Source organism: Lygodium microphyllum, chromosome 19 (assembly GCF_053477565.2).
Source record: "Lygodium microphyllum isolate KBCC chromosome 19, Lygodium_microphyllum_v1.1.10, whole genome shotgun sequence".
Lineage (NCBI taxonomy): Eukaryota > Viridiplantae > Streptophyta > Polypodiopsida > Schizaeales > Lygodiaceae > Lygodium > Lygodium microphyllum.
The window spans coordinates 73802278-73874366 of record NC_141153.1 but is presented as its reverse complement, the minus strand read 5'-3'; the positions used below and the strand labels follow the sequence as shown (position 1 = coordinate 73874366).

At 42.7% G+C, this 72089-nt stretch overlaps 1 protein-coding gene across 6 annotated transcripts; it reads right to left on the bottom strand.

Moving 5' to 3' along the window:
* Positions 1–25510: 25510 nt before the first annotated feature.
* On the bottom strand, positions 25511–53636 carry SPO11-2 (sporulation 11-2). Of its 6 annotated transcripts, none has more exons than XM_087700876.1 (11): positions 53525–53631; positions 53322–53424; positions 52996–53079; positions 52773–52902; positions 52325–52462; positions 52135–52229; positions 26999–27127; positions 26744–26838; positions 26585–26647; positions 26376–26452; positions 25513–26303 (listed from the first exon to the last, which is right to left on the bottom strand). In XM_087700876.1, the coding sequence occupies exons 2-11, from the start codon at positions 53397–53399 to the stop codon at positions 25912–25914; spliced, it is 1281 nt and encodes a 426-aa protein (XP_087557002.1). In that variant the 5' UTR covers positions 53400–53424; positions 53525–53631; the 3' UTR covers positions 25513–25911. The 6 variants fall into 6 exon arrangements, with proteins under 6 accessions (XP_087557006.1, XP_087557002.1, XP_087557000.1 ...); XM_087700878.1 differs by having other exon boundaries at positions 25517–26052; positions 26176–26303; positions 52141–52229; positions 53322–53636; XM_087700879.1 differs by having other exon boundaries at positions 25917–26087; positions 26176–26303; positions 53322–53636.
* Positions 53637–72089: the final 18453 nt, after the last annotated feature.

The following is a 72089-nucleotide window of genomic DNA, read 5'->3' as shown; positions in this document are numbered from 1 at the left end:
AACACCCCACAAGCACCTGAGGGCACTTAAAATTGAGAATTGTCTGAAATAACAAGAAACTCACATGAAAGATAAGCAAAATTGAACGAACCCACTAATAGGAGAAGATCCTTAGATCTTGAACACGGGACCGAGGATACTAAGCCTCAGAGCAAGCCTCTTGGAGAGCAAAAGGAGCTAACATGATTAGGGACTCAATCTTACTCAAGTTGATAAACTTGATCGACACTCTAGTAGCCCAAGAGACTGACAAAATGTCAGGATCCAACACCGATGCCGAAAATGGTGAATTCGACTTGGGAGACTTTCCGATCGTCAACATCTAGCAAATGATAAATCAGTACAATTTGCAAACCAAAAGGGAGCATCATGGTAGACAAACCAAGGACACCATAGTGAACCTCAAGGAGAAGAGCAGAGACTAGCAAAGAAAGTGCTGCAAGGCATAGCCGCCTATAATTAAGAGCAGCAAGATCTGAGGCTGAGGTAGGGGATAGAAATGTAAGAGGTCCAACGAGTTTTAGCGCTTGTCGATAGAAAAAGGACAGGACCCAACGCTGAGAGGGAAAGAGCACTTGAAGTTGACCTTATATTGAGCAGGCTTCTCATGAAGCAACTCATAGATAACACAGTTGTGGAGCATCCCTAGCAACTTTGTTGCTAACAAGGTTAGATATTACTCTGAATTCAAAAAGCCAAATGAAGATGCTCGTAGTTGCCAAGAAACTCGATAAGTATCAACCCAATAACAACCCATATAGTTTCGTAGAGCAGTTTGAGCAAGCATGCGAGGCAAATGGCCTAACGACGGGACCTTGTTCAACATGCACAAGCTTTTGGTCTCTACCTTGGGGATAAAGGACAGACATGGTACACTAGTCTAGACAATGTCGAATGGAATAATTTCAACAATCTCAAGAGTCTCTTCATCAAGAGATTCTCTGAGGCAGGAAACTCGGATAACCTTATCGTTTGACTAGTCAAAAGGACAAAGAGCATATTTGAGGCTACGTCACCCACGTGTAGAGTCTCTTCAAGAGAATCTCAACTGCAAAGTGACCTAGCGAGCGAGTGGTTTTTACCATATTCATAAGTGGAATCAGGAGTGAAGAGCTTTACAAGGCCTTGGTTGGCAATTTAAACTTGCAAAGGGATGTGCTAGCTAGGGTCTTTAAAGAAGCCATACGAGTGAACGACCTGCCTAAAGAGAGAAGCTCAATGACCACAAGCTGAGATAGCGCAACCTCTAGGATCTCATAGAGGGCCATGATCGCTAGCAAGAGATCAAGCCACCAAAGTGCCTAAGAGAAAGGAAAGAGTGTTAATCCAAGCGAGGAGGCGGATGTAAAGCTAGAGCTAGCCAAGCTCCAAGAGATGATAAGGAGACCTAACCAACCTCACATGCAATGCATGCATGCATTGAGGAGGGAACCACCTCACAACCAAATGCATGGATCCTAGATCTAGACCTTGTGCCAACTGCAATAGGTTTGGCCATGATGCCATGTGTTTCCATTCACCGAGGAGATTACCGTACCCACAACCTTACAACCAGTCATACTACTTGGAAAATAGTCTGCCACAATTCAGAAGGGGAGCTCCATTAGCTCTTCCAACGTGTCTAATGATGCCAAGCCAGCTGTCCCCAGAATGGACATTGACCCTATGGGCATACCTAGAACACCTAGACCCTTCATGACCCATCCACCGAGTGACGCTCCAGTGCATTATGTCAAGGCGTCAAATGAGGAAGAGGCATATGTAAACCCTTACATCTCCTACAACAAAGACGGTAATCCCATTCTAATGGATTTTAGACCAGTACCAATGATGGCATTAGGTCGGAGAAGAGATAGATGCCTAGGAGGTCAAAACCAAGAGCCGACTTGTGGCCACCCCTCCCCAAGACACATCTCATCTCGTTGCCCTGAACAAGAGCAAGCTAATCAAGAAAAGGCCAACTTGAGATGCCCCAAGTGTGGAATCACTCATTTGTATACCGAGTGTCCTAGGTGAAAACTCTCCACTAGTTCAGCTATCATGCCATCTATACCTTTGGGGCTATTTGGAGTCAAGACACGTGATGGCGAGGTCACTTCCATCTCATTGAATGTCATGACCAGGGCACAGATGAGGCAAGCCGATATCTCATTACCTTGACCTAGCAACCTTGACATAGCCTCCATAGAGAAGAGGAGTCATAGGAGGAGAAGGAAGAGGGCTGTGAGACAAAAGTCGCACTCAAAATTGATAGTGCCACTACACTACCGAAGGGTAAGCAAGTCACGGATGCAAAAGAGGAAACATCTGCTCTCCTAAGACAGCGGAGAAGGGGAGTGCCATGGTTCGGGAATATCCCGATCCGAGGCACCAATTGGAAGTGGTTGACAAGCTTATGGAGTGGGTGAGAGAGGTCCAAGAGCACCTAAAGAATGCCGAGCCCATCCTAGAAGACCAGATTGATGAGTTCTCTAGTGTGAGCATGCATGTTTTGCCTACTCGCATAGAATCTAGAGAAACATCCACACCCCGTGTAGCACCACAAAGATGAAACCTAGGCGTCACAAGTGGGGAGACTGCCCAAGAGCAGTGGCAAAAGAGTGTAGAGTATAATGAAAAGTAGCATGCTTACAAGATTGATATCGGCCCCTGTGACTCTGCCAATGGGGGATCTGCTTAGGCAAAGTTCCTCATTATGGCGAGAGTTAAAGCAGTGGATAGAGGAATCTAACGAGCCAGGAGCAGCTAATTTGCATGACCATGATGCAGCCACACAGATACCGAACCTAACACTAAATTCAGTGCCTAAGTCCTTGCATGTAAATGCTTTATGGGAGGGCATAGAGATGCATGCAGTCCTACCAGTGGTAGCATTAGGAGATGTCACAAGAAAGGGGATTATAAACACAGGAGCGTGAGTCAATGTGCTTAGCCATGCAATCCTACAGGCATGGGGTAACCCGTCGGTGGAGACTGCAAGGTTAAACATCACACTAGCTAATGGCATGAAAGTTAGGCCATTAGGAGTGCTAAAGGACTAGCCCTTGAAAATAGCAGGTGTGCAATTCTCAGTGAGCTTCATAGTTATGAAGGGAGTAGACTAACATTTTGTTAGGTTGATCTTGGATGCGGAATGCACGAGTAATTGAAGACTAGGGTAACAGTCTTATATTCCTAAGTAACAGGTCAAAGGCAATAAGAGTCAAGATGGACACCTGAAAGACCACATTGGTCAACTTGCATACCATCTCCTCTATCTTAAAGGGAGACTCACAGTCCAGGAATTTGTATGGGCCATTAACGAAGTATATTCCCTGTCCTGAAGAAGATGAGCAGGATTGGATGCATGTGCTAGCCACCATCAACCTGTCGTTTTTGGATGAAGAAGAGGATTATAAGCAGGCTGTTGCAAGGAGAGAACATGTGAGTCTCGCAAAGCCACCACATCCCATCTACCAAAGGGCAAGACCGCACCTTCAATGCAACTTTGCATGGTGGTCAGAAGCCCTAGCGCAGACGACAAACTCCTACCCCTTTCCATATTCCTCTAACAGACTTGAGCTCCAAGGGATTCTTGAGTACTTGATGAGGGAGCTAGCCGGTAACCCAGCCGCCAATCTCGAGCCACTCCAAGACCTCATGGATGAGCTGAAATAGCAATGGACCAAGGTGCACGACCTAAACCTTATGTACAATTGGGCACCGATCACGGATGAAAAGAGGGTTGAGAATAGAGACCTAGACAATGATGAGTAGTTAGAATGTAGCGATTCGGATTATGAGTACAAGGACTGCTACTCCTCGAATGAGGGAAGTGAAGAAGCGACTGAGACGATAAAGTACGACACAGACGGCCGACTGATCGAACAAATAAGAGTAGACTCCAAGCCACAAAGATCCAACGCTTTTAGAATTGAAAGAGGAGTCCTCAGAATTGAATGTGATCACACTTGGTTGGGATTACTTAGGCATGATAGATTATGAGTAAGCAGGGCTAGTCCAGCCAAATGCCGCACCTCTCTTTAGAACAGAATCAGCCTCAAAGCTACGACCGCCAGGGAAGACTCCCTCCTCTAGCAAGGGTTGTGAGTTTAACTCGAAATCGGAAGTAAGCTCTGAGAGTGATCCAGAGATACCATGACCACCTAAAACCAGACGCACCAAGGGGGACTTGCCAGTCCATCTAAGGCACAAATGGTTGAAGGAGGAAAAGAGAGAATAAGCAAAGGGGTTGAAGGCCGAACAACCAAGGAAGTCCCAATACCTACCAACGTGCTTCACTAAATTCAAGAAGGTAGATAGGGTAGTGATCTTGTTGGGAGCAAAGAGGCAGGGACAAGCAAGCGAATCAATAAGAGGGCATGCCAAATTCAAGGGAGTCAACTTGGTAGGGGAAGGGGAGAAGCATCAACCCATGTTTATAGCCAACAACATGACCAAGAAAAAGGAGGCTAATGTTGTTGCTCTCATACGAGAGTACATAGACATGTTTGCCTGGTCCTTAGATGAACTCCAAGGATTTGATCCGAGAGTCGTAACACATAACATTCCAATGACTCCTGATGCAACACCAGGAAAGCAGTGATCTTATCTGATAAATCCGAAACATGCTCACGCCTTCAAGGAAAAGATCCATAAACTATTAAAGGCCGAATTCATCTATGAGATTGAGCACACGGATTGGGTATCACCCATCGTGATTGTCTTGAAAAAAAATGAAAAAATCTGAATGTGCGTAAACTACAAAAAAGTCAATGCCGCAACTAAGGGGGACAATTATCCATTGCCCTACACAGAGCACATGCTCGAGAGAGTAGCAAGAAAAGAAGCATATAATTTTCTGGACTACTTCTTGGGCTATAACCAAGTTCAGGTGTACCCTGAAGATAGATACAAGACGGCATTTGCCCATGAAATGGGGCGTATTTACTTACATAGTCATGCCATTTGGGCTAACTAATGCACCTGCCACCTTTCAGCATCTAATGTGTGCCATCTTCAAGGACATGCTTAGGCGAGAACTAGAGGTATTCGTTGACGACCTATGTATACACTCTAGTTGGGCAGAACACCTAGATAAGCTTCATGTAGTCTTTGAATGGTGTAGATTATATAGTCTCTCTTTAAACCCCTTAAAGTTCCAATTCTGGGTAAAACACGGATGTATCCTAGGGCATATGGTGTCCACGAACGGCATTGCCACTGACTTCTCCAAAATCAAGGTTATTGTCAACTTGCCACCACCAATAAACTATAAGGGAGTTTAGTGCTTCATGGGACACATAGGGTACTATTGGCGCTTCGTCTTGAACTATGCATTAATTGCTAGACCACTTTACAAGTTTTTGATTGTATTCAAGTGGACCGAGGATTGCCAACGCGTTTATGAGAAATTGAAAAAGACACTCAATATTGCACCAATTCTACGAGCCCCAGATTGGAGCATAGCATTCCAGGTGCACATTGATGCATCAAAGTTTGTCGTGGGAGCTGTCTTGTGCCAGCCTTTGAACACAATCTTGACTATCCGGTGAGCTTTGCTAGCAGACAACACACGAATACGGAGATGAACTACTCCACGACGGAGAGGGAAGGCCTAGCCATGGTATTTGTTGTAAAGAAGTTTCAGCATTATCTTTTGGCTATGCCTTTCACATTCTTTGTGGACCATCAAGCTTTGCTTTTTCTTATAAATAAACCCTACACTACAGGATGCATAGCTAGATGGTTGATTTTGCTTTTAGAGTTTTACTTCTTTATGGTTGTATGCAAGGGCAAGCAATATTACATGGTCAATCACATGTCTCGCATATCCACAAGAGAAGCTGCTAGGCATGGGATTGTAGATAACCTACTCAATGTACACCTATTTACCATGTCCATCAAAAAATACTTGTTCAAGACAGACTTAATGCCATATAGAACAAATGGCATAGTCCAGATCTTAGAGCATGGATTACCTGAGAGACCTATCAAAAAAGCCAAGCTAATGTGCCTTGTCCTTAAGATACAGCTCTATCAGTTAATTGCTCGCCGGCTCTATAGATTGGTATAGGATGGCTTATTGCTAAGATGCATCTATGAGTACGAAATACATAATGTGCTGACTAAAGAACATGTTGGAATCGCTGGAGATCACTTCAGTGAAGATATCACGGCTTGTAAGGTGCTACAATCTCAAATATGATGGCCCACCCTATTCCACAATGCTACCAAATTTGTAAAGTATTATAACAATTGCCAAAGGACCAAGGTCTCTATTCGTAAAGATAAGATGGAGTTGATCCCGATCATAGCATGACCACCCTTTGAAAAATGGAAAATTGACTTCATTGAGCCAATCAATCCCGTAGCACATTACTCCCAGGCCAAGTACATCATAGTAGCCACTCACTATCTCATGAAATGGGCTGAAGCTTGAGTCACCAGGAAGAATGATGCTAGGACTATGACTAAGTTCCTTTGGGAGCAGGTGATCTCACAATTCGGATGCCCCATCGAGCTAGGTAGTGACTAAGACATGCACTTCATTAATGAAGTGATTGCTCATTTGCTATCCACATTCATGATCATCCATAGGAAATCATCACCTTACTACCCTCAAGCCAATGATCAAGCAGAATCCATGAACAAAATCCTAGTTAATGTCTTGATTAAAGTGGTCTATGCATCGCGCAACGATTGGAATAACAAGCTCATGGCAGTGCTATATGGGCCTATGGGATAGCTTACAAGACGAAAATGGAACAAACACCCTTCAAGCTTACCTAGGGGACCGAAGCAATCCTGTGAGTTTTTCATTCCAAGCTTGAGAGTAGTAGTACAAGAGAGATGGGATGGAAAGGAGGCATGGACGGAATGTCTAGTATAGCTAGAACGTCTTTCTAAGACCCGACTCTTAGCTACCCATATGTTAATCTGTGAAAAATCACGACGCAAGAGTTGGTTTGACAAGCACGTCAAGCAGTGTGACTTTGAGCAAGGCAACCTCGTGTTGCTATACTCTATGCAGGGCCATAAGCAGAAAATGAAGTTTAAAGGATTAGGGCCTTTCAAAGTCTGCAACATTAGTCAAACCAGCAATGTTGCTCTTGAGACCTTAGAGGACGAGGGCATAAGCTTCTTCAATTGTAGTCGCCTCAAAAAGTACTACCCTCCAACCTATTCGCTACATGAGCCACCAATGCTACAATAGCCTATCAATGTGGGAGTAGCCACTATCATAGAGATCGAGGACACAGACGAGGAAGCAGTAGAACTTGCTTACTTGTGAATAATAGTCACTGCTTGAAAAATACACACCTTCGATGCGCTTATCAATGAGGGAGCTGACTTCAACATCCTTACCCATGAGAATTGAACTCTCAGTGGTCAGTCCCAATTGCAACCCACAAATGCTAAGCTCAACCTGTTTAGGGGGCAGTCCTACCCATTGCTGGGAAAGTGCAAAGTAACAGTCTCTATCGAGACTGAAAGCCTCCCTATGATCTTCTATATGTTACCTAACACCAAGGCCACTAGTAGGGAACCGCTAGCTACTAAGTCACATATTCAAGAAGCAAGCCCATTGCAATGTTGACTATGACTTGCAGTGCATTCACCTTGTTGTTGGCAATGTTTGCATAGTGATAAACTTTTAGTAAGGGCAACATTCACCTTGTTGTTGGCAGTGTTCGCATAGGGACGACTTTTAGTAAGGGAAACGTGGCTCCATCTAACCCTATAGAGCCTCCGATTGGGAAACCTTAATGCAAAGTCTAAGAAGGGGGGTCGTGACTCATATCACCCCATCAGGATAAACCGACTGCAACCCAAAGTAGACATGGCCAAAACCACTAAGCCACAACTCAAATGGATACCTAAACAACAATCACGGCCACCTAAAAGCCAACCTGCATGGATTGAACATCACGCCCCTAAGCCTAGGATACAAAGTCGGCGGTATAGAACCAAATGAATGGCCAAGATGCAATGAGTGCCTAAAGCCCTATTGGGTGCTCAAGGCTATTATGAAGATAACAACTAGATTTGGTTGCCTACTAAGATCATGAGTGGCATGCATACCCCTCAGCTGCCAACTCCTAGCCCATCTCCAAAACCTTCTAAGCCACCTAGAACTAAGAAGTTGCCTGAACTAAAAGCCACCAAACCCATAGAGCCTCAATGGGTCTATCGACCAAAACTGCAGCAACCTACTACCCCTAAACCAATGCAACCCGACACTCTTAAGTGTCCCTGATGTTCCACAAGTAGGAAGCAGTGCAACCTCAAAGCCCCAAGACAAGCCCCACACACAAGTCGCTGATGAGCGCTTTATTGGCCAATCTACTAACTAAGCATTGATTGCTGAGTTATCTAGCCCAGTCAAACCCCAATCTCCCGCATGCCTTAGACCCTCTTATGAGTAGCAATCTATTCTCACTTTGGCCAAAACACAGGGGATGACTTGGTTACTTACATTAGACGTTTGGATGCCACTTTCACTATGCTTACTAAAAGCTACAAGCGGTTGCTTAGGTCTCCTGGAAGAGCCTTTAGCAACTGATGTACACACGATGCTGCCATGCACCTGGAAAGAATCTGAATTCATGTTCATTAGAGTTCCCATGGTAGCCAAGGAACTTATCACCAATGAGATTTCTCGAAAGCAAGCTTGTAAACGAAGGCTAATCACCTCCTATAGCAAGAGCAAAGTCTTTGCCACAAGCCAAGAGCTAGAAGAACTTAAAAGTCTATTCAACACTGTCTCTTCCTTTCTACGTAAATGGTATGTTCTTTGTCTCTAATGGGAACAAGAGGGCTACCCAATTCTGACCAATGACGAGCAAAGTCGTGCCATCAAAACCTCTGAGTATGATCCCACTTATGTAGCTCCTACGTCCTTGAGAATATTGGCCATCACTCGCAATCGACCCTTAGCATATCATGTCATGGCCCACCCCTACTTAGATCGAATCCTTACCGAGGAAGAGCTACACATCGCCAGCAGAATCAACTCTGGTGACATCCTAACTTATGTCCTGACCTACATTACACACGTAGACATTCGACCTCACAACATGGACCGACATGCTCATTTGGAGTATAACCCACACTTCTACACTTGGCTCATGCAAAAGTAAAGCATCGCAACATGCACTTAATGCCCTTAACCCTTCATCCTCCAATCCTAGGAAGGATTCACATCATTCCTTGGGAGGGGGGGGGGGGGGGAGGGAAAGGGGGTAAGGTGGAAAAGAAGACATGTCTTAAAATCTCAACTGAATTTTAAAAGCTAAAAAGATGGATGAATGCCAACTTATGATCAAGAAAAAATTCAAGAATTTTTGTTGAAATGTGTGGATTGCTTGAAGCCAAAGTTTTCATTCTAGACTTAAGCATTTCACCTTTCCATAGCTTGCATTCATTATCTACTTATCTTGTCGCAAAGATTTGTCTCAAGAAAACTAATGATGAGCTTCTTGTGCTTGGAATCTTTGTTCTTTCCAAAAGAGATAGTAAGGGTATGCTAAAGCAATTAGTGAGGCAGTGAATTACAATGGTAGCCCCTATCCCAATCCATCATTTTAATTCAATCCTTGCACATGATTAAAGTTGAAAACTTTAATTTGAGCAATGCATATCATCCCTGATTTCTTAGTCTAGAATGATCTTGCTATGTTGAAAATTCTCACTAAGAAAAAACATGAATGCTAAGGGAAATAGTGTGTCAAAAGGGAGGTGACCCTCTCTCACCACATCAAAAAACCCAAAGGGTCCTAACAACTTGACTCGGGGGAAATTTTACACACCTCCCAATGATTCAAAGCCCATGTGGGAGACCTTGCCTACAATGTTATTCATCGCATAGGTATATCAAGAGGATCATTTAAGACACAAGCTAGAATGAAGAATTCATCATATGAGCATCATCTTTCTAAGGAAGTCATATCATTCCATTCGGATACTTTTAGTAAGAAAATATGTAGGATTCTCATTTGTAGAGATCTTGACAAGCTCTATATGTTTATCCTTCAAACACCTCTCTGATAACGTAATAATGTTCTCAATTTGTTTAATGTTCACAAGAAAGACTGGACATATCAACTAGATAGCACTCATAGAGTCCAAATGCAGTATAGAAGTCATAGCCATACCAATGTCTACAATCTGATGGCCTAACCATAGGGTCTCCTTATAAGCCTTGCTAGCTACAATGAACTCACTCTTAGTAGTAGACAAAGCTATGCATTTATTTGGACATCCAAGAAACAATACCTTGAGCAAAGGTAAAAACATAGCCAAAGGTGGACTTCTTACTATTTGTATGTCTTGCAATAAGCATCTATGTAGCCCACAACTCCAATATCCTAGCCACCATAACAAATGCGCATATCTAGAGTGTCATTAAGGTATCTCATGATACCCTTCATGGTATCCCAATGTCACCGGTCAAGTATCACCGTATAATGAGCCACAACTCCCACTACAAATGCTATATAAGGTCTGGTGGCTATCATGGCATATATCAACCTACCCACTGCAGATGCATATGGGATCTTGGCCACAGACCGGACTTCTTGTCATATAACTAGGGACAATCTGTTTGGTTGATCTTCACATGAGAAGGTAACAGGTAGCCAATAGGCTTACCACCTTACATATGGAATCGCTCAAGTACTTTGTTGAATGCCCTCCTTCTAGGACAAGTAGAAAAGTTCCTTAGAGAAATTGCGCATAATGCATATGCCAAGTATATGAGAGGCATGCCCCATGTCCTTCATCTCAAAGATATTCTTGAATTGAGGTTTCAAAGCATTCAACTCAACATGAGCACTTCCACAACAATCAATATATCATCAACATATAGTACCAATATGAAAGGGCTACCCTCATGGGCCTTCTTTATGTAACGACATAAATCCATAGCACTGTGGAAATAATCCTTCGAATGCATAAAGCATCAAACTTGTGGTACCATTTCCTAGGTTCATCTTAAGTCCGTAAAGACTTTTTTCCAACTTACACACTAGGTGTTACTTACTCTTTTCCACAAAGTCCTTAGGCTACTACATATAAATGTCCTCATGTAGGTACCGATGTAAAAAAGTCATTTTCATATCCATCTAATGAGACTCAAAATTTAAATGTATAACCAAGACTAAAACCAAGCACAAGGTAGTCATCTTGACCATACGGGAGAATATCTCATCAAAGTCAACTCCATTTTCCTAATTAAAGACCTTTGCAACCAAATGGGCCTTATATATTGTCATAAGGTGAGTTGGAGTGCTCTTCAATTTATATAGCAACCTGTATGGCAATGCATGTTTACCATCTGACAAGGAAACAAAGTTCCACGTATGATTTTTTCACACTGAATCAAACTCAAACTGCATGGTGCTCTCCCAAGAGAGAATATAATCTCTATGCATAGCCTCCTTATAGGTAAGGGGCTCATTAGAATATATCACCAAGACATAAGGCATAGAGAGCTCAAAGCAATTAGGAGAATGTGCTCTCTAGCAGAGCATCTCAAAACAATAATCACATGAATCAAATCATGAGTACCTCTACAAAGAGTAGAAACATGTATGGGGCCAAGGGGCAGCCTTGTCGAACCGATCTCTCCAACCGAAACTCCTCCCCTCGCCTTCCACCTATAAGAACCCTGCTGGTGGCCGGCGATCTGTGAAGGGCGGAGACTCCGTAAATCCAAACCTGGGGGAATCCCAACCTCACCATGGTGCCTTCTAGGAACTCCCAGTCTACCCAGTAGTATGGCCACTCTCTACCCACTGTGCTAAGCCCACTCTGTCGCCTCAAAGAAGGTAAATACATAGTCAAGGATGCTCCTATCCTGGACAAAGCATGTCTATGTGTCATGGATGATGCCTAGAAGCACGGGGCGTAGTCGCCTACCAATCACATTTGCCAGTGCCTTATAGGCCACTAACAAAAAGGTGATCGGTCTCCACTGGGAAAGCTCCAACTGGTCTCCCCCTTTGGGGAGAAGACTGATAAGGCCTGCCGAGAGACTCCCTGGCATCTGTCCTAAAGTGAAAATCTCTTGGAAAGCCATCAGTAAGGGATCCTTCACCACTTTCCAGTAGATAGTAAAGAATGCCTTAGAGAGGCCATCCTCCCCCGAGCATTTCTGCCCATCCGGTGTATGGAAAGCCTCTAGTTTCGTCTCTGTGAAGGGAGCTACGAGAGAGCGTCCCATTTCCTCTTTGACGAGGGACAGGATGTGATCCCATACCTGTTGTCAACATCTCTGTCCTCTAGCTAAAGTTGTCTCCTGCTGGAAAAGGCACATGTAATAGTCAGCGGCAATCTCCATCACCTCGTCTAGGCTAGACTTAGTACTCCCATACTGATCCCAAAGGCTGTGTATTTGTTCTCCTTCTGCAGTGCGAGGCTGGTGCACCTAGAAGAACTCCATGTATATTGTGTCCCCCTTCTGCCCCAAAAGGCTGCTGAGGTTCGCAAAGAGAACTCCGAGCACCTGTCCTCTAGGTCAACAATGGCTACCCGTGCTTACATCTCCTATGCGTGGAGGGTAGGATTCCCTGGTGCCTCCTGTAATAACCTCTGTGTGGCTGCCAGGTCTTGCCGAAGTGCTCTCTCCTCCTCCCAGAACTGCTACCTAGCCTATATGGCTGCCTCTTGGCAAATTCTGCTTGACTCGGTTAAGACCTTTGCAACCTTCTCTGCTATCCGGTTCCTTCTGTCCCACTATCTGGTCCAAATCTGCTCTTTCTGTCTCGTCACCTCCTCCCTCATGTAGATCGAGTCAAGGATCCGACAGGATCATGTGTCTAGGGCGTATGCTAGGGGGTCAAGTGTCAGGAGAACCTGGCAATGATCGGACGTGGTGCCTGCCAACTACTCAATTTGGCATCCACAAGAGCCTCCCCACTCTCCCACATAAATCCTATCCAATCGCTCCAGCAAGACTCCACCTAGCCGCCTGTATCTCTAAGAGAAGTCCAACGACCTCTCCCTCTTGTGGAAGGCAGGGTCTCTCCAGGCATCACGTGCTCCGACTGCAAGCAAAAAGACCTTCCATGCCTCTTCTCCTCCCCAGCCATACCCTAGTAGTTTCTGCCTCTGCCCTGTTGGTCCTCAAAGCCTCGAGATTGTTGAAATCTCCTCCAATGATCCAAGTGTCCACCTCTGGGAGTTCATATGCGATCTCCACCCAAAACCTGTTGTGTGCCCTAACCTCCATAGGGACATAGACATTGAGAACTCCAATGCAAGAGTCCCCAATATCCAATCTGATCCATAGAACCCTCCCTGCCACTATTGTCCCGTGGTCTCGTACACAGGTGGTGAGACTCGAGCCAATAGAGGTGCATATGCCTCCACTCCTGTCATGGGCACCTATGGCGTGCTCCCAATAAGTGTGCGAGCTGCCCGGAAGTACCTTCTGTTGTGCTGAGAAATGCACTTAGCCACTTAAACAGCCCCAAAACATGCATATTTTAGACTTATTTTACCCAAAACCCTAAAATGAGAAGCGGATCAAGAAAGTTAAGTGGGAGAGGTTCTAGAACCCTAATTTTCTATAAATTGGCAGCCAGCCCTCCACTCTTTTACAATCTCATTTTTGCAGATTTCAGGTGTTACCAACTTGCTGCCCACACCCTAGTCACGGAGGACATCTCAGCCATTTCTGTCCATCATTGTTCCCTACAGTCTGGCGCCTGTTTCCAGCCCTCCACACGATGATTGATGTTTCTGCATGGCGACTAACTGTTGTTCATCTGCACTGCTATCGTACAGCCTGCCACTCCAGCAAGCTGCTGTGTTTGCAAACTCCAGTAACCGCCCTGACAGTTTTCTCTCCTGTCTACAGTCGCTGCAGTCTTTCTCTCCTGCACTCTGTCCTGCCTGTGTTTTCAATCTTTCTCTCTCCTACAGGCTCCATTTTTAGTATTTCTCTCTCCTACAGGCTATCCTGCCTACGTTTTTAGTCTCTCCTGCAAGCTGCATTTTTAGTCTTTCTCTCGTCTACATCAGATCTATCTTCTCACGACTGCATTTGCTGGTGTTCAACATCCGAAGGCTGCCTTGATGCGATTCGGGATCCTACTGGAATATAGATTGATGTCATACTGATGCACTCATAAGAAGTTGCTCAACGCAGTAATCTCCCAAAAACAGTCTGCCCCAAAGGAAAAATTTTTCCCAAAATAAAAATGTCGCCCTTTCGAACCAGTAAAGCGGCTTCCTTTCTGCTTTTTCTGAAAATAGCCGACTAATTTGCTCCTTCCATGGGCCTCCCGTAACGCCAAAAGCACGCTCCTTCAGCTCAGTCACCAAATGTCTTTTCAATTAAGGCAGATGGAATAGTGATATTTCGCAGATATTCGGCCGCCCCTGCATCCTCTTTCAACGAGTTTGCTGCCAAATGTCTAACAGTATCAACAAGAGGAACTACAAGATTCCAAAGGCAATGCTCCAACATTGCAGGGGGTAGCTTATGACCATGACGGCTGATAGACGGAGTACGACACACTCTCCAGCTCATTACCCATGTCATAATCCTAGAGATACAAGAGTTCAAGGTTCAGTATTCATTCACTGCATAGTGTGTTTGTTGCATGATCATCGTATTATCAGTAGTCATATCATTTCATTTATTCACTGTGTTCATTGTCTCTGAGTTAATCTAACCCTAACCCTAACTGTGTTCTTTTTATCAGTCTGTGCTTTATCGTATAGTTTCTGTTTATGTTTCTGTGTTAGGGTATTTTTCTTTACATGGTATCAGAGCCTATTACTCTCTGAGAAACCTAGGCCTTTGATCTGAAAGCTCTTCGCAAGAAGCAAGAACAACAGTAGGTTGAAATGACTTCGAACACATCAACACCGATTCAGTCTCTAGATCAGCCTATGCTGAGAACCGAGCAAGAGTGGACCGATCAACTTGCTCCACAAAGTTCCAACATGGTGGGAGAAACATTTGAGTACATGGAAGAAAAGATAGACAAGCTGATCTCTAAGAAATATAAACTCATCATAGCCTATCGACAAAAGAAGATTGAGAAGCTCGACCGAAGGATTGCCCTTCAAGAAAAGCTTCTAAATGAAGGTATGCATGGATTTCACTCTTCAAATGTTGCGTGTAAGTCTGATGATGTTGCAAGGCTGTCGAGACCTCCATCAGGGATGGGGCCCCCTCTTGGAGAGCAAGATCCGGAGTATATTTCATTTTTTCAGACTCTTCCGTCCTCTCCGGTGCAAGGTACTTTTGATTCGTCTTTTGTGCCTTCTTTTTTTATCTCTTCTATTTTGCAATAGACTGGTAGAGATCATGTAAAAGAAAGAGTCCAGTCTGTTGACTACGAAAAAGGTCATCTAGAGACCAATTCTTGTATGTTAACACACGTCGCAAGGATTATAAGAAAAAGCCAGGTAACTCTTCTTTTGTCCTTCCTTCTTTTCCGTCTACTTCACATAATCAGATTGAATTTGGTATTCCTTTCACTTCATTACATGGTGTATCATCATCTTCATAATTTCATTTTCAGTCTTTAAATGATAAAATGAACAAAAAAAATCTGCACCTCATACACCTCACTTTCAAAACCCACCCATCCCACCACATTCTTCCGCTGCTTCATCACTTCCATTTACACCATTTACATTTCCATATCAGACACCTCACGTCGCACCGCACATCACTCCCGGGGGTTATGGCAACATAGGCACATCCTTTAGGACCTCATCTTTCCCTCAGCGAGTGGTGTTTCACCTACCTCATACACACTTTCGAGATCATTGCAGCCTGGGTATCCCACTCAGTCTCTCCTGAGTGTGGATCAGTTGCCTCCACAGTTTGCCTCCATGGCATTGCCTAGTGGACATTCTGGTCATAATGTTGTGTCCCAGCCTTACTTTATACAAGGCTATTGTGTCCCAGTGCCTCCAGCTACACCAGCACCTTATGGAAACATTCATGTTCTAATGCCTCCGCATCAATCGACACTCGTTGGACACTCACAACCTACTTCTGCCTACCCACCTCTTTCCCCTCCTTACTCTTATCAGACACTCTCACCTCCACCATCTTTCCCACCATCATCTTACTCCACCCACCCAACACCTCATGGTTCTAGCTCATCTTCTGCCAAGAATGCATTTAATGACAAGACTTGTTTTAACGGGTCAAACTACTTGGTGGAATTTGATGAGACATGTCCTTGATTCACAGAACCTACAGGATCTAGTGCAAGGGTTGGAACCCCAACCGGATCCCGCATTTGTTCCATACGAGGTCATCCGCTCATGGAAGGCTAGGAATGCCTCCGCTATTGTCGAGATGATGCAAGGCTTATTGCCAGAGTTTCATTCTCAGTTTTAGCATTTTGACTTAGCGTCAGAGCAATGGGCACACTTGACTGACCGCTATGCGGCTCGAGATAGGACCCGTCGTATTAATCTTGACCATGAGCTTCAGCTTTTTAAAATCACTGACCGTGATGACTTGAAAGTCAAGTTGGCTGAGTATTCGCGTCTCCTCGCTGAATTCTCCACTACGGGGACTCCCAAGTCCTCTGACGATTAGGTCACATTATTCCTAAATAAAATCCCAAAGAAATACTTCAATTTTGTGGAAGGAATTGTTTCAAAGCCTACCATGCCTACATTCTATGAATTTGAGTGTCGGCTATTGCGTTATGCACGGTTGTTCGATCAATTTCATATGAACTCCTCTTCAGACGGGGCTCTTCTTGCTCATTCTCAGAAAGGGCAACAAGGGAAGGGCAAACCAAACCAAACCTCCACTCAAAATCAAAATCAAACTCAAAAGCTAAATCAATCTGGGATTCTCAAGGAAACTCCCAATCACAACTCAAACCTGGGTGCAAAATGTAGCTAAAAAGAATAGGTATTGTCAACATTGTCAAAAGGCTGGCTATTTTGACGACGAGTGTCGATCAAAGGCAGGAGACACAACACCAAAACCTAAGTCTCAAACCCCCGCCCCTCAGTCGGGCAACCCCCAACAAGGAAGGCAGAGTGATAGCAAGGGGCAGTTTAAAGGTCAGACTTGCACTGCCACCGCACAGTCATCTCAGTCGACAACGTTCTCAACTCTAGAGGGCTTGTCTGACTGGTCTGCAAAGGCCCATATCGTCTCCATAGAGACATCAGATGCGAGTCTCGTCCACATATGTGAGTTGCCTCCCGACGAGGTTACTGCAGAGGCCCACTCATCACAACTAAGCACTTCATCTCCAGTTTGGATTGTGGACAATGGAGCTACACATCACATGGCTCCTATAGATGACATTTTCCGTACCCGAGCCCCTGCAGCCGGGCGGATCCGTGTAGGAAACAACTCCTCCGTCAAGATTCAGGCTCAAGGTTGTATCAGTTTTGCCACTGACAAGGATCCGAATCTGGCTTCGTTGGACAATGTATATCATGTCCCTCAGCTTGGGGTGAACTTGTTATCTGTTCAGCAGCTTTGCCGGTTGGGGCGAGCAGTTTTCTTCACAGCAACCACAGTCAAGGTCCTTCACTCTCTGACTGGTTTAGTGATTGCTCGGGGTGAGGCACAGCCTAATGGCCTATACCACATGACACTTTCTGACCGAGCCGATCGCCGAAGGCTCCGTGTTCCATAGCTTCCAGGCCTTAGCCACATCTCGAGAGCCTATGCACAATGAGCATCTTTGGCACTTTTGCTTAGGGCATCTCGGTTATGACTCACTTTATGAGTTGTCACGCCGTGAGCTGGTTGAGGGCCTTCCACGCCTGAAGCTAGCTCGAGATGTCTGTAAAGCCTGTCAGCTTGGGAAGCAGCACCATACCCCGTTTCCTCAGCAGTCTACACATAGAGCTGAGGAGCCTCTTAGATTGATTCACGTTGATCTTTGTGGGCCGACATCCACTGCTGCTTTGAATGGCGCGTTGTACTTCTTTTTTATAGTGGATGATCATTCTCGATACATGTGGGTGTACTTCCTCAAGCATAAGTCAGATGCTTTCACATATTTTTCTGCTTGGATGCTGCTGGCTCATAACCAAACTGATCATCGTGTTGGGTGCATGACAAGTGATAGCGGTGGTGAGTTTATCTTCCACGAGTTTTCCGAGTTTCTATAGAAGCATGGCATTTCTTGCCAGCTCACCTCTACCAACTCCCCCTCTCAGAATGGAGTTGTAGAGTGTAGAAACCGCACAGTCATGGAAATGGCATGCTCTATGTTGTTCGCAGCAGAGCTTCCTTAGCGCCTTTGGGTCGAGGCTGTTAACACTTCAGTGTACATCCTCATCCGGTGCCCGACTGCGGCTCTTCCTCAGAAGACCTCGTATGAGGCATTTTTTGGCTCTCGGTCTCTTATTTTCTATTTCAGAGTCTTTGATTGTCATGCATACACACACGCCTGATGCCAAGATAGGAAAGCTTACTCCCCGAGCTGATCTTCTTATTTTTGTGGGATATTCCTTTGAAGCGAAAGCCTATCGTTTGTTCGATCCTTGGACAAACAAGGTGATCATTAGGTGGGATGTCGCCTTTGGCGAGAGGGATATTGTGCAATCTTCTGAACCGGATTCCGATCCGCTTCCTTCTTCCACATCATCAGAGATCGTGCCTACTGAGCCTGGTCTACTTCCCGCTCCTGACATTCCCGCAATTTCTTCACCTCCTAGGCCCCCTTCGCGAGACCCGTTACCTCGCTGGTACCAGCAGACTATGCGAGATTCGGGGATCCTACCACCGAATTCCACTCCGGAGGAACCTAGAAGATATGCCCGGCTTGCCCCTCAGGCGTCATTTGCATCGATGTTTACAGCTGATTACATAGCGCATTATGAGTCGAATACCTGGCAAGAGGCTCTTCAGCACCCTCAATGGCGAGAGGCCATGGAAAGGGAGCTAGAGAGTATTGACCGAAATGAGACTTGGACATTGGTGGATCGTCCGAACCACAAGAGAGTCATCGGGACAAAGTGGATTTTTCAAACAAAGCTAAAAGCTTATGGGACTTAGACAAGTATAAGGCTCACCTTGTAGTGCAAGGGTTTCGACAGAAGCACGGCATTGATTATGAAGAGACCTTTGCCCCTACTACACGGTTGATTTCCTTTCAGTTGCTACTCACCCTCGCCGCTCACCACGACTAGCCAATACATCAGATGGACGTCAAGAGTGCCTTCCTGAACGGATACTTGGAGGGAGTCTATGTGGAGCAGCCACCGGGCTTTCCCTCTCCGAGAACCCTAGGGATATGGTATTCCACTTGTGGAAATCTCTTTATGGGCTGAAGCAAGTGCTGCGGTCTTGGTTCCATAGAATGGATGAGTTCTTACAAACTCATGGATACCATTCTACCCCTTATGACCCGAACTTATATGTGCGATCCACTCCAAAGGGGGTTAGCTATATCCTGCTATATGTTGATGACTTACTCATCACAGGTTCAGATTCTACTGCCATAGCGGAAATTAAGGCTAAGCTTAAAGCTACATTTGAAATGACAGACCTTGGTTTGTTGTCTTATTTTTTGGGCATGGAGCTAGTTCGTTCTGAAGGATGTATTTTTGTGTCACAGCAGAAGTACGCACTTCAACTTGTGGAACAGTACACTTCGGATCAGACACGGCTAGTGGCCACGCCTAATGATCCTACTGTCCACTTGTCGAAGGATACCCTAGGACAGCTCTTTGATGCACACGCCTATCGTTCTGTTGTAGGAAAACTTCTTTGGTTACACTAGGCCAGATTTAGCTTACTCAATTAGCATACTTAGTCAGTATTTCACAACACCTAGGATGTCACATTGGATTGCATATCTTCATGCGTTGCGTTATTTGCGGTGTACTTTTTCTTATGGCTTGACATATGGTTCTGGTTTATGTTTGCAGGGGTACACTGATTCTGATTGGGCAGGAGATCCTGACACCTAGCGTTTCCGTGGCGGCTACCTCTTTACCTTGGGCACGGCTCCCATTTCTTGGTCCAGCCGTAAGCAAGAGACGATGGCGGCTTCCACGGCCGAGATTGAGACTCTCTTTGATGGCACCACCGAGGTCTTCTATCTGAGGAGTTTATTGGCGACGCTTCATTTTCCATGTGACTCTCCCACAGTTGTCTATTGCGACAACTAGAGTGCCATTGCCCTTGCGGGCAATCCGATCATCACACCACGGACACGGCATGTGGGAGTCTACTTCCACTATTTCAGAGAGCAGGTTGAGCTAGGCACTATTCGCCTAGAGTTTGTGCCTTTATCAAATAATTTTGCACATATCTTGACCAAAGCGGTCAACCGGCCGGTTCTTCAATACCTACTACCCAAGATCGGCTTGGGTACACCCTCCCCTGATTCTTCAGCTTGACGGGAAGAGGGTGCTTCCCTCTTGCTTTCCCTTTCAGTTTGAGAGGGGGCGGCTCCTATTTTTTATCGTGGCAATGATGATGCTTACAGTTTTTTAGACATTACATTCACTTATTCTTTTGTATTGTATTATGGGCATTTGTAACTTCATCTGCACTATCAAGATGACCTGATTGTAAAAGGGTACTTGAACAAGTGAACACTTCCCTTGCGAGGGCATTGTCCCAGTGGCACCATTGCATAGAATATTGCATGAGCATGACATCTTGCATCTCCCTTTGCATTACCCTATGCATTGGCATTCTGTTCATGTCAACATGCATATATACGCATTTATCCCTTTTCGGTCTTTTAGAGTGGTCGACTCTACGATCCACTATATTCGTAGCATAACACATGGCAGTTCTCTTTTAAAGGCAGTTTTCCTATCCTTGCTTGCTTGCTTGCTTTGCTTGTCTTGCTAAGTCCACCGTTTTTTTTTTGCCTTTCACATATTCAGCACATGATTGGCACCTACACTCACTTTTATCATCCTTAAGCACTTATCCTCGTCAGTGCGAGGGATTGGCTTGCTAGTTTTGTGAATAACTTGGGTTTAAAAATCTCTTTATCTTTTTCTATCTGTCACTTAATCAGCCGCCGCTGCCCCTATATTACTTATGTATTTTCAAAACACTCTTCAAAAAAAAACAAAACAAAACAAAACAAACAAGTCCATTGTTGATTCCATCCGCCTTTGTAGGTCTTGGTAGGCCCTTGGGCAGCCGACGAGCACCCTTGGTCTGATGCCCTGACCTCTCTGGGGTGATCACTTGGACTCCCTTAGTAAGATATCCATCGCCTCTGTAGTCTTGGTAGGCCACTCGGCAACCGACGTGCACCTTTTGTCCGATGCCCTGGCTGCTTTGGGGTGGGACGCCTTGGGGTAAATCAAAATTTAGGCTGGCCTACTTTTCTCGCCCAATTTTGAGCCTAAGAGGGGATGTTGTGCTAAGAAATGCACTTAGCCACTTAAACAACCCCAAAACATGCTTATTTTACGCTTATTTTACCCAAAACCCTAACAGGGAGCAGATCGAGAAATTTAAGTGGGAGAGGATTTAGAACCCTAATTTTCTATAAATTGGTAGCTAGCCCTCCACTCTTTTACGATCTCGTTTTTGCAGGTTTCAGGTGTTACCAGCTTGCTGCCCACACCCCAGTCACAGAGGACATCTCAGCCCTTGATGTCTATCGCTATTCCCTACAGTCTGGCGCATGTTTCCAGCCCTCCACACGCTAATTGCTACTGTTTCTGCTTGGCGACTGACTGTTGTTTATCTGCACTGCCGTCGTACAGCCTGCCACGCTAGCAAGCTGCTGCATTTGCAGGCTCCAACTGCCGCCCTGACAGTTTTCTCTCTCCTGTCTATAGTCGCTGGAGTCTCTCTCTATCTTTCTCTCTCCTACAGGCTGTTCTACCTGTGTTTTCAATCTTTCTCTCTCCTGCAAACTGTCCTGCCTACGTTTTTAGTCTTTCTCTCTCCTATAGACTCTGTTTTTAGTCTTTCTCTCTCCTCACTGTTGTCTACATCAAATCCAACTTCTCACTACTGCGTTTACTAGTGTTCGACATCCGGAGGCTGCCTTGATGCGATTTGGGATCTGTTCGGAGTACGACACTCTCTAGCTCATTACCCTTGTCCTAATCCTAGAGATACAGAAGTTCAAGGTTCATTATTCATTCACTGCATAGTGTGTTTGCTGCATGAGAATCGTATTATTAGTACTCATATCATTTCATTTATTGACTGTGTTCATTGTCTCTCAGTTACTCTAACCCTAACCCTAACTGTGTTCTTTATATCAATCTGTGCTTTGTCGTACGATTTCTGTTTATGTTTCTGTGTTAGGGTATTTTTTTTTACACCTTACTTACCCGCTGGGCCTGGGTGGGGGTGAACTTGTACTCCTGCAGAAGCAAGATGTCGATCCGTCCAACAAGGGCAGGCTACAACTCCTGCCGAATAATCAACTTCCTAGAACCACGTGTCCCACTATAGTGGAGACTATTCACATTCCAGGATGCAAGGTGTAAGCTCATGGGAAAACCTGTGACTGACCGAGCAGGCATTTATTCGATGTGGATGCTACTAATGAGGAGGAGAAACTGTGAGGCATGCAAGTACGCTTTGCCGCCGGTCTGGATGGTGAACTCCAGTTCCCCATGGTCCATAGGGGTGATAGATACTCCAAGTAGTACTATCAATGCATCTGTCAGCCATACTGAGAGTCGCGACTCTGTATACTGGCAGAACGGGCCGTCTGTGCCAGGGGCCACTCTATCACGTCCCTCGGAGCTCTCCACTGTGGAGGGGCTCGAAAGATAATGCTCAAGTATGGGACCTCAGCACCAGCCCACTAGTTAATGTCCATCATGCAACCAGGCCACTGCTATGCAAGTAGTGCTAATTCTTCATCTCCCATCCACTAGGAGATATGATACGCCACCTAACTCTTCAACTCCTCTATCTGTGTAGTCATCCACTCCCCTGAGTAAGAGCACTGAAGAAAAAAGGCGCAGTTTGGTCCATCCAGTGGTACTAGTAGATGGACCTTGCCTCTCCTTGACTTACGAACCACAAAGATCCCCACCTCTAGAGATAGTGGAAACTCTCCGCGCTCCACAACTCTCAAGTAAGACCATGGACCACTGCGGAAGAACTCCTATGGCAATAGCTGTGTCTGTCTCGGGAAGGTATAACGGGTGGCAAGGGCGGATGAGCTGGTGACTGTGTGGAAGACTGCTGGTGCGAGGAGGTAGGTGTGTGTGGCTCATCATCTCCTGTGGGAGGAGGGGGGTGGGTCTTGGGAGGGATTACCTGAACCAGGTGCGGATCAAGGGGGGTGCTCAGTAGGGTAGGTGGTGGGGGAGAAAGAGGATCGAGGAATGGTGGGATGGACGGAGATGCATGGCGGTTTTGGGGGGGGGGGGGGGGGGGGGAGAGAGAGGAGGGAATGGGGGAGCTTGTGGCCCTGGAAAGGGGGGGCTGTGGACCAAGGTCAATTAGGGGGGGAGGGGGAAGGGATGGGTGAGGGGACTATGGGAATTCATGTGAGACAGTCTGTGGCACGAGGATGTGGAGGGCTACAGGCCTACCAGGTGGAACGAACAGGGGGGGGCTATGGAGTACTCTACCGAGGGGGCGTTGCTCGCTCACTTGCACCCTACTGTCGAGGCTGGTTTTGAGGAGCTAGCTGCGCCCCCCCTGCCATCTCCCTCTCTGTCATCTCTAGACCCGTGTGAAGCCATCAGCGTCCACCTGCGGGCCTGTCGGCGGAGCCGCCTTGGCTCCGAAATACGTACAAACTATTGCATGATACCCAAAGTCATGGCAGCACAGGCACTGCCCTGGTTGCCCAGTCACAATGACCTACTACCTAAAAGAGTGCCCGCCTACCTCAATCTCTAGGAACTGTGGGATATTCTTGACCTCTTTCACTTCCACACGTACCTTTGGAACTCTTGCTGCTGTCACTACATCCGCGAAAGACGTGAGAAGAATGGTGCCGAAGAACCGTCCAAAGTCTTCCACCAATTGGCGATACTCTATCGCAGGCCGAGGAAAAGAAAGGTGACCGGGTGCCGAAGAAACCTGTTGTGGAGTGCAAATACCTCAACAATAAAGCCACATTACCAAGGGGCCATTCAAAGATTTGTTGTTGTACACATTCGATCCTTGAAGCTATCATCAAATTCTTCAGCCCCTTACTGGTCATCGGCCTCTTTATGCATTGAAGTGCCAACATTTGAGTCATTTCCCACATTTTCAACATGTTGTCCATGCTGAGAACCATGCCCAACATCAATCATTGCATTTCCCCCTTCACCACGTGATTGACCAAGGAGTGATGCATCCTCTCCACTTGATCCCGTATCACCATGTGAAGACATGCTTGCTGTAATTCACTGCTGAGAACAATTTCAGCAATAATGCAATAGTCCCAAGTTGCTGCCCTGCCATAACAGCTTGTAGATACAAAGAACTGAAGAAAATCAGTCATTTATTGCTACTACCCTATATCAACAGCCTGTAGATGCTGTCACCTGTTGTTGATTGGTCTTCTCCTGCCCTTGGCTACCTCACAAGGTCCTCCAATGGCTGCAAATCAAACCAGCAACATCTCCTCTCTCTCTCTTGTAGGCTGAATACACTAAAAATGCCTCTCTCTAGCCTCTAAAGACGTTTTTCAATCTTGCATGGGCATTTTTGAAAAGTGGCAACCTTTTCAAATGGTTTTTCCAACATTATCTATAATTAAATATTAATTTTCAATTTTTAAATACTGAAAATTAATCTAATAATTATTTTGATGCCTTGAAAAATAATCTGATCGGCCAATAATTAAATTTGCTAGACAACTTTCATTCCCGAGCGTTTCTGCGTCATCTTTGCCCATCACATTGGCGTTAGATACCATTAAACGCCACTTCTCTAGTGTCACCAACTGACACTTATGGCGAAATGAATAACATAGGCCAACAACTGGCATTAGATACCACCAAGTATCTATGCGGCATAACTTATAGCAACTTTTGTCTTTGACATCCCGTCATTTCTTCAGGTCCCAGGCTCGTAAATTTACTTTAACCCCAATTGCACCTCACATATGCAACACTTACTTAATCATGTGATTAAAAATTAATCCACATGTTAAGTGAACTTTCAAAAATGCATGTCCTCATGACATCAAGATCCTTCTTTTTCAAAGAAGGAGAAATCTCCCGTTCCATGAGGGAATTGGTCTTAGGTGTTCTCAAAAAGAAAACGCTTATTTGTTGCTATAAACACAAATAAGTGAAACTTACAAACCTGAATTGTACTTCTATAGGACACTTAGCACTGAGCATGTGCAATTGTGTTTTGGGCATACTAGACAAAAGTTCTATCAGTTTGCAGGCTAAGAAAACCTCTCTGTTGCATATTCTCCTTCTTCAATAAGACAAATATTTAACCGCATGATGATGTTGTGGAACATATTTCACCTAGCAAATATAAAATATCCCAACTCTTCTAGAAAAACATCATAGACCAAACTTATAAATGTTGTTCGCACAAATAAGTGAGACTCTTAGGGCTTGGAAAGTGGTGGTGTCATATTATTCCCCTCAATTGAGACGTATTTCTAATGTATACATTATAGAACATGAGCTCCTCATAACCCAATGTTTATCTAAGACAGGATTCCCCCCTGATAATCAAATGCTACACATGCTCCAAAATTGCTGCCCTCCAACTAAGCAGAAGTGTTCACTGCTCTAAGAACTCCAGCTCCTCACCATGAGTGCAATCTTTAAGTCCTAACATTCATATAAACTGAAAATACAAACTTCCCTTGCAAAAAAATAACTTCAGACTTATTAACCATGTTTTCTGAAATGTATTTGAAAAAATTTTCTGCTTGTCATGAAATTTTCACATAAAGAGCAGACTAGTCAAATGCCCCTTCTGAATCCTCGTTGAAGTCTACCTTATGCTCAAAAGTTATCAAAAGTAGCATGCATATTCCTATGGATTAAATGACAACATTATATGTAGTCTCTCTGCATTATCTTCTTTGAGATATACTTCCCTAAAAAACTGTACCCATGAGCATATAAAGATTCAATCTCGACTCTGTGTCCACACTCTAGCATGCACATTAACTCTCTTTTGTACATGTCATTTCCCTGCAAAGTTATCCAACGTCCAGACTTGAAATGAACTGCATAGAATGATTCATTGGTGTTGTATCCCTTGCCTTGCATGATTCTGCATACCTGAAATAAATGACTCTGGCAAAAACACAATACCTGTAGCATTCTCGATGAAAGTAAACTAGCTCCAATCTGTTTGTCTTTGGCAGTGAGTGCCAAACGTGACTCATGTGGAACATATTGAAGGTCACCATATCGTAATCCCAGCCATTTGATATCGCACACTGCACCCTTGTATGAGTTTCTCATAGAAATAAATGAAACAAGATGTAACTAAGAATAAGTAAGGGTGTCACCATAGTTGGAAGCCTCAAGTCCCATTCTAATGCTTCCAAATTTGTAAGTGCAAACAATGGCCAAACCCGCTGGGTTCCTAGAAGTCAGAAGTTTAACCCAAGACAAAAGAAGTCCAGAAAATTGTCCCAATATAGTTGTACAATTCACTTTGCATATCTCCTAAAGGCATCATGTTTGTTGTTAATATACAGCTGTATAGAGGACTTACCAATCAACAAGAGCCATGATAGGTAAGAAAGGGAACATGGATCTTAGACGATGAAGAAAGACCCTGTAATTAATGAAGAATAGAAAAGATACTGCTTAAAGTGTAATCGATAATGAACAAGAATGAAGTCAACCACCTTACCAGCAGCTTCTACCATACCTAGAAGCTAAATCAGGATAGCCTTTGGCTGTGATTATGATACAAGGGACGGAGTGAAAAAACTTGTCATCACGTAACCTTTGAAAGACTGCATCCTGCACAAAAAATTCCAGAACACCAAATTTTCTTCAACCAAAGCTTAAAGCATAACACAAACAAAATGATGATTTTGCAGTGCTCAATAACATGCCTTTCTGGAACAGCAGTTCAAAATCAATGGAGTCTGTATATAATACCAACAAGAACACAACATACCTTCTCTACCAGGAGGATATACCTTGCATCAGAATGGAATCTCCAACTTTCAATGCATCTTATATCTCCAGGAATCACTTGTCCACTTGCTCCCATATTTGTACAGTTCAAAACATCACCATTAGGTTCCTGATCAATCATATAACGAGCACACAATAAGTCCTGACCAAATCATGTGATAATGACACATCAAAGGCTCACAAAACAAGCTACTTTCCAACCAGTCCATTTTTTGAAGTTTGAACCATCAAAACAGTTGCAATTTCGATATTGTGAAGTACCAGTGGATTGTTCACCAATAAGATTTAAAAATGCCAGGACCCTACTGAAGTATACTCAAAGTCATACACATGCTCTGACAAAAAATTACATAATAGCCAATTGGCAAGGATTGTACACAAAAAACACTAGATAAGCAAGGACCCTGCTTAAGCATGCTTTAAAACCATTCAGACACCCCTCAATCAAATGCACAGCAACCAGGGTTTCTTTTCTTCTGATGGGAAGGAAATTATATGCTGGATTGACATGTACAGCACCAAAGGGTGAGCCCTTAGAAGCAAATCCAAAAGTTACAAGGCTTTCAGACTTTTAGTATTTGCACAAAACCTTGCCATTATGCACTTACTTCTAAGCTTCCTCAAGAAAACTAAAGTTTCCTTTTTTATACCAGCAAACTCCTCTGCTATTGATCTATTTCATCGTATTCTGCCCCTTTATTCCTGAACCTCCAGATCAACATTTGCATCAAAACTCTCAAGAATTGCCAGATCTTACATGATCTGCTATCCAATGTTGCTTGATAACCAAGAATTGCTAGTTTAAGAATAATATCACAATTTGAAGGCAGCTGCTCCCATCCACTGTTTCACCTTCTTCCAGAGCACTGCTGGTTAAGTCTTTGTGATGGAGTGACCTTCCAAATGCACCTGAATTGATGCTTCCAAGTCTTCCAACTGTCATGGGGGCACCTCTCCTTCCACTTCTCTTTAACCTTCACAAAGATAAAGCAATGCCTCTCACACCAATCCTTATAATGCTTACATGCAAGGATAGGTTTTCTGGAAGGCCCACTCATATACTTCAGGTAACAGTCATGCATCATAAACAGTGATGTTGGCCAAGCTTCCTTCATTTTGTCAAGGACATCCTTAGCCAATTTCCCTCATGATGTTTAAGTTAAAGTCATGAGCAATCTCGTCAAGTTTTCCTAAATTGAAGAGTATCTTATCCCACAAATGAATTCATTTCATAATACACTTACTATGCAATGCTTTAGCCGGTATCATTCGGAAGAGAAAAGGGGCTCCAGCTTCTCCAGTCAACCAAATTAATCGGGCCATTCATGCATCTACTCTTCTATCACCAACCCCAACCCAATCACAATCTTTTAATAAAGCTTTCCTGGCCTGAAAAACTGAATTAGCAGCTTCTGATCCTTCAACTTTCAACTTGACTGCCCAAACAAACACTAAACCCCCCCGTGTGATATCACTCCAAACACTACCTGAGATTTTAGCTGGCTTGATGAAAAAATGAAGAAGACTGGCCCAAGGTTGAGAGTCACCCATCCTCTTAAGCCAAAAGAGATTTAACCTACAAGCTTTGTCTTTGAGAGATTAGAGACAAAAACTACCATCTGCCTTTACTGTAGTCAGGATTTGCCAAGAAATCAAATGAAAAATCTGTCCCCCCAAAATTCCAGAGGAAAATTCTAAAACCAGAGTCACACGAACTGCCATTGATGGGTCCCTCGTCCCTGTTTCCCATTCCCATTTCCAGTCCCCATGCCTATTCCATGTGACTCTATAGTCACATTAAATGCCATGGCAATTCATGGCTGCCCTTGTTCCCATTTCGCATCCTTGTTCCCATCCCATGTGACAATGCCTAAAACAATCTATCCAATCACCCCTTCTTCCCAGCATGCCTTAGAGAAGGGAAACACAGCTACCACAAATTAAACTCAACAAGAATCACATTACTAGAGAAGCTCAATGGCATCTTCAACCATCTTTGCAACTTCATTTGGACTTGAGGCTCAAGCATTCAGCCATTCAAACCTTTGTTGGAGAGTGATGTTGATACCTAAAGGGCAGCGCACATATCTAAAACCTCTCAGGGGCTAATCAATTTGAAACCATAGTCTAGTAGCCATTCAGCATCTTCAACTTCATAACCGCTTGGACAATTTCAGTTTTCTGGATATTTACCACCAAGCCTAACAAAGCTACTCACACACCTGTGAAGATATGCTAGAGTTTGCATAGAGAAAACACAGAATGTACAAACATGGTTGAAACACAATAACTTAGACAATAACGCAATAAACGTAAACCCTAAACGCAAAATGCAAAATGCAAAACTCAAAAGACAAACACAAACAGAGAATAGAGAGAACTCTGAAGTGAATAAATAATGCTGTAAATGAAGGAAAAAATGTACAAGATGCTCAAGGGCAGAGCTCTCCAACAGCCGGTGGCTCTCATGGGAGCAAGCTGATGGAGGTGTCAACGCATGTCATCCATCAGAGAACCGCTCCCCAAGAGACTTTTGGTTATTTACATGTTTTGGGGCTGTTTAAAGAGCTATTTTGTATGGAATGAATTGTGGAGAATTACCCTAACATAGAAACTCAAACACAATCATACGACAAAGCACAAACCGATAAAAGAACACAGTTAGGGTTAGGATAACTCAAAGACAATGAACACAAATGAATAAGAAACTAAATGAATCTGAATAATACAATGCTCATGTAGCAAACACACTATGCAATGAAAGAATACTAACCCTTGAACTCCCACGTCTCAACAATCATGTCAGAGAGTATGATCTGGAGAGTGTGTCGTACTCCCACGAATCCCAAAACACAGCAAGGCAACCTCCGAAGGTATCTAGCAGCAGCAAATACAGCAATAGGCAGCTGGACCAGACAACACACAAAGGAGAGAGAAAATCCACAAACGCAGCAGGCTGGTGATGATATGGCAGGATGGTAGCAGCCTGATCAGCAAAATGCAGATCTGTGATGATGTGGCAATCAAGACAGCAGCCAGCTAATCAAAATGCAATAGTCTGGGGAGTCTCCAACAATAAGCGACAACACCAGGACATGAACCACACAAAAAACTGGCCGTCAGCAGCAAACACAATGTCTGGGATAGATTGACAGCACCAAGACATGAACCATCCACAAAAAACTGGTCGCCTGTCACAACTCTATAGAAACAGAATTTGTATCCTTTTTCATTAATTTGTCTATATAATGATTTATTAAATTTGTTTCCTTTGCACTAATTAGATATAAAGAAAAGTGCATTTTAGCTGGCCACTGATGAGTGGTCACAGGTTATGGTGGACCCACGCGGTGGGTTAGAGAAAAGATAGTTCACACTTCCACCTATATGGCCCGATTGGGTGCCTGTGACCAGAACTCACGCATATCAGGGTTAGACTTGCACACAGAAAGGATTGATGCCTTGAAGTGTGGCCTAGATCCACCAGAACAGACAGTTACAATCAACGAGATGGCATGATCATGAAATGCTTGTACAATGTGCATGTGTGGGCTGAAAGCTTGAAATGCACATTTCTTTGCATAGGAAGTCACATGAAGATTCTGATACCGTTTTTGCGATGTACACGGAAAAAGCTTTCATATGATACCCATATTGGGGGTCCCTAAATTTTAGGAGCCTCGAATCAGCCTAAAAATGCTAGTCCTAAAAAATAGGGGATGTCATTCTAAAAATAGTAAATTCTGTACTCTGACTGTGCTTACTAAATTTGGTTGTTTCTATTCTTGACAGTATTCAGCCCAAAAAGGAAGGCCATAGAGAAGAGACAAGTGTCAAGACACTTGTCACACAAGTTTCCAAGTGTCCCACCACTTGTCACATCTCATGACATGTGGCTGGACACTTGTCTTGTGCTACTCCACTTTCCCCTTTTGTACTAGCTCTTCCCTCTCCTATAAATAAGAGCTCGTTTTTATTCATTCAGCATCATTTTTCTTTGTTGTAAACTCATGTACAGCACCCCAGATAGCCAAAAACTGGCCCCATTCATCCCCATCATCATCCCCCACTTCTCCATTATCAAATTCCTCCATATTCCCTCTTCTATTACTGCTGTTTTACAGGACAGCAAGCCTGTAAATTCATTACAACACCTCCTTCTCGGGCTCTTTCTTCCATTTTAGCAACAAGAAGCAAGCCCTATCCATGTACTACTGATCAACGATGGAGAAAGGCTGATTTCCCCTCTTTCTTCTCTCATACTGTAAAGAAATCAGTTCTTATCATTGCATAATAGATAATGCATGTGTGTTTGTACATCTTTGCATGATCTTATGAGAGTGAGAATTACTTCTCCTCACTCTCAGGTTGATTGTAACTGAGCTCTTCCCTAAGGGACTTGGGTTGAGCAGAAATACATTCCTTCGGGGGGAGGGGGGTTGTTGCCCATCTTCGACCCTCAATCTTGTCTCCATTACTTTTACATTTTCATGGCTGTAATTTTGTGAGTAATTTTCATTTTCAGCTTTAAGTGTTCATTCTCTTTTATATTAAATCTCGAAAACAAGCAAATATCATAATTGTTAAGCATGTTATGTTGTTCGGGGCGTTTACATCGCCAACAGCAAACACAATGTTTAGGATAGGTTAACTGTAGGTGATAGCCTGGTAAGGGCAGAAAACTGTGAAGGAAGGCTGGTAGACAAGCACCAAATGGTAGGAGATGACAACGGGCAGATACAACTGAGATATACTCCACACACAATGGACAGCGAAGTTATAGAACCTACAATCTACAAAAACGAGATTTACTGAGTGCGGGGCAACCTGTCTACTTATAGAAAATTTGGGGCCTCCCAGATTAGGGTTTGCATGTGGGACACTCGAACTCTCAAAGGCCACTGGGCAGCTAGTGTGCATCCTTTGTTTGATGCCCTAGCTACTTTGGGGTGGGATGCCTAGGGATAAAATGGGCTTGAGCTTTTCTTCGAATCTCTTTCTAGTTCCAATTTTAGGCTTGAGAGGAGTGTTGTGCTAAAAATTCATTCCATACTGATTAGCTCAGAACTCAAACAGTAACACAATAAATGCAAACCCTAAATGCAAAACGTAAAAACACAAACACAAATAGAGAAGAGAGAGAACTCTGAAGTAAATGAATCAATGCAGTAAATGAACGAAAGAATGCACAAGATGGTCAAGGACAGAGTTTTCCAACAGCCTGGCTCTCATGGGAGTGGGCTAAGGGAAGGTGTTGATGTGCCTGGTCCACCGGAGACGGATCCCGAGTGCAATAACCAGCAATTGGCGTAGAGGCTAGTGACGAAAAGTGCTGAAAATACAAAAACGACCTAATATAGATGCAAACGCAAATCAAGCCAATGCTGAAAATGGAAAGCAGCACACTGGAATCCACAACACAGTAGTCTCTGGGGCTGGAACTCGTAAACGCAACAATGTAACTACTTGAAGATGATGGCAGTTGATCGTTGGCAACAGTGGGAGGCTAGTCGACAATTGTAGACCACGTAGCAACAGTCGTTGGGGGCTAAGGCAACTAGTGGAAGAGGGCTAATGACTGAAACCTGCAAGACAAAGATGGGGCCTACGTATGGCTACTTGCTAGCATGAGGTTATCCACATAGAGCCTGACAAGGACACGCTCCTAATCATCCAACCAAAAGTAGAGGTTGGGGTCATGATCTAATTAACAAAAGAAATAGTCAATCTGCTAATACCAAGCTCTCAGAGCTTGCTTCAAGCCATAGAGTCTCTTCTGCAAGTGGTACACATGATCCTCCTTACTCAGCACACTAAAACCTGGAGGCTAATTAACATAGATCTTCTCAAGAAAGTCATTCAAGAATGCAAACTTCATGTCCATCCGATACACATCCCAATTTTGGTGGCTACAAGAGCTAGAACAGCCTAAATGATATTGTGCAAGGTGCCATCAACCAAATACTTGGTTTTGTACACCTAATTCACACCGATCACCTTCTGCCTTGCTGGATGTGGAACCAACTCCCATGTTTCATTGCACTCAATTAAATCGAGTTCATCCTACACAGCATGATGCCATGTCTCATGTGCCATGGCCTCCTAAAAAGTGGTAGGCTCTCTATCCTTCAAGATCTAAATCATAAGGGCATAGTTCACACGTAGTGAACACCATACTTCGTTGGATGTGGGATCAACTCCCATGTTTCATTGTGCTCAATTAAATCAAGCTCATCCTATATAGCATGATGTCATGTCTCATGTGCCATGGCCTTCTAAAGAGTGGTAGGCTCTCTATCCTTCAAGATCCAAATCATAAGGGCATAGTTCATACATAGTGAACGCCCTTGCCACTACTACAATTCGGTTGAATGATGATGAACCTACAGTGACTCCAAAAAGGAGGTAACTCTAGAATCCTACATCAATCCTTGAAACCACCAATGTATCACATAAGGCTCCTCACCCTATAAGAGAGGCTAAGGGAACTCCAGAATCTTTGGTGCATCAATATCTAAAAGGAGCTCCCTCTCATTGGGTGAAAGAGACTCCCCCTCACGTAGCTCAATGTCTCTCAAAGAAGAATGTAGAAAGGAAAAAGAAGAATGTGGGAAAGAAAAAGAGGCTGGTGGAGGAGGGAAAGATAAGGGACAAGAAGGTGGGGGTGCCAAAGGATTGCTGATAGGTAATCTAGACGAGAGAGGTGGTGTCAAAGGTGGAGGAGAAAGTGGAGTCAAAGAAGATCCGCCAATCACCATTCAAGGAAGTATCTGAGGTATTGTCCTCATCAAATATATCATCTTGGCTCACCACCACTTTGTCAGTCTTGAAATCGTAGAGCCTATAACCTTTGGTTATATCTAATGTGAATATGACCAACTTAATGCCATGCTAAAACTTGTCAATTTTCTTCAAGGTAAACTCGCCTCCAAGATCAGTTCAAACCCCTCAGACCCTAAAGATAGCCTATTTCTCCACCAAAACCTCCCACTCACCAAAGTCAAAAAATGCATCTAATTTAAAATCCAAAAAATAGGACTACACATATTTGGAGAAGTCGTCATCCAAAAGTATACAATACTTAGCTTCCCGTAAGGAAACTATTTCCTCATAGGACCACACAAGTCGATGTGGACCAACTCTAAGGGCGTATACTACAATGCATATCTAATAGCCACCTTTAAAAAAGGTGTGCAATGTAGTTTGCCCCTCAAACAGCTCAAGCATAAGCATGGAATTTTGGAAGGGAAGTTTACTAAGTCCTCAACAAGACCCTTCTACAATGCTTGGAAAAATGGAATCAAACTTTAAATGCCCATAACGAGCATGCCAAACTTCAAAGTAGCCCCAATGCAAAGAAGAAATGACTGAAAGGATTGTGAGCTTATAAACCCCACTCTCCCATATACATGTCCATAGAACATCTCTAGTGGTAGTATCCTCAATTGTCACCTCTTAGGTGAACACCACATGGGTCTCCATCTGTGTAAGTAATGAACTAAAAGTAGATTGAAGCCTAAATCTAGAATATAGAGGACTTCAATTGTAAAATCTTGTCTATCATGAATAAGTAGGAACATGCCCACTCCTCCAACAAGCACCGAATGGTGATATTGCCCCCTATGTCATGGAGATCCTAGATCCAATCTCAATGGTAAGGCTGGTTACACATCGGGAAAAAACTCCCACCCACCTAAAACACGAAGGGATGTAATGCCATGCAATAAAAATATATAGGATCTATTGAGCTAAAACACACTTTACAGCTAATTAGCATTTTTAAACAGCCCCGAAACATGCTTAATTAATGAAAAACACAAATTTAGTATGTGGTTCAAGAGAGTTTCAATGGTTCCCCAAAAGCCTAATTTTTTGGGGCGCCCTTCAACATCTATAAATAGACAGGCTGCCCACCATTCAGCCTTATCCTTTGGTGCAGGTTTCTCACTCTACCGTGCAAATTTCAGCCCTTAGCCACCTACCATTTGTTGTCCAACCACACCAACTGCAGCCCATCACTATCCAATCCTAGGCGGCCTATTTTCAATCATTGCCCTACTATTGGGAGGTCTCCATCTATTGCATTATTGTCATGTGGATTAATTTCTAATCACATGATTAAGTAAATGTTGCACATATGAGATGTAACTGGGGTTAGAGTAAATTTACAAGCTTGAAACCTGAGAAAATCATGGGATGTCAAAGGCAAAAGTTGCTATAAGTTATACCGCACAGGTATTTGGTGGTATCTGGTGCCAGTTGTTGGCCAAGGTCATTCATTTGGCCATAAGTGTCAGTTGGTGACACTAGAGAAGTGGTGTTTAATGGTACCTAACACCAATCTAATGGTCAAAGATAACACAAAGACACTCGAGAATGGAAGTTGCCTAGCCAATTTAATTATTGATTAGTCAGATTTTTTTCAAGGCAATGAAATAATTATTAGATTAATTTTCAGTATTTAAAGATTGAAAATTAATGTTTAATAATGGATAACGCTAGAAAAACCATTTGGAAAAGCTGCCACTTGTCAAAAATGCCCATGCAAGACTAAAAAACGTCTTTAGAGGCTGGAAAGAGGCATTTTAGTGCATTCAGCCTACAAGAAAGAGGGAGGAGATGCTACTGGTCTGATTTGCAGCCATTGGAGGACCTTCTGAGGCAACCAGGGTCAAGAGAAGACCAATCAACACCAGGTGACTGCATCTACAGGTTGTTGAGACAAGGCAACACTAGTGGCAATTGTTTCTTTCTTGGCTCTTCTTGCATTTCTTAGCTTAGCAAGAAACAATCCACTGTTGCCACATCGTCATGTGAAGCTGAATACAAGGCAGCTTTCACTACCACAGTTAAATGCGTATGGCTTAGACGTTTGCTAGCTGATCTGGATGTATCTGTTAACGGAGCCTACTCCTTTGTTCACTGACAGTCAGAGTGCCATTGCAGTGGCACGGAACCCAGTGTTTCATGCCCGCACGAAACACATTGAGATCCATTATCACTTTGTCAAAGAGAGGCTACATGCAAGTGATATCAGCCTTGACTATTGTCCTACCACCAGTAATGTGGCAGACATCTTCACCAAAGCTCTTCCTCGTGACAAATTTGAAGCATTTCGCGATGCTTTAAATTTGATATCCTTTGGTGGCGGATGATCCTTGTACTCTCGATCACTCTTCACTCCAAGGGGGTTTGTTGGGTATTTGACTCATTTGTTGGGTATTTGACTCACGCCTCACTTACGCCTACGCTCATATGGGAGTGTCGGTGATCAGTAGGACACTGGGGCACTTTTTACTCTCGGTAGGAGAGGTTTTTTCCCCCAAACTTATAGTCTTATTTTCGTATGTGCTTATGTGCTTATGTTACACACTTATGGGCACTTACCGTGTGTCGGGTGTGAACATCCCCTACAACCCTAAGGTTTAAGGGTTGTACTTTGTACTTTCATTCTACACTCTTTCAGTCTATTGGATTGGGTGTCGTGCTTCACTCTGTCTCTCTCACTCTCACACTGTCTATTGCACTCTCAGCTGCATCTCGATCCTATCACCACCTTCACAGGTTTTGCACACACTGCCAGAGGTGAGCCATGTGGACGAGGAGTGTTGTACCAAGGCCCAAGGTCTTCCACCTAGAAAACCACTGCACACCGCTATGATTGCCTTCACTCTGGCTAGCCCGTCCAATAGGGCTACGCCTCCTGCTACTGCATCATCTGCTCCATCTACCCTAGTGGCTACTGGATATGTGGCACACGGACAGTCTCAACAACCTATCTCCTTCACTACTCCTGAAGGATTGGCTGATTGGTCTACTAGCAACTCACCTATTGCACTTTACGTATTCATTCCTAGGGCATCCACTGCACCTTCTAGGACCACTTCCCTGTCTCGCCGTACGTGATGGTGGCCACACACTTAGCCTTTTCTTTTTTAGACCTCCACTACATACTTACATACTCATTGCATTGCACTTAGCTTTGCTTTCTTTTATTTTCAGTTTTGTTTTTTGGAGCATCTTACTACTCACCTCTGTGCTTGCAGATCTTGATCTCTTTGCAAGGTTTTGTATTTCACTATAGGATTAACATGCAAGCTTGCACCAGTCCTTTCTAAGTTGGAGACGGGAGATGCTCGTCGTTCCTTTCATGGTTCCATCTACTTGGAGTTTTGCTCTTCTACCAACATGGAGGCTTCCCCTCCCACAGCAGATCATGCAACATCTCTCTTGATGTTATCATGGCAGTAACTCCTATCCTTGCTCTTCCAGTAGGGATGCTTCATCATTTTTATCTACATGGTTCTCAGCACCAGTCCTTTCACTATAGGATTAACATGCAAGCTTGCACCAGTCCTTTCTAAGTTGGAGACGGGAGATGCGCGTCGTTCCTTTCATGGTTCCATCTACTTGGAGTTTTGCTCTTCTACCAACATGGAGGCTTCCCCTCCCACAGCAGATCATGCAACATCTCTCTTGATGTTATCATGGCAGTAACTCCTATCCTTGCTCTTCCAGTAGGGATACTTCATCATTTTTATCTACATGGTTCTCAGCACCAGTCCTTTCACTATAGGATTAACATGCAAGCTTGCACCAGTCCTTTCTAAGTTGGAGACGAGAGATGCGCGCCGTTCCTTTCATGGTTCCATCTACTTGGAGTTTTGCTCTTCTACCAACATGGAGGCTTCCCCTCCCACAGCAGATCATGCAACATCTCTCTTGATGTTATCATGGCAATAACTCCTATCCTTGCTCTTCCAGTAGGGATGCTTCATCATTTTTATCTACATGGTTCTCAGCACCACATGAAGACTGACATTCTCAAGCTCCTCTTCCTTCTTTGGCATCGACATCCAAGTTGAGAAGGGGTTCCTACCCTTCTTGGTATTCTGCAGATTTTGGCACTTGTCTTCAACATCGGCCTTTCCCCCCCTGTTGTACTTTTCTCTATGCATTGCATGATTTCATCATCTTTGTGCTAGGGCACTTGGACAAGTGAACGATTTTCCCATGAGGGACACCGTCCAAGTGACACCTGTTGCATGTGTATTCTTCAACATGCAGCATACTATGCATCCCATTGTGTAGAGCACCACTAGACAGATCCTAAGTTGTTTCCATCAACGAATTACACCACCATCCTTCATCACCTTTTCCTCGTCATCGACATCCTGGAGTGGTTGGGTAAGCTTGTATTGTTTTGTGATGTGTTGGGTGTACTCTTGTCTTCTATGTCATTGTTACTTAATCATCCGCCACCCCTAAAATTAACTTTTCGCTGCAACCCACAAAAAAAAAAGTTCAATGTGATTCCATCCGCTTTTGTAGGGCTTGGTAGGCAATCAATGAGCACCCTTTGTCCAATGCTTTGTCCTCTCTAGGGTGACTACTTGGACTCCCTTGGTAAGATAACCATCACCTTTGTAGTCTTAGTAGGCCACTCGGTAGCCGACATGCGCCCTTTGACTGATGGTCTGGTTACTTTGGGTGAGACACCTTGGAGCACACATTGCAAGCCTTCCCGTTTAGACTCAGTTTTGGGCTTGAGAGAGGGTTTGAGCTAAAACATGCTTTACAGCTGATTAGCATTTTTAAAAAGTCCCAAAACACGCTTAATTAATGAAAAACGAAAATTTGGTGCACAGTTCGAGAGTGTTTCAATGGTTCCCCAAAACCATAACTTTTTGGAGCACCCTTCAACATCTATGAATAGACAGGCTGCCCACCATTGAGCCTTATCCTTTGGTGCAGGTTTGTCACTCTACCGTGCAGATTTCAGCCATCAACGACCTACCATCTACTGTCCAACCATCACTGACTGCAGCCCATCACTATCCAACCCTAGGCAGTCTAATTTCAACCATCGCCTTGCTGTTTGAATGTCTCCATCTGTTGTGTCATCATAGCACATAATCAGCCTACGTTGTTAGCGTCTGGTGCCAAGCGACAAGCTGCTTCCATTTCTCCTACTAGATGACTACTGCAATACCTGCATTTTTGCTGTCCAATAGGCCTTCTACATCAGCAAACACCTCTCCTATTCTTGCCTAACAATTCCCTGCCTCAGGTAATCGGTTTTCAACCTTCCTTAGGTGGTACACTACTGTGTTTACTAGATTTCAGCCTCCAACTACTGTGTTTTGGTGACCAGCCTGCTGCCCTTCATGATTCAGCACTCTCTCATCTCTGACTAGTGGTTACTACACTTGGAATCCGTCTTCGATGGACGTCACTCTCCAACACTGCATTTCTCTGCTCTTGGACATTATGTACACTCTTACATTCATTTACAACATTCATTCACTTCAACGTTTCTTCTCTCTGTGTTTGAGTTTTGAGTTTTTGCATTTTGTGTTTTGCGTTTTGCATTTAGGGTTTGAGTTTTGCTAGTCTCTGTTTGAGTCTTTGTGTTTTAGTCTTGGTCATACATGCTATGTTTCCTCAGTGCAAACCCTAGCATATCTTCACAAGTTCCACATTTTCCAAGTTGCAGACAAACCTGGGCAAGCGACATCCCTCGCCCAACATGCATCATCTATTCACAAGGCATATACTAACAAACAAGCCTGTCAATTAAAAAGTTTAACATTTAAGGAGATTTGAGCCACCACCATATACATATAAGAAAAGGGGAAGAATGGTTGGTTTTTGGCAAGGAGGCATTTTGATATTTTTATCAAGTAGTATTAGTTACAAATGAAGAAAACCCAAAGCTTCAAGTGGCTAAAAATTATGCATCTTTTGTGCAAATTTGTCAGTGAATTGGGGTGGATTATAGATGGTTGTTTGATATAAGTAAAAGTTCAAACAAGAGGATGCATAAAAGAACAAAGAGAAGCACAAGCACAAATGTGAATAAGTCACAAACCATGTTTAATAGTAAATACACTAGACATGAAATCAACCGAGGCCAATGCCTTCTACCTGTCAGAAGTGGGTGCAACAATGGAAGTGTAGAAGACTGTTATAATAGACTGCACAACACAAGAAAAGAAAGCAAGAGGCAGGACATTGCAAAGAGATAACTCAAAGATATGCTCGAGAAATGAAATCCATATACCAAACATGAGACGGTTACATACAACAACGAGTCACCAACTATATGGGCATTAGCACTGGCTCCCTCTCTCCAATGGGACCTACTTTGGAAAACTACAAGTGAATGAATGATTGAGGAGAAGGAAGCTCAATAATAAATAGACAAAAAAATATTCCTAAGATTAGATTTGGTCGCACCAACATCAAAATGGCCAAAAATAGCGATTGTCCAACTAAATAATATCAAGCAACCAAAACCAAGGACACACTGTCATGAGGACATGTATTTTTGAAACCTCACTTAACATGTGGATTGATTTTTAATCACATGATTAAGTAAATATTGCACATGTGAGATGCAACTGGGGTTAAAGTAAATTTGCGAGCCCAGGACTCGAAGAAATCATGGGATGTCAAAGACAAAAGTTGCTATAAGCTATGCCATGCAAGTACTTGGTGATATCTGGTGCCAGTTGTTGGCCTAGGTCATTCATTTGGCCATAATGTCAGCTAGTGATACTAGACAAGTGGCATTTAATGGTACCTAACGCCAATCTGATGGTCACAGATGGCGCAAACACACTCGGAAATGGGAGTTGACTCGCCAATTTAATTATTGGCCAGTCATTATTTTTCAAGGCACCGAAATAATTATTAGATTAATTTTCAGTATTTAAAGGCTGAAAATTAATATTGAATTATGAAAAATGTTGGAAAGACCATTTGGAAAGGCTGCCAATTGTCAAAAATGCCCATACAAGACTGAAAAACGTCTTTAGAGACTGAAGAGAGGCATTTTTATTATTCAACCTGCGGGAGAGAGGGAGGAGAGACTACCGGTCTGATTTGCAGCCATTGAATGACCTTTTGAGGCACCCAGGGGAAAAAGAAGACCAATCAACAGCAGGTGACAGCATCTACAAGCTGTTGAGATAGGGCAACAGTAGTAAATGATTGATTTTCTTCACTTCTTTGCATCTACATGCTGTTGTGGTAGGGCAACAGCTGCATTTGACTGATTTTAAGTCATTCTTCGCAACAAAACTCTAAATTTTCTCTCTCTACAGCTTCCCCTCTCATCTCCCAGCCATTTCATAGCCTTGCTCCGAAGATCTCAGCATTTGGACCCTTGGAGGCTGAGAAATTTCAGATTTCTCTGCTATAAACCCTAATCTGCAAGCAAAATTTAGAGTTTAGCAGTAGCCTCAGAAAATGTGCCAAAAATTGGCAGCTCCAAGACTTGGATTCAACAGGGCTAAAGTTGTTTTTAGCCTATTTAAGTGGAAGGACCAGCAAATAATTGAATTTGGGGCATTTTCCATCTCCATCAAAGCAGGTGAAGGCCAATTGATTGCCCAAATCAAGGGGCAAATCAGATTAAAGATTTGCTGGTGCTTTTGAACAGCAAGGGGAGTTGGAATACCGAAAGGAATTGGGAGAATCCCATTGTAATCAACTTCTTCTTCAATAAAGCTAAAGAAATACCGAAAGGGGCACCAATTTTCGGGCCAATCGGGTGTGCATTGTCCAAGATTAGTAGGGAAATTTGTATTTTCAGATTTGCATTAATTGTTTGCTGTTGTAATTAAGTTGGAATCAGGGATTTACCACCCATCCATGGAAGGAAGGCTGGTTACATACACTCCCTCTCGCACTCTCTCTCTAGCTTAAGAGAGCCGTGAGCCATCACCACATCACCTCCACTAGAAAGCAACAAAAGGAAGGCAACCAAGTCGTTCCCCTTGTCAATAGTAGAAGACTATCCCTTCCATGCCTTGGCCTTCGCCTTAGCCGAAGGATTTGAATCAGAGTTGGAGGAGAACAAGGATGACTCATCCAAGGAGTTTGTATCTTGCTTCAGCTTCTTCTCCTTCCTCCACGAAGCCACTAACTCTTTACAATCCTTTCATAGGTGTCTTCTTTCCACAATAATAGCATTGTGCCTTTTGACTTCTTTTTCCTCTCTCCCCTCTCTAAAGCTGCAAATGCTTGATCATGGCCACCATATCGAGATGGAAGTGTTGAACTAAAAATGCATTACATGCTAATTAGCCACATTAAACAGCCCCAAAACAAGCTTAACTAATCAAATTACTCATAAATAGACAGGCTGCCCACCATTCAATCTTAATCTCATTTTTGCACCTTGTAGGTGCTTTCTCTCTACTATCCACACCCCATTTGCGGAGGATATCTTAGTTTGAGCTGCTGCCTACTATTTCCGATCATCAAGCACCTAGTGTCCAGCCTATCTACTGCTGTTCATGATTGTTTCCAGCCTTCCAACTTGCTGTCCAGCTAGACAACTGCATTCTGCACCCTGTCCAGCTGCCACGTGGCCTATCTCCTACATTTGCAGCTTGTATGACCAGCCTGAATTTGCATTTTGCTGTTCCTAGAGCCACTTGACCTGCCACATCATCATTCACCTATGTTTTGCTGCTCTTGCAGCTGTCTGATCTACCACATCATCCAGAAAGCTGCATTCACCAAATTTGTTGCATCGCTAGGCTGCCGTATCATCAATACTTGCTGTGTTTCCTGTCCATCTACACCAACTGCCTATGTGTCACTCATCCAATGATCATAGAGCTGTGTTTGCTAGTGCCAAACATCTTCAGAGGCTGCCCACTGTATTTCAAGATTTGTCAAAGTACGACACACTCCATATTGTCTGCCCCAATCCTAGAGAGAGGAGTTTAGGGGCCAATTTTCACCTTGCATAGTGTGTTTGCTGCATCGAGCACTATATTTATTCATTATTCAGTTTTCTTTCATCTTCTATACTCATTGTCTCAATGTTAACCCTAACCCCAACTGTTTCTTAATCAATCTATGTGTTTTTTGTACGATTGTATTCGTTGAGCATTTCTTTACATGGTATTAAAGCTAGGTACTCATTGAAGAAACCTAGGCCCTTGATCAAAAAGCTCCATCTTCAAAAACAAGAACAATAAAGGGGAGATAACATCAAATACTTTCACAACAACTCAATCTCCAAAGAGCCTATGCTGAGAACTAAGGAGATGAGGACTAATCAGTCCCTGCATGCAGCCAAAGGCATCAATGGGCACCAAATCAAGTTGAGATGATGGCAACACCAATATCGGAGAGTGTCTGAGAGACGGAGTGGGTTGAATCTGCAAAAGAGTGATTTGCCAAGTGTGGGAGGTGTGCTACATTTAGCCACCTCCACCAAAAACTAGCCAACTACAGCAGATGAAGGTATGATTACAATAAATGCAGTCTAACTATATAGAAAAAATGAAAAAATAATGACAATCTCTCCCAGGCAATCATGGACCAAAAAAAAAGTGACAAGTGTCAACCAACTGATAAACCATGGAAATGTTAGAGGTAGAGTCATCCCCTAGACAAGCAGTCGAACACGTTAGCAAGGTACGGCAGTGCCACATCAGCACAGTACGGCAGAGGACACGTCAGCATGCGTGGCGGCCACGTCAGCACAGTACGGACGCCACATCAGCTGCTGTAGTCGGACAATCTGCAGTCGGACAGTTTTACTGCAATTAAATGCAGCCGACTTGGTGCTAGGGATTTTCTATTTTTTGGCTATTTATAGCCAGTTTGTGGCACACTCCAGTATTCATTATTCAAATTCTGATCTTGAGATCTGTTGGCTGAGAGGGCTAATGGAGATCAAGGTCATCAAACCGGAGACACACGCAGATATTTCCTCTGCCCCCGTGTATATTTCTGTGCTCTTATACAGCATACTACACTGCAGCTTTTCTGCATTTACACTGTCTTCTTTTCTCTCTCTCTCTTCTCCCTGTGTTCACTCTCGCTCAGTCTATGTCCTACGCTTCCACATCGCTGCACTCTAACATGTTATCAGAGCGGTGAAGATGGATTGACTGAGGGCTGAGCCTATCTGAAGAGGAGATTTCAGCACGACACAAGGCTGCGTTTCCAAGATTCGAGGGCGAGCGAGAGGGCTGCGCATCGGTTCAAGGCTGAAGCGAGAGTAGACGCGCGAGAAAGGAGTCCAATCGGTGAATTTGCTGCAGGTTATTGCTGTTTGAAGGGGAGGAAGGCTGCATTTTAGGTCTTCCATTGCAGATTTTACCTTTTCATCGCCTCCGACGAGTGAAGAAGGTACGAGCAGAGACGAAAACAGCCCTACCAGGCTGCGTTTACACAGTCAGAGAGGGCTGCTTTTGTGTTTATGCAGGCATTGTAGGTGAACATGTCTACAGAAGCTGATTTGGAGTTCCAAGCGATCACGGACAGGAAGATGCCTGTCCTACCGACTCCTCCATCGGATCAGAAGCTTGATGGTGACAATTACCGCATCTGGCGGGTAATGATGTTGGCCATTCTAGAGTCTTATGATTTGGAGGAGCTTGTGTTGGAGGAGATCAACCGGCCCTCGGCGCTAGATGAGTCCAAACTCTCTTCCAGTGCTCGTGCGGAGTTGACCAAGGCCCAGTCTCATTGAGACAAACTGAATGCCAGGATTCGTTCTTTTCTTTTTCTGTCTTGCACTACAGCCATGATAGCTCACATCGAGCACTTGTTGGTGGCTCGAGAGATATGGTTGGAGCTCGACCAAATGTACAATCGGATGACCCTGATGAAGAGGATTTCTTTGGAGATGCAGATGCGGACCTTGTCCGTGAATAAGTCTTCTTCGCTTCGGGAACACATCAATAAGCTTCGACAGCTTCAGATACACGTTCAAAATGCGGGGAAGCCTATTTTCTCCGAAGACATGGCGATCACTTTACTGTCCCAGTTGCCACCATGATTTGGTACTTTTTATTCCGCCCTTATTGCTTCAGGGCGGGAGTCAACTCTTCGGTGGGAAGAGTTGGTTCCCATGGTCTTGGACCAAGAGGAACAATTGAAGGAACAGAATGCTTCCAAATCGGAGGCATAGGTTGGTCAAGCCTCTCAAAAGGGGAAGGACCAAAAGAAAAAAAAGGAGGACAACAAATCCAAAAAGGACAAGGAGAAGAAATCGACTTGCCATATTTGTGGTAAGACCGGTCATTGGAAGAAGGATTGCCCCGACAAAGACAAGAAGGACACCAAGAAGAAGGACAAGAATGATTCTGCAACCGTGGCTGCATCCTCATCAACTGCTTTTTTACACTTAACAGTCATTGAGGACTCTACATCGAAGACTTCTGATGCTGCGATGACAGCTCCCCAAACTCGAGAGTGGATTGTGCACAGTGGTGCCTCACGACACATGACTCCTTCCGATGGTGTTGCCCATTTGCGACCTTCGCATGGGCAGATTCTCATTGGAGACAGCTCTTCTATGTCTATTGCTGCACGGGATGAGATGCAACTTATTCCAGATGGATGTGGTGGTACCTACACTTCTGAGGTGTTGCATGTGCCAGGCTTGGGATATCATTTGCTTTCAATCCATAAGATTTGTGCTCTTAGCCTCTTGGTGGAGTTTGACAGCGATACTGTTCGAGTCCTTGATCGTGGATCAAGGAAGGTTCTCTCTGGAGGATATGAGGAGGATGGCATCTACAAATTGAAGTCTTCTACAGCTCTTACCTCTCTTCTTCTTACCTCTCAAACACAGTCCGAGCTATGGCATGCTCGGTTTGACCACTTGAACTATGAGTACCTTCGGAAGGCGTCGCGAGAATCGTTTGTCCGAGGTTTGCTGGATATAGTGGTGAGCCATCAGCCATGTGTCTCCTGCATTCGTGGGAAATTGCATCGGAATGCGATTCCCAACAAAGCTTCGAGGTGGTCTACTTCACCCATGGAGCTTGTATCTACGGATCTTTGTGGCCCGATGAGGACCGAGTCCCTAAAGGGGAGCTTATACTTCATGTTGATCATAGATGGCTACAGCAAGATGACTTGGGCCTATTTCTTGACTTTGAAGTCGGAGGCTTTCTCTCACTTCAAGGATTGGCTTCTCTTTGAGGAGAACCGTTCTGGCCGGCGACTAAAGACCTTGCATTCAGACAAGGGAGGTGAATTTATGTCTAATGAGTTTGCTCGTTTTTGTGCAAATAGGGGCATTCACTAGGAGTTTGCAAAGTCATCCCCTGGACTCAAGCAGTTGGACACGTCAATAGCCCACGTCAGCACAATACGGACGCCACGCCAGCTACTGCAGTCGAACACGGACAGTTTTACTACAGTCGGCTGCAGCCGACCTGGTATTGGGGCTTTTTATTTTTTGGCTATTTATAGTCAGTTTATGGCACACTCCAGTATTCATTATTCAGATTCTGATCTTGAGATCTGTTGGCTAAGACAGACTGTGCTCGGGCTAACGGAGATCGAGGTCATCAAGTCGGAGACACACGCAGATATTTCCTTTGCTCCCGTGTATATTGCTGCACTCTTATACAACATACTGCACTGCAGATTTTCTGCGTTTACACTGTCTTCTTTTCTCTCTCTCTTCTCCCTGTGTTCACTCTCGCTCAGTCTATGTCCTACGCTTCCACATCGCTGCACTCTGACAGGAAATGCACAATAAATGTGCCTAAAATAGAAGAAATGCACTCTAGAATGCCAGAGCTTCCATGTCTCTGTCAGACTCTGACAGGAGCTCACAACCAGGAGATGACGGACTGATGTGACTAAAATAGGCAAGCTAACAGATGTGAGTAGATCAGAATGTAGAGAAGATAGTGGTGGGATGGAAGGGAGTTGAGAAGTGTGGTTTACTTGCTCAAATGAAACAAATGGTGGAGATATACCTGATAAAGGGTATCTGCTTCGAGAGCCTCCTCTATTAAAGTTAACATACTAAAAATCATATGAATCCTGCACAACAAAAGAAGAAACAGGAGAGGGTTTTGGCTCATACAACTCAAAAGGGTTATACGAACCTGACATAAGGCCTAGCGGAGATAAACGAGATGAATCACCAGACGTGCCGAATGTCATAATCCCTCCAAGATCAGAGAGATGGCCATTCTCACCAATCGGTCCTCCAAAGGGAATAGTAGCACTCGTTGGAGTGTAAACCAAGTTGTGCGTGATGCGGAAGTACTCCTCAAACTCTTCATATGTAAGATGACCAAAACGAGAAGAAGAAGATGGTAAAGGTAAAGGTGTGTCTACATCCTCCTCGAACCATAATGCCTTCTTAGAGCCTCCAATGATGGAGAGGCCTAATAGGGCGTCATAAGATCCGAAGAAGAAGCTACCTAAGACACTAGGAGTCAAAATCGAGTCACATGTGAGTCTCGCACAAAGACTAGCCTCCACAATCACCGCAGGATACTCTTTAAAAGAGCACCGGCTCTGATACCATGTGAAGATATGCTAGGGTTTGCACTAAGGAAACACAACATGTACAACCAAGATTGAAACACAAAGACTTAGACAAAGACAAGTAAAACTCAAACCCTAAATGCAAAATGCAAAATGTAAAAACCTTAAAACTCAAACACACAAACAAACACAAAGAGAAGAAACTCTGAAGTGAATGAAACTGTAAATGAATGTAAGAGTGTACAGAATGCCCAAGGACAAAGCAATGTAGTGTAGGAGAGTGATGTAGGACAGTAGGCTGGTTACCAAAACACAATAGTCGAAGGCTGAAATCTAGTAAACACAGCAATGTACCACCAAAGGCTAAAATCTGATCATTCGAGGCAGAGAACTGTTAGGCGACAATAGGAGAGGTGTTTGCTGATGCAGATGACCTACTGGATAGTAAAAACGCAGGTATTGCAGCAGTCACCCAATAGGAGAGATGGCAGCAGGCTGCTGTCTGGCATCAGATGCTTAAAACGCACGCTAATCAAGTGCTATGATGACACAACAAATGGAGACCTTCTAACAATAAGGCGATGGCTGAAAACAGGCCATCTAGGGCTGGATAGTGATGAGTTGCAGCCAGTGTGGGATGGCTGAAATCTGCACAGTAGAGTGAGAAACCTACACAAAAAGATGAGATTGAATGGTGGGCAACATGTCTATTTATAGATGTTGAAGGGTACCCCAAAAAATTAGGGTTTTGGGGTTCCACTTCTTGAATCGCGCACCAATTTTGTGTTTTTCATTCATTACGCATGTTTTTAGACTGTTTAAAAATGTTGATCAGTTGTAAAGCGTGATTTAGCTCAATACTCCCCTCCCTCCACCAAAACCTGTTAGATGATGAATGACAGATGATGCATGTGTGTCAACTGCGAAGGAGGAGCTTGAAATAAATAGGCTGAAATAATACCATAAATGATGTCAGATCAGCTAGCAATAAATGCCATAAACACCATCAAAATGACCCAAAAAAAAAACCTAAAATATCTAAAATGTGCCCAGCCCTCTCTGGCATGCATAGACTCAACCATGAATTGACATATCTGCGAATAGTGGCCTCTACATGATAACTCAGCCGACCACCGAGGACTCAGTTCCACCGCTTCTAAGCTTTAGCTGCCACACAAAAGCCTATGAACAATGAGCACCTTTGGCATGCCATTATCGCTTCAAACACCTCGAGTATGACTCACTCTATGAGCTGTCACACCATCAAATGATTGAGAGTCTTCCACACCTTAAATTGTCCAAGGATGTTTGTCCAGCTTGTCGAGTAGGAAAATAGTACCATACTCCATTCCCTCAATAGACCACACATCAAATTGAGGTGCCTCTGAGATTAATTCATATTAATCTTCGTGGGCCGACACCCACTACTACTCTTAATGGAGCGCTATACTTCTTTTAATAGTGGATGATTTTTCTAAATACATATGGATGTATTTTCTAAAGTGTAAATCTGACACGTTCACCTATTTCTCTTCATGGGTACTTTTGGTGCATAATCGAACAGGTCATTGTATAGGTTGTATGAGAAGTGATGGTGGTGAGGTTATCTCCCAAAAGTTCACTAAGTGAGTATTATCAACGGCTTACCCCTAGAATGGAGTCATACAGTGTAGGCCACACTCTTTGCTATTTAGAGCAAAGCTTCCTAAGCGCCTTTGGGTCAAGGCTATTAACACTTCGGTGTACATCCTCAACCAGTACCTGACTGCATGTAATTCCTCATATGATCCCCTTCGAGGCATTTTTTGACACTCAATCTATCATTTCCCACTTCAAAGTTTTTGAGTGTCATGCTTACACGCACACTCTTCATGATAATATAGAAAAGCTCACTCCCTAAGCTGATCTCCTAATTTTTGTTGGCTATTGCTCTTAGGCAAAAGCCTATCATTTGTTCAATCCTCAAACTAACAAGGTGATTGTTCAAAGAGATGTCATTTTTTATGAGAGGGATATTGTACATACCACTGCATTGGCCTCTAATCTGATTCCTTCACCTACCATATCGGAGATAGTGTCATTTGAGCCACATCTACTACCCACTCTTGACCCACCTGCAGAGTCTTCAGTACTCGAGGGGGATCCTTCCACCGAATTCCACTCTGAATGGCCCTAGAAGATCTACCCAACTTGCACCTAGTGTATCATTTGTGTCTATCTTTACGGCAAAGCATATAGTGCATTATGAGCCGCAGGAGACTCTAAAGCATCCCCAATGGCAAGAGGCCATGGAAAAGGAGCTTGAGAACATTGATCCAAATGAAACTTGGACCTTGATGGATCATTCAAACCACAAGAAAGTCATCAGAACCAAGTGGATCTTTAGGACTAAATTAAAAGCTATAGGAACATTGAACAAGCACAAGGCTTGCCTTGTACTACAAGGTTTTTGAAAAAAACATGGCATAGATTATGAGGAGACCTTTGCACCCACTGCAACATTGATATCATTTCATTTGTTAGTTGTACCAGCCACTCATCACAGTCGGCCGCTCTATCAAATGGATGTCAAAAGTGTCTTCCTGAATGGTTACTTGGAGGAAGTCTATGTGAAGTAGCCTCCCAAATTCCCTTCTACAGAGCATAAAGACAAGGTATTTCATTTGCGGAAAGCTTGTTATGGGTTGAAGCAAGCACCGCGCTCCTAGTTCCACAGGATGGATGAGTTCCTTAGAAATCATGGCTACCATTCTAAAGTCATAACCCCATAGAAACACGGAACAGCCTAACGTGTTCCAAACCCTCCGAGGAGGTGAAACGGCCAGGGAACATTCCCTGCCGTTCCCAAGGTCGTTCCCTATCGTTCCTTGTTTGAAACGGCCGTCCCAAGCCTGTTGACCAAAAAATTACGTTTTTTTCAGTTTTTTCTTTTTGCTTGTGTCGCACTCCTTCTACCACATGTTCACCCATCTACATTGCCCAATGTGCACTCTCTCTCTCTCTCTCTCTCTCTCTCTCTCTCTCTCTCTCTCTCTCTCTCTCTCTCTCTCTCTCTATATATATATATATATATATATATATATATATATATATATATATATATATATATATATATATATATATATTCAAAGTGTCAAGACAACCCACAAGCCAATCAGGAGTCCATGCAAAGTTCAAATTTGATGCATTATCAACTCTTACAAATCACAATCAAATTTCAGCCTATCCTCAATTCCAAGGTAATCAACCATTTATATTGTCTAATTTCAAGGGAAATCTGGATAATTGGGATTCAAGGCAATTTGGAGCTATGGGGGTAATCAAGTCAATTTTGGGACATTTGGGACAATTTGGAGCATTGAAGGGTATTGGGGCAATTAGAGGGTCATTCTTTGGGGCAATTTGGGTCATGCAAGGCATATTTGGGGCACTTAAGACGTGTGTCGTTCCCCCCGTTCCTATTCCCCAACCTTGGACGTTCCCCCCGTTCCAAGGAGTCCCGTTCCCCGTTCCACGTAACTATGCATAACCCAAACCTATATGTAAAAACCACTTAAGGGGAAGTCAACTATATATGTTGATGATCTATTTATCACAGCCTCACATTCTACTATTATAGCAGATATAGAGCCCCATCTTTGTTCTACATTTGAGATAACTGACCTTGGCCAATTGTCCTACTTCTTGGGGATGGAGATAGTTCAATCTGCAGATAGTATTTTTGTCTCACAATAGAAGTACGCCCTTTAGTTAGCTAAGTAGTATTGCACTAATTAGACACAACTTGTGGCCACACCCCTTGATCCCACTACCAAGCTTTCTAAGGATTCCCTAGGTCAGCCCTTCGAAGCACACTTACAGGTCATTTGTAGAAAACCTCTTTGGTTGATTTACACTAGGTAAAACCTTGCATATTATGCCTCATTACTCAATCAATATTTCAATGCACCTAAGATGTCACATTGGATTGCTTGCATGCATGTGTTGAGATATGCTTAAGACTGGATCAAGTCGGCCACCATCAAAATGGCCAAACATAGCCATCAGCCAGCTAAATAATGCCAAGTGGCCAAAATCAGGGGCCAATAAACTGGCGCCCTATGACCAACACACAAAAAGAAATGCACAGCCCACAACTACACACGCAGACTCACTCATGAGCAGACTAATCTGCTAACACTATCATGCACATATTGCAATCAACCCCTATACTAGAAACATAAATGAAGGAACAAATGTTGGATAGATCATAGGTCTTTATACATAGCCACAGGCCTTAACCACCCAAGAAAAGGCACAATGGTGAGCACTTTCCCTAATGTCCCTCTCTGAGTCACCAAAGACAGGAGATGACAAATACTGCGAACACCCTGTTCTAGGAGGTTCAACTATTTGAAGCCAGACTAAATTCTAAGAGAACAAAACTACAGAAAAATGCAGAGCCTCACTCTAGAGATAATGCAGCTGCTGGTCCAAGAGACATGACTCCTGTGATGTGAATTTCTGGAAAATTTGCAGGTTGTTAAGAAAATACAGCTGCTCTAGTGCTCTTGCTGGTTCTAGATTCAGTTGATGTTTTATGCTCAACTGCTTGATTAACTGCTCTCTGCAGTAGTATCAAGTACAATAAAGGACCTGCTATCATACATGCACATACACTCATCAATACATCTTCATCCCTAAACTCAAAGTGTAAGTATCTCTCTATTCAGTGATCCCATGGAGGTTTTTACAAGCTAGTAATACCCATGCATATTGTGCCAACATCTTATTTATAACAGAGGTTACTATAGATTTCTCTTTACAACTACAGCTAGCCATGAAGCATAAATTAGAACACATTACCCTGACCTGGATAAGGAGGCGTCCCACTACAGATCCTTTACTTGATGCCAACACACCAAGGCTGTTGCGACTGCATTTAAGCAGTGCCACTACATCTACATAAAGAATCAATTGTAAGAGCAAGGTAGCTACAAAAAGTTGGCCATTTGACCAATGAAAAGAGGAATGTGAAAATAAAAACCAGCACTACCCTGTATCGTGTTGTTGACTTGGCTTTGACTTTGGAAGTAGCATGAAGCTTCAGATAAGAGCCGGTAAAAAAACTCTCTTTGTGTTGCTTGCTTTCCCTCTTCAAGCAATTGATAGCATAATCTTACAACCATCCAAACTGCTCCACAAAACACCACTTTAGTGCAAAATAACAGATTCTACAGGTGGAATTTGTTTTGAGCAGGCTGTACCACGTCTATCTACAAATCCAATAATACTTGATAGCATGAAAGCTCTAAATGCATTTACCATGCATCCGAAAGACCTACCGGTAGCGTTAGTGAAAACTACATGTAACTTCCAGGTGCACAGAGAGTTTCATTGCTTTGATTGAAGACTCAAGGTTTGTTTTACCGAAAGAAAGGCTCCTTGAAAATGTCACCTCCTGTAGAAAATAATGTCTTTCTCGAATGTGGAAAACAAAATACCTCTAACAAAGGCTTTGGCGTGCTGCTTCTTCATGAATGGCCGACTGGAGACAGAATGGGAAAGGAATAAAGTTTCATCCCCTTCAAAAAATGCTGGTCGGCAGTGACAATTCTCAGGCGTTCTGCTAAGCTGCACACTCATCCTCTTGCTTAGCAGGCAATCATGATCATGATGGTACTGGAGAAGCCTTGAGGTTCCTCTCCGTTATGGAGGCCAACATACCAAGAATAAGTCCATTACGGACGGCTCTGCAGAGACCAAATGCCTGAGGAAGCCGAGGACTAGGGATTGGATCCTCACTCGGACCTGATTTATCAAAAGAGCAACGGCAAAGCTTGTCGTCATAAATTTGATAAAAGGCCGAAACGCCTGTACGTAACCTTATAAACTTGCTGCTTCGCAACAAAACTGGCGTACGAGGAACAGAGAGAGAGAGAGAGAGAGAGAGTGTGTGTGTGTGTGTGTGTGTGTGTGTGTGATCGTATCCATTCTAACTCGTGCATGGAGAAACAAACTACTAGCTGGAGAGAGAGAGAGAGAGAGATGACCTCGTGTGCAGGGACGATGTCGGCGGTGCAGGCGAGCTCCACTGCATGAAACGGGGTGCCTTGGCGGAGAGCAGCCATGGATTTCACCTTCGAATTTGTACTTCTTCAACATGGAAATGTTAACGTGATTACATATTAGACACTACGAGTTTTGTAATGCGTTTTTTTTCGCCTTTTGGCGGAAATTTCTTCGACGGGATTACCGTGCCTTACACCCGAAGGTAAGCACAACCTCGAGCACTCTAATTGTGAAATTCGATCCTCAAACCTGTCACAAACGCACACGCCCAACCAACTGAGATGCTGCTAGTTGGTATAAATAAAGACTACTAGCCTCCTTGCCAATTGCGAAGCTCGCATTTCTATGCCCGAAGGAAAGGTTGCTTCCCTTTGTTGATACAACATAAACGATGGGCTCCACATATTTTGATATATTTATTTAAGCTACTTGAAAATAATGATACGAGTGCTTTTTGAGTCAAATATTTCATACTTTTTTATTTCGGGCCAATGGATATTATGAGTGGAAACAAATTAAGAGCCATGTCACACACACGTGAAGAACTTAACCAGGGCCTTTTTCATTACATAGTTAACAATGGCCATGCACTAGCATTAACTAGCATGGTCAATGATCGAGGGTACCAATGACCAACAATACCCTCAAACTTAGTTGTGTACTCTCTCTCTCTCTCTCTCTCTCTCTCTCTCTCTCTCTCTCTCTCTCTCTCTCTCTCTCTCTCTCTCTCTCTCTCTCTCTCTCTCTCTATATATATATATATATATATATATATATATATATATATATATATATATAGCATCTAGTCGAATTCCATCATGCCTCTGCTTCCTACGCTCTCATGAATTGGTGCATCGACCTATGCTCTCTCTCTCTCTCTCTCTCTCTCTCTCTCTCTCTCTCTCTCTCTCTCTCTCTCTCTCTCTCTCTCTCTCTCTCTCTCTCTCTCTCTCTCTCTCTCTCTCTCTCTCTCTCTCTCTCTCTCTCTCTCTCTGTGCCAATTCTCACCTTCACCTTAGCAGATTGAACCTTGCTAATTACATTTTGAGTCTCACTAAAGTTCTCCCTCTATCTCCTTACCTATGTTTACATATGCAAAGGTAAATGCATAGACCAAACTGAATTCTGAAAAATACATAAACCTTTCTGTATTTGGGAGACAAACTCACATGTGCTGTCTACTTATTCAAATGGAAGACTTTGACACCTTTTCTACAATGTCTAGAAACTCCTTTGACAAAGAAATCCTAGATTCAATGCCTCTTAAAACGCAGTTGTCATCCGGGGTGTGCAACACAAGCTTCACTTTGATTGCCTTGCTCCAAACGTTGTTGCTAATAGTTTTGGGGAGGGCAATGGAATTTTGCCTGCATAGTGTCAACCATCTCAAAGAAGAGAAGAGTGATGATGAGGAAGCTTTTATTCTCCAACAACTATTGCCAATTTGGTGTGCTTCAAGTGCCACAAAGCAACGACAGTTCCAAGAGCTTCTAGTGTCTTGGTATATGAAACCAACATCATCAATAATTTGGTGTAATTGCTATGTCTCATATGCCCACATAGATGATGCAAGATTTAGGAAGGGTTTTCGCTTCCCCATTGCCTTGTTTGAGGTGTTCTTTGGTCTAGAACAACATATGACGAGGATGTATTCCTTTTGCACTTCTCAAAGGTTCCTGGCAAGATATTCTATGTCAAAAAAAAAGTACTAATTGCTATAATTCTTCGTCTTGCATCTAGCATGAGATGCATTGATGTATCAAAGCATTTTGGATGCAGTCAATCCACATTCTCTAAAATAGTCTATGACTTCGCATCATCCTTGGGAAGAAATGGCCGACACTTTGTTGCAGTGGCCTCAATTTGAGTCCAAGTTGAGTGAAGTGAAAGAAGGATTCAAAGCACTACATGGCTTTCCTAAGTGTTGTGGGGCAATCGATCCTATGCATTTAAAGCTTGATTTGTCTGCACCAGAAAGTGGAGTAGACTAGTCCAATCACTATGGCTACTACAATATGATAATGCAAGGAATTGTGGATGCTAACATGCATTCCCTTCACATCAATATTGGATGGCCAAGTTTGGCTCATGACAATAGAGTGTTAAGCAACTTCATATTCTTCAAACTCTATCACGGGCAAAAAAGATTGATAGGTGCTCCCTTTAAGTTTGCGGAACTCCACATCAAAGAGTTTATTGTTGGTGATGGAGGATACCCTCTTTTGCCATGGTTGATCACACTTTTTCAAATAGATGAGCTCACTAGTGACGAAAAGTGTAGCTACAACTACATGTAGTCATCAACCAGGATTATTCAAATCTTGGTCTTCATTCATTGCCAAAGATTATAAATGCATGTTGTGTTTTGCACAACATTCTTATAGACCATGAGGAGGAGGTGGTGGCGGAGGTCATTTACCACTTTGATTTGAATGATCCGCTTGTTGACAACCCTCATCTTTACTACATCAATTGGGACGATGAGGTGTTCATTGCATCTCAACGTTAGGAGGGGGAGCTTGTACAAAATAATCTCATGGAGTACACAAACCTTATGAGAGAGGGCAATGATGTTTAGGAATCTTAGCATTCTACTCCATTCTTCATCATTACAAGGTGGAACCCCTTTCATTATCCAAATCAATCAAGTCTGTTATGTTCAAATATTGCCTTCCTTGCACAATGTAGTTCTTTTGCACCATTTGTTTCTCATCAAATCTCGTGGCTTATTGTTTTGGACATTGTATTTCATTTGCTAGAATCTAGAGGTTTACAAATAATTATGTTCTTAGTACAAGAAATTGCATCACGCTTTATTATTAGCACTGCAATAGCGGAACCTTCTATTGTGCACATGTGTTTTTCTACTATAACTTAATGAAATATCTACATTATTGTGTCCACGTTAAGACGATGTATTATTACTGTACATGAGAACCATTGTTCCTAAAAGTATTCAACATCTACATGTTTGAAATTTCTCAATGCTATTGATTGTACACAAATACATTACTTTTTACAAATATATCAACCTTATTCCGCATGATCATGTGCCTTGTTTGAAAGCATTTTGCATTACAAAAGCTATTTGTTTTATGTCAATGCAACTACTGAGATTGTCTATACGAATTTCATCATGCATCTTCTGAACAATGATTTTTGCTTCGCAAACAACTTAGTGTCCACCTCGAGTGAGTAGTCTTTTTCGTATAAGTGGATTGACAATATTAGACGTATCGTATTTCACAATAGATATTGCAATGTTCCAAAGACCCTTTCTCTTTTCATGTTCTAGACCAACCATGTGGGACCATGTTTTTAAAGTTGCTTTAGCCTCATGAAGGGCTGAATCATCAAGGACTTTGATGGAGTAGCTATTAATTCATAATGACCATGACCACCATCATTGCAAGGTGTAGTAAGATTATCGTGAGATATGAACAAACAACCGTTTCATGCAACCAATATACCAGCAAAATAGATTATGGAACCACCATACAATGATTCATGTTGGGGTTTCATGGCAGCACATCAACGTGGAAGTATGTAACAAAGATTACATAAACATCGAACCATTCTTGTATTTGAAATATCAATTCTTTTAGATACGTCCATGATTCATGCATTTATACCAACACCATAGCAAGTAATGACTCTACACCATGTGTTTTCGAGAGAAATATAACTACATTCATGCCATTTCATTTCTACGCATTCATGGAATATCTATATAGCTTTGTTTGCACACAAGTCCTTACCTTTTTGAACAATTGTTTTTGTCATCCCTCCTACCATTTCTTTGACTGCATTGTTCCTTAGCTTGAAATAACAAATATTGGATGGGAGTTCTTTGTTAAAAACCCACCAGCTTTTAGACTAGATAGGTTGTTCCCTGGAAAGATGCCCCCTTTGGGTTGAGTTTAGGCTTCAAGGGAGTTTATGTATGTTCAATAGACTTGTATGTGCATTCCCCATGTGCTTTGCACGAGCTTCAATGGAAGTAAACCCCTAGCTTTGAGAGAAGACCATGTGATGGAGTTTATTGTTGGCATGAGGTGCTTACACCTTCTTTGATAAGTACAACATTCTTGTATATGATTGTTGCTCATGACCACCATGTCATGGTACTATTAATGCATGCATGGCTTAGGCCTCGTGCATCCATTGCCATGTTGGGCCCCAAAAATCTTAAAATTTACAAAATTTCTTTTAGCAAAGATGCAAGTGTTTGAAGGGACCTTTCATGTTTTAAAATCAATATTATCTACCAAAGTAGAGTCACCATTGCAAATACAAGATGTCTACACAAAGATATTGAGTGCATGGACCTCTTTAAGCAAAATGCAATAGACTTGGAAGCCTATGTAGAACTTAGACTGATGCATTTGAGAACAAAGTACATTTTGTGTTGTATAAGATGTTGCAAAAAACTTCAGCATTGCAAATTTTTCAATATGTTTGATGCGAGAGAAACAAGACACTAGCATTTGCCTAAATCTTTAAGGACACCCCTCACTTAAATTCCTTAGAATCAAAGGCCAACATAGCTTAGCATGCAATGCAACCATGCTTTGATTTTGAAGGATGCAATTATTCTATGTGCACCACACACACTTATCAACCTCACATAAACATTACAAACATTGTTCTACACATCAATTTATGGTTGCATCCATTGAAACCAATTTGAGCAAATTTATTGACTCCAATACTATGCAAATAGTGTGTTTCCTTTGACATTCGCCATGTGAAAAGTGTTATTGTAGAAATTATAACTATGGACTGGAACAAATGTCATCATTTTCTAGATCGCTACTTGCTTCCTACATAGATGCAAAAGGGAACCAAGTTACAAGCAAGACATGACAAGTTTGTAACGTAAATTAAGGCCAACCACTGTGCGGTCAATGTCTTTATTTAGGTTTCTTGATTTTCATAATTCAAATAAATTACAATATGCTTGATTTTATTGTATGCAACCATACACACTAGCAACTACTTATTGTTGCTTGGTGCTCTGCTTATGCGTTGATGCATCACCATCATATTAGCTACCACTCGAATCTCGTATTCTTTGATACTAGGGATTATGTCGAAGGCGTCCATGTAGCCTACAACCACTAGCAAGCACAAAGTCAACATCTCCACATTTGTGTAATCAAGATCATTCTCACATTTTATTAAATGTTCCATTATACATATCACTTGCCAAACATACAATGATGCCGAGACATGGACGTCCCCATTTGCTTCATTCACCATTCTATGAAGGTTGAACTTTGCCTGCACCAAAGTGTTCTACAATGCTATCTCCTCAGTAGTTGCTTCCACACACTTTGAAGTAGTTGCCATGTCTTGCCATATAGGAAAAAAACTTACGCTTGTAAGTTAATGCATTATCCACATGTTCACAACTAGTCCACTAGATAAAACCTTAAGACACAATTTACATTCACTTTAATAATTTCCACTTATACAAAACAACATTATAGAGGTTGGAAATTAAAAAGTTGTATTCAGTGGAAGGAATTCATGGATTCAATAATGTGTATCCATTATAATAGAAGATAAAGTACATAAGATTGCCCAAAACATGGTAGAGGCAAGACCAATGGATATACTGTGAATTCCTAAAATCGATCTTCTACTAGTCTATCAATAGATCTAGTGACCTCCACAATGGAATGTAACACACTAGTTGCCTTCAAAGCTATGTCTCTAGATGTCTTTAGCCCCTTCTCATGGCATTTCGTTTGATCCTCGCCCCCTAAAAGCTTCATTCCTCATCATAGAATGTCTGATGTCACCACTTTCAAGCCAACATCTACCTCCTATACCATTTTTCTCATGCGCTTGGGCATGCTTGCAATCTATGTGTTTAAGGTACCTCCATTGGCATTGGGATCAATGTTCCATACTGGATCTACAGAAGGCGCTTTATTTATGCAAGAACATTTTGTTAGGTGGATTGACTTTTAATTTTCATTAATACAAAAGCATGTGAATACAAAAAATAAGAATGTTAAAATGAAATTGGGGGGCTGTATGAATTTATAACATTTGTTGTGGGGTCCATAGCTCGCTCGCACCTAAATATATGTTCCATGTAATCATATAGGTGCTCAATGTTCAAGTAGCAAAAGTTCTCCTTCTTCCTCTCCTATGATGTCATCATCTAGTAGCTATTCTTCCCTCTTGGAATGTGATGATCCCAATCACACATATCTTGATGAGGAGGCCAGGATTGAGTCCACTTCAACCAAGCTTTCTCCCAAGATACCACAAGTCCCCTCTCCTCACACCTCCGTGCCACATCCTCCCACTACTTTGTCTGAGTCTCGACTTTCATTTGCAAACCCCCTGCATTCATGTAGCATTGTGTGCATGTTTTTCTTGCACCAAACAACATGTGGAAGGAAAGTCCTAGACAAACCTCGGAGTATTTTGAGGTTGATCAACATTTGCATCCTTGTTGTTGGTATCAGCCAAGGCAAACTCATTGTTATCCGCTCTATATCTCCTATTGCTCTCAATAGGGGTTGTACCATTAGAAATCAAAAATTCAGAGTTTGATGAAGGAGTCTTGAAGAGGGTGGAGGGATAATAGGAGGAATGTTGCTAGGGGAATTTAAACTTGAATTAGGCTCTTGACATTGGAATTTTATTGAAGGAAATTGAGTGGACGTAGGATGAAACAACAAAGGGTGGGATGGCCTAACAAAATAGGGAGGACTAGGAGAGATACACTCAAAAGCAATTTCCATATTTGGCAAAGATAGGCTTGTCAAGGAACAATGGGAGGCTGGAATGGCAAGGAATGTATGGTTGGAGAGGAAGGCGTTTGTGGAACTACAAAGGGAACTGGTATTGATAATCGAATAAAGACCTCTCAAGCTCATGGAATGCCTCACAAGGTAACTTGGGAACTACATTGACACTCTCACTATCAAGGCCATTGGATAGAGCACCGAAAGCATGAAATGGATGCGGCATATTTGGTATAAGAACCCTTGAACCTTGAGGTAGCCTTTGAGTCATGCTCACCGCCACACTTGACCTACATACTCTTGAAGCTTGGGAGGAGCTCCTTTGCCAAGCATGTAAACAACTAGACACTTCGTGGAAGCATGATAGGTTATAGAGAGGTCGTGCTCTTCGATACCGGCTCTTGACATGGCAAGGATCGATGGCCAATGCTTGTTTGTAATCATCCAAGGCTTCTTCATGTAACCCCAGTCTCAATGTAGGCTTCACTTCTGTTGGAAAGAGTAGTGACAACAAGGGAAGTGTCCTTCTTGCTCATCTAGCCGAAGGGTGGCATTATGATCATCTGATGATTGTTGTTGGACATCATTCTCTCAAACCCTCTCATCAAACATTATTCTCAGAAACCTTCTTGATGCCAGCATGGTTGTTCAATTTAAGGGCAAGGATGCAATAGAACATTCCACATGAGGTTACAACAGTTGATGCTTGGATATGGAAGGTAGAGCATGATGAGATGTTACATGAGGGGTATTGAGTGGCAATTGAGGATCCATTAGATTATGTAACTTCTAATTTTTCAAATTATACTATGAGTACCAAGAGGATATTTAATTGGTTTGCTTCAAATATAGTAGCAAAAATATCATAGTACTACTTTTTTTATATTGTAATTTACAAGTCATGCATTATTGTAGATCAATGACTCATGACTTGATATTGTATGTTAGGGAACACTATCTAATATGGAGTTATCCAAACATACAGGAATTGTAAAAGTTGCCACATGCTAAGTGTTTCTCTTTTCAAACCATGGTCTCATCATTTCTCCAACCTTTGACTCCAAGTCATTAATACTTATCAACAACATGACTCAAATTGTAGGATGGTACACATGTTGCTTTCTCAAAGCATAAATGTCATGCAAGCTTGCATGCACATTGCCCCAAAGCTAGTAATGTGTCACATGGTTGCATCTCCCCCTTAAAACCTATAATCTATGCGAGTATGTTTCATATATTTAAATTAAGAGTCCAATATATTGTTTTTCAATCATTTAAACAAAAGTAGGTTGTGATGCATCGAGTTATATGCATGGTTGAGTTTATAATACGTGTGCATGAATGATGACTTATGTATGATTATTTAAGAGAATCAAGGTAGTTAAAGACTTTGTGTAGAACAAAAGGAGAAGACTACGTATGTGTTATGTGGCCTATAGGATTTGGTTGAGAGGAGTTTCTAACATACAGTCAACTAAAGGACATTATTAATCTTTCTAAGGGTTTAACTCAATCTTTGTTTTCATTACAATGTGTTGTAAGATGCATAATTTACTCAAGTGTATTTTCAATGTTGGAGCAAGTTGATTGATGTAGTGCTTCATGTCAGACCCTATTTTACACATCTGATTGCTTTGAGAACAAGACATTGCAAGAGGTATCATGCATGGGTTAGATTGACCACCCTTCTTTCCTTCCTTTGCACCTTTCAATGGCTTGCTAGAGGACAAGGCATTACAAGAGGCATCATGCATGGCTTTCTCAAGGACAAGACATTACAGGAGGCATCATGCATGGCTTGGCCTCTACCTAAACACCCTTATTTCCTTCTTTTACACTCTTTAACGAGTTTCTTCTTTCCATCTTTGATACTCTTACCAACCATACTTTGTATGTGTATTTGCACTACCTCTGAGCATGTTTTGCAATCCTTATGAACGCATCATGTACTATGATTTCCAGTGGATGAACTGAAACATCATGCAGATTTTGAGAACTTTGGAGACAACATTATATGTAAAATTTATTCAATCTACAATAGAAAGAGCACAAATTTTCATCATTTACAAAGGTATTTATTACCATTTTATTGAGAATGCATAGAGTTTCTTTGAAGTTGGAATTATAAAACTAGAAATGCATGAAATTTTTGGGCTAATGGTTGGGGGTGCCAAGAGAGAGAGATCCTTTGAGCTTTAGTACAAAGCACCGAGACAACATTAGCACACGAAGCACCATGAGAAATGTGTTAACCAATAGTAACAATAGTGTTACAAAGTTTGGCGTGAAGCACCAAACTTAAGTTGGTAGTGCTAGCCCCAATGGAAAGTATCAAGAGGAAACTAGATGCATAGCGTTTTGTTATCATTACTTTGAGGCTAGAAAATAGTTGAATATTTTTGTATTACAACTTCATGGCTTGGAAGTAAGGTTGAAGGAGTCCACAAATGCGCACGCGCGTGCGCATGCGCCCACGTGCATGGTGATTTGCAAATACGTGACGGTCCGTTGCAGTGCACTGCTAACAATCTGAGGGTGGTTACACACCGCCATTGCCCGCCCAATTTGTGCCCAGTTTGTGGGCACAGGAAAAGTTGACTTGGGCGGTCACTTGTCCGCCACCTGCTTACACATGGACAATGGACACTTTTCATTATCAATAAGTGTCCGTCCATCTTCCGTCCACAATAGTTTACACACCGGCCACCACCTACCACCGGACACTTCCTGAATCGCATGTGAATGAAGGGACGCTACGGATGTTGATCATCATTCTCATAATAATTATTTTTAGAATACTTGATTAAACACTTTAAACATACTAATAAACCTTTAAAAAAAGTCACCAATAAAACTAAAAGCATGAATCTGAAGTTTTTCCTACCAAAGAACTCCAAGATTATGACCTTATTACGTCGTTGCTTTCTGCGCCAATATATTTGTTTCTATAGTGACTACTATTCATGCTTTTGGAAGCTCACTCACTTCCAAGAGAGCAGGGGAGTTGAGCCCCTTCGCCATGTTGTTGAGGCATGGCTCTACCGAGCTCTCTGTGGAAAGGTGGAAAGAGGGAAATTTTTTTAGCACACCACCCCTCTTTCCACCTTTCCACATGCGTTGCAGATGCAAGGATGACTAAAAACTTAAAAAAATCATGCAAGGATGGCTGAAAATTACTTACTTGGATGTGATTGTGCTTAACAGTATGGGCTGAAAATTACTTAGTTGGATGTGATTGTGTTTACTCACCATTGTCTTCGTCGTCCATCTCCTCCGCAGAGTCAGAATCACCAAATATTGTTCTCACATTTGCGCTCTCCCTCTCTTGATACATGGCTCGAGCAATGTTATCTCTTGATACATGGCTCGAGCAATGCTAATTTCGCGACGAGATATTCAAATGTACTCTTGCTAACTCGTAACCTGCTTTTAAACATTCGGTTTGTATAACTCCCCATAAGCCCCTGCTCCATAAAAGTTTGTGGTCTTGGATTGGCCCAACATGACCGTCGATCGTGCCTTCGCTGACCTATCCTGGCTCGACGTGCAACGTAACCTCGAGCCATGCACTCCATCAAAGTATGCAATAGCATGCTGTCATCGTCCCCGTCATCCAAATCACTCAACAAAAGTTGAAACATTGCTATGACAGCGACTACAATACCGATGACACACATTATCAAAAGACTTTCGTCGTCCATTCACCTGTCAAAAGATTAGACGAAACCTTATGAGACACTTGAAGAGAGATGTAAAGGTAGAATAAAAAAACTTGTTTTTTAAAAAGTTCCAAATTCATCTACAGTTGAATTCATCATTCCTTTTTAAGACTTTTGATTACATCTAATAGACCAGATACCGAGGAGGCAAGTGTATCCATGATAAAGAGCTTGCGCTCTTCAAATGTTTTTTTTTCCTCTAGGTTTGATTTTTGGTTGGCTAACATTGATCGGGCGGTGCTAGCCATGTCACTGAGAGACTCCTCTATCTTTCTACCCTTTTTATTGCGTGCTCCTTGGTTGGTTGTTTGATCATGCACGATCTTTGAAGGCTCATTGGAGCCAATGTCTTCTTGGGTGTGGTCACCCTGATCATTGGAGACTGATGTATTGTTGTCTTCTGACGAAGACAACCCACCAATAGACGAGGCATGTGCATCGCTAACAACATTGGCACGATTCCACATATATTCACCCACAATATCATACCACTGACAAATGATTCTGCGATCATTGCCTGATATGGCATTGTGGGCCTTATCCTTTCTGTATGACTCATAAACGCGTCCCCAACGTTTTTTGCATGCCTCACCATCTTTGTCAAACTCTGGAAATAGCGATGCTAGCTGGGTGGCAACCTTGGACCATATATCCACTCCTTGCTTCGGTGGCTTTGAGAACTCCACACTCATGGATCCTCGGATGTGAATGAGTTGCACTGTCGATGCATCCTTCCATTGCGCAAATGGTTTTTTTGTGGCTATTGTATGATCTTGTGTCTCAAGACCGTCATTCTGATTCTTTCCTTTCCGCGCCCTCTTTGGTTTAGGAGGTTTAGGAGCATCAGACTCCGATGATGTTCGTCGTGGACGTTGTTTGGTGGCATTCTCGGAAGATGGAACCATTGGTTCTTGAGCCTGAACCAAGTCAACCTCTTCACATGAGTCTTGGTTGGCATCACAAGAACTTATTGCTTGTGGTTCTTGTTGTCGTGGTGCTGAGAGACCATGTTGAGGACTATGTGCAACTGGACGAAGAATTACATTATTGTGTACTGTTGTGGGTCTCTCTATACCTAATTGTCTTGGTCGTTGGAAAGGTACGAATTGAGGAGGACGGGGATTGATCAAAGGAGGGCGATTTGGAAACAGATTTACAGGGATATTGCCAATGGTAGTGTGGCTTGGCATGTGGTTTGGAACACCCACACTTTGGCTCGAAAAGTACATGAAGTCATTATTGGATATTGCATCTTGGCTCATTTGAGACACGAACTGGTGATACTCCTCCATGGGAGTGCTCTCTTGAGAATCCATTCCAATCGTCCACCTTACGCATGAAAATTGATTCATCATTTACACTATGTGAATGGACAAACAAGTTTATTGTTCTTTACATAATGCACTCCATTTTTTTAATTTACATTTCAATAATTGATTGTGAGGTGACAACTATAGGATAACTCCAATTACATTGCAATTTATCTTACAATTAGAAAACAATATGGTTAAAGAACAATAAAGAAAAGGAAATGTTATACATATACATTGATTCAAACAAAATGATGGGATGTATGTATAGACAAGAAGTTTTAGCCATTGTCAACCTGTAATAGATGGCAAACATATATAGCAGAACTAAGAAAGGATTCATTGCAATGATGAACATATATCAAACAATATGGTTAAAGAACAATAAAGAAAAGGAAATGTTATACATATACATTGATTCAAACAAAATGATGGGATGTATGTATAGACAAGAAGTTTTAGCCATTGTCAACCTGTAATAGATGCCAAACATATATAGCGGAACTAAAAAGGGATTCATTGCAACGATGAATATATATCAAACAATATGGTTAAAGAACAATAAAGAAAAGGAAATGTTATACACATACATTGATTCAAACAAAATGATGGGATGTATGTATAGACAAGAAGTTTTAGCCATTGTCAACCTGTAATAGATGCCAAACATATATAGCGGAACTAAGAAAGGATTCATCGCAATGTAATTAAGGCCAAGTAATTTAGCCCAAGTACCTAGTGAATCATGTTTTAACCCAATAACAGTCACTGCTTCCAATAAAGAATAATTAAGGCCATACAACCACTACTTGTCATAGTTGAAATTGAGTGCATCCGTTAAGTAGAGAAGAGAGTCAAAGTGGGTTAATAAAGGAATACTCAAGTCCGTATAACCACAACCTTTGCACAATCACCATCAGATTTGCTGCTCGAGTAATTTAACTTAAAGTTTAATTACACCCATTAGGTGCAATGGCATAGAATCCAAAAGAAATTAGTGTTGATCACTATGAGCACACAGAGACCAATCAAGCAAAAGGCAAGAAGAGAGCACATTTTTCTTGTAGGGTGTGAGTACTACCATAGACAAGAGGAGCCACAACACACTCAAGTCATGTGCTCAAGTGAACATCTCTAAAGTGCTCAACTCTAGTCCACTAAAATACTAGGATGGCTCTTGACTCGAGTGACGATCACTCAAGACTTCATATAGATACTCTTAACCCGAGAGCCACATGCACTTAAAGTATACCCTTTTACATATGGATAACTAGTGTGTACCCCATTCAAGCCCATACCCTTTTACACTTAAGATTGTAAATGGGGTTGTAACCTAGTGGTTCTCAAGGACAAGAGAGCCAATGGGGTTATAGCCTAGTGGTTTGAGTATGGGTTGAGTGCTGAAGGTATGTAAGTTCAAATCTTAAGTTCTACTTCTTGCGTGTTACAAAACATTGTGTGTAAAGATGTCTTCAGCCTTCAAGGTAGTTCGTATTTTCTCAAAAGCCCTAAGTGCTATCTTATAGACTAAATGGATATCACTTCTAAAAAGACAAGGGTCAAAGGCATTTTCAACATCCGACTTACACAATCTACAGATTCCTTGTGCCTTGTTTTATTTTTTATATATCATACCCTCCTTATAACTAATGCTCTTATCATAGCCTACAAGTACAATGCTTTCTCTATTATGAGCTCTCTCTCCCCCCCAAAATTGCCTACTTACAAGTAATAAATTCTGAAACCTTAATGTAAAAATGACTTTCTCAAACTTCTTCTAATGTCATTCTAAAATGGGTACATTTCCAAAACAAATGCATGATATCTTCTTCCTTTTTGGAGAAGAAACCACACCTAAAGTTAATGCTGCAAACTGGTCAGTCAAGGTCAATAGAATCACCTGTGAAAACATTACCAGGGCAATCAAAAAGAGAGAGAGAGAGAGAGAGAGAGAGAGAGAGAGAGAGAGAGAGAGCATACCTGTGAATGTTGTGAAGTTCTGATCTGATAAAGAACTCTGCCTCCGAGCCAGAGATATGACAAAACCCTCGGTTGAAGCTTGCGAATCACCTGCGAAGCTTACAAATTACATGCAAGAAATTGGCCATGATCAAACCCTGAACTGGTTAAATTACATGCAAGCAATTGGCCATGATTAGACCCTGAACTGGTTTCTGCAAGAGAGAGAGACCTAGCTGGATGCATCATCATGAAATATGCCTTCCCACCTTCACGATGTGTACATTTTCATGCGAAGAGAGGGATGATGAATCCAGAAAAACACAGCGAGATGAACCTTCACGATGTGTACATTTATGCATGTGGTGAAACGGGAAACACATGGAAGCTCCTGTGTATCAACGGCTCCATGTGTGTCAACGGCCACAGGGTGCACCTACCTGGAGCCCACTCATGTGGGCAGAAAACAGAGCTCTGATGAGCATGGCGGCCAGAGAGATCATCACAGAAGGTGGAGCCAAATGGGCTGTAGCAACGGAAACGTGCAATGGGAATGGGTTGCTGCAGCAACGGGAACTAGGGCAACGGGAAGCCCTCTCTCTGTCATGGAGCCCACCACAGGCCAACAGAGGAGCGGCCAATCACAATCGACAAGAGAGGCGAGGACGGAACAGGACGGGGGAGCTCCCCCGCCCTGCGGAACGCAGAAAGGGGGTGGGGGGAGCATTGAAGACAGAGAGAAGGCGACGTGCCGGGCGCCCCCAGTGTGTAAGAGGGGGGCGCCCACTTTTCGAAATCCGGCCTTCTTATTGGCCGGATTAGGTATGCTTGGGCAGCTGCGGACCGGTGTGTAACGGCCCTGAGCACACTTGAGCATGATAATTATGACAAAGTGCAAGGCTTGAAAAGTGACAAAAACTGATATTCCGATTCGACTGCAGCCAATTTAACAAGGAGTGGATAATGGATGAAATACATTGTAAGCCGATCATTGCATCAGAGAAAAGGATACTTGATTCGAAGCTTCATATTCCTTATCTCTGCACCGTGTGCCGTTTGTGTAGAAATGAATCGTAATCCACTTGGCCTCATGATACAGGCAAGAGAGAGAGAGAGAGAGAGAGAGAGAGAGAGAGAGAGAGAGAGAGAGAGAGAGAGAGAGAGAGAGAGAGAGAGAGAGAGAGAGAGAGAGAGAGAGAGAGAGAGAGAGAGAGAGAGAGAGAGAGAGAGAGAGAGGAGGGGGAGGGGGGGGAACGTCACAATATGACAAAATTTGAATATACTAAAGCATATGTGAAGTGCACTTGGGCATATGGGCATGTGTAGGTCAGATGTGCCACATACATACTCTATTCATTTGGGAACATGGAGGGATTATAGGTTTCAAAAAGGAAAGGGAGAACAGGATCACCACGTGGAGGTCAAGTTCCCTGAGTTAGCTCTAGTTAGTCTATTTTTGGTGCTACTTGCATACACTTGATGGAGTCCGAAATCAATGGCCACAAGTCAAGGAGATGCTGCCACCACGTGTGCATGCCAATGACTCCATTGACCCATTTAACTCAGATTGAATTGCATGTGGCCCAACTCTAACTTAACTTATGTAACTTAAGAAGTTCAAAAAATACATCCTTAAATGTCACTTTATTGGCCTCTCATTGTTAATCAAGCTCTATATAAATATGTATTAGTACAAAGTTGGGTGGGCTTTAGTAGCTTCACATTTTTTGGGGTAGCAAGGATTCTTCCCAAAGCTAGCAAACATGAAAGGGACATGCATGCAACATGTTTGTGCACACACACACACACACACACACACACACACACACACACACACACACACACACACACACACACACACACACACACACACACACACACACACACACACGCACGCACGCACGCACGCACGCACGCACGCACGCACGCACGCACGCACGCACGCACGCCCGCACGCACACATGCACACGCACACACACACACGCACACACACGCACACGCACACACTCCCTCTCTCTCTCTCATAGAGCAACTTGTATTATGCACTACATGACCTACTATAGTCACTCATATAGACTAGATGCACCAATAGCCTCCTTCTATAGCTACTGCTGAAATAGTTAATTTCATTGAGTTTTTAGAAAAATTCCTTGGTACTATGTTGAGTTTTTAAAAATTTCCTTGAAGTAGTAGCAAATTCCATTTTAGCAAGCTGTGAGCAAACATGGAGATCGGATGATGAGTGGCCATCATATTGGGGCTCCTCACATGCATCATTGCTTTGCCTACACATCTACCATGTTCCTTAGCAATTGAGTCGATTGCTATACTACTTAATGTTAAGATAAAGTTATGGATAAGGATAAAAGTTTGAATAAGATAAGGACAAGTCAATATGTGGACAAAAGGATCTCATAGATATCCACTTTGTAAATATATTTGATATTTAGAGATGAAGCTCACCTGCCTCATTTAATGTACCATGTATATATACAACTACTAGCAATGAAATGTTCAACTGCAGTTCACTCCATTTCTATATTGCCTCTATCTCTTTCCCTCTTATCTACAAGTTCCTGGTATTCACTACATGGTATCAGAGCACTACGTCCTATCTTTCTAGCTTATCATACTCTCCTCAAATTCACAAACTGCTCATCCTTCTTTATTGTCATTCTTCCAATGGCTCTCGTCAATGCCACTACCTCCTACAACTGACACATCAAGATCGACAAACTCAATGGAAGCAACTATCAAGTGTGGAAGCTAAGGATGGAACTTTACCTATCTCAAGAAAATCTATGGAATATTATCAATGGCAAGGAAGACTGCCCTAAACAATAAGGAGCAGACAAGGAAGATTGAATGCAAAGAGATGCAGATGCAATAGTGGAAATACTTGTCCATTATGGAGATCGACAAGTACAACTAGTAAGAACAATACCCACTGCAAAAGGTATTTGAGAATTCTTCAACAATACATATGAACACACAGATATTGTTGATCAAATGACCATGTTTAGAAAACTATCTATTGCCACTATGCATGAAGATTAGCCTGCCACTAAGTTCTTAGAACAATGGCAATCTTTGCTAGATGAAACTATAATATTTGGTTTAGTCATCTCATAAGAATTACAAGCCATGTTTCTACTCTCTTCCTTGCCTCTATCTTGGAGAGCATTTATTACTACTCAAACCTCCACTGATAAACTTAAGCTTCAGCCACCACTGATTAATAGAATCAAGTAAGAGCAAGTCATGAGAGATACTCTTTCTACTTAAAAATTAAGAATCCAAGGCTCTAGTTGTAACTACTTACAACCCAAAACATCTTCACAAAAGAGCTCAACACTTTCAACAAAAGCTCAAGTTTTCTTCTCGGTCTAACTTCAAAGGGATTCTTGGTAATCCTCAACATAAGCCCACTTTTACCAATCTTTTCAATCCCTATCCTCAACAAGAAACCCTCATTATCATCTCATATGTAATGCTTGCAAGAGACAAGGTCATATTGAAAAGGATTGTCGTCAAAAAAGTAGATTCAACAACTATCAATCAAAAGGTCAGGCTCACTTCGTTAGCATCGGCAATTATGACATAGAAGAGCAACCAAAAACTATCATTAGCCTAGCCACAAGTGTTTGGGCACCTTCCTCAAACTCCAAAGAAGAATGTACATGGTTTCTAGATTCTGGAGCTACTCATCATATGACTTTTCACAAGGAATGGTTAGTCGACTTCAAAGAGATCTCCACTCCACTCAGTGTTGCCATGGGGGACAACAACATTCAACAAGCTCAAGGCTAAGGCACCATTCAAGTGGAGCTTCCCTCCAATCACATAATCAAGGTACATAAAGTCTATTATGTTCCCAATCTCAAGAAAAATCTATTGAGTATCAGTGAGCTCACTTCTCAATCCTCTCTCACTGCTCACTTCTACAAAGATCACTGCATCTTACAACTACTCTCACCTTCTCTCAAACTTACCTACCCCAAACTAGGTCGGCTTTATACACTTGGGTATTCACTTCTACAACCTTCTTCAAATGCTTCAACTAACTCCACTTCACTCACAAGTACACCATTGAACACACTCCTATGACACTCTAGGCTTGGTCATGCCTCTCAAAATGTTCTCCAATAACTTATTCACAAGAAACTTGTCCATGGCATTCCACCTTCCCTGTCTCAACTTCCATTTTTCCAAGTTGTGTTCTCAGTAAAGCCACAAATCTTCCTTATCTCAAATCTTACTCCATTATGACTCAACCACTTCAATTAGTACACTCTGACATTTGTGGTCCAATAAATCCTATATCTCTCATTGGCGCAAAATACTTTATGGTGCTTATTGATGATTATTCAAGATAGAATGTTGTATATTTACTCATGAGGAAGTCACAAGTCTTCTCCAAGTTCTAAGAATATAAGGAAGCAGTTGAAAATAAGCATGAGTTACGACTCAAAGCTCTTCGTACAGACAATGGAGGAGAATATACTTCAAATGAGTTCGAAGGTTATTGTTGCAAGGCCTTTGGCATTCAACATGAGCTTACCATACCACATCATCCACGACAAAATGGAGTTGTTGAATGCAAGAATCGTACACTACTCAATGCTGCTAGCTGCTCCACTTAACGACATACAGATGCATGCATCTACACTGAATCACAAATAGTAGCATTTGGCGAAGTATGACAACTCCTATAATCCCTCTCCAAGCCAACAAACTGCCAACATTGACAACATCCAATCTCACACTTCACCTCAGCCCCATTCTCTCACTTCTCCACAGCTTGGAAGCCCCCTACATACTACAAAAACTGTATATAAACAACAAGTCTCCTATCCTTTAATTCCACAAGCTCCTTCTATGCACCTCCATCCTCTTCCATTGTAGAACACAAACTTTGAAGGTTTGCTCGCATAGCAGCAATGTCTTCAACATCAAGCAATACTTCCCCTACTGCTCTCATTGTTACCACTCTA

Bases quoted from the DNA above. Each gene is read 5' to 3' on its own strand.
- SPO11-2 (XM_087700874.1), bottom strand. From the start codon at position 53,399: ATGGCTGCTCTCCGCCAAGGCACCCCGTTTCATGCAGTGGAGCTCGCC. The intron at 26,839-26,998 runs GTATGTTGTGTT...TTTTTTGTGCAG, and splicing joins ATATCCTCCTGGTAGAGAAG to GATGCAGTCTTTCAAAGGTT. The intron at 26,648-26,743 runs GTATGGTAGAAG...CATTAATTACAG, and splicing joins TATCCTGATTTAGCTTCTAG to GGTCTTTCTTCATCGTCTAA.